Source organism: Manihot esculenta, chromosome 11, assembly GCF_001659605.2.
Source record: "Manihot esculenta cultivar AM560-2 chromosome 11, M.esculenta_v8, whole genome shotgun sequence".
NCBI lineage: Eukaryota > Viridiplantae > Streptophyta > Magnoliopsida > Malpighiales > Euphorbiaceae > Manihot > Manihot esculenta.
The window spans coordinates 11,671,650-11,743,738 of NC_035171.2; the positions used below are offsets into that span (position 1 = coordinate 11,671,650).

Here is a 72,089-nt window from a genome sequence, read left to right on the forward strand (position 1 = left end):
CCTGGACTTCCCTCACTTATGCCTTCGGGGGCCTAAAGCACTCCCGAAGTGCATGCATGTTCGGCGACCGAACTTGAGGTTCGGCGACCGAACTTGAGGTTCGGCGGCCGAACCTGAGTCTTCCTCTCAAGACTAATTTCATTCAAACTTAATTTCTTTCTCGTTTAAACCCATGAAATACATTAAAACATTTATAAAAACATGATTTTACCCTTCTAGAGGTTTTCGGCATCCGAGATTCCACCGGACGGTAGGAATTTCGATACCGGAGTCTAGCCGGGTATTACACTGAGCTAGTAGAGATCACCAGCAGAGTGGTGCCCATAATCAGAGAAAAGATCAAGACTGCTACAAGCAGGCAAAAGAGTTATGCAGATGTCCACAGAAGGCAAGTAGAGTTTCAGGAGGGGGATTTGGTATTGCTCAAGGTGTCTCCTATGAAAGGGGTGATACAGTTCGGAAAGAAAGATAAGCTAGCTCCACGGTACATCGGACCCTATGAGATCTTACAGAAGATCAGGAATGTATCGTATAAGCTGGTCTTACCTACTTCTATGGAGAGAATCCATCCGGTTTTCCATGTTTCCATGTTAAGAAAGTTCGTGTTAGATCCGAGCAAGGTTCTTAGTGAGCCTGATGTGGAGATCCAAGAAGATCTCACCTATGTTGAGCAGCCAGTGCGGATCATAGACACCCAGATTAGAAAGTTGAGAAACAAGAAAATCCCGATGGTGAAAGTCCTTTGGAATCACCACAACATTGAGGAGTGTACCTGGGAGACACGGGAGTCCATGCTCCAGCAATATCCTCATCTCTTTTAAAGTAAGTGTTATGTGTTTTATGTGAATGTTTATGTTTTATGCCATGCTATGTTTGTTTGGTGAACATTCGGGGACGAATGTTCTTAAGGGGGGGAAGAATGTAATACCCGGTTAGACTCCGGTATCGGAATTTCTACCGTCTGGTGGAATCTCGGATGTCGGAAACCTCTAGAAGGGTAAAACCATGTTTTCATAAAATATTTTAATGTATTTTATGGTTTTAAGCAAGAAAGGAAATTGAGTTTTGAATGAAAAAGACCAATGAGGCATTTCCAGGTTCGGTCGCCGAACCTCAAGTTTGGCCGCCGAACATTGGATAGTTTAGGGGGGCAAGTTAGGCTTCCGAAAGTTTCAAAGGTTCGGCTGCCGAACCTCATGTTCGGTCGCCGAACTTGCATGAGTTTTGGAGGCACTTTAAGCTACCGAAAGGTGGTCTGCAGCCCTTATATAAGAGCTCCATGACCGAAACGGGCGAGTTTTCTCCCCATTTTCAGCCACGGTGAGTTCTTGCTCTCCCATAGTTCGTTTTTGACATTTTTCCTCCGATCTTTAGAGTTTTAACGAGTTTCATCTTGATTTGAAGATTTTTGAGCAAAAGAGCAAGTTTTGGAGCTTGGAGACCAAAGAGTCGAGATCTCCCCCATCTCCAAGTTAGGGTCGTTTCTCCTCTAGATCTTCAAGAGGTAAGTTTCGATCCTGCCATTCTAGTATGTTTTAAACAAGTTTTATGAGTTTTGTGGGGTAGAAATGCATGTTTAGGTTATTATTGGTTTTATGGGTTTTTGTTGAGTTTTGAGCAATGTATATTGTATATGCATGTTTGATGTGTTGTAGTTGGGGTTTAAGATAGTTTGAAGCCCCTAGGAGCTTATATGCTTGTGTATGCATGTTGTAGAATAGGAAAATGCAAGTGTGAATGAGTTGGGAGGCTTTTGTGCATGTTGGAGCTGAGTTTCTGCCCTTTGGGAAGAACTCAGGTTCGGCAGCCGAAGGCTCTTTCGGCCGCCGAACCTGCCTGTGGTAGCATGTATCGGCTGCCGAACCCTGCCCCCGAAAGAGGACTTTCGGCTCTGGAAGGGAGTTTCGGCCGCCGAAGGTGCCGCCGAACATGCATGAGTTTCGTCTCTGGAGGGAACCTTCGGCCTCCGAAGGTGCATGACTTTCGGCTCTGGAAGGCTCTTTCGGCCACCGAACCTGCTGCCGAAAGTGCCCTGTTCAGCCCTCCTTTGCATGATTTCTATGATTTTTTTAAGGTGTTTTAGGGGATTTTTGGGGAGTATTTTAGAGTCATGTTCATGGATGTTTGGTCCCTCATTTGAGTCCACCTGTGTAGGTCCGGACTCGAGGAACCGAGGACCTCAGCAGTGAGATAGCTGCTTCAGAGTCGTTAGAGCTTCAGCCAGAGGTGAGTGGAATAAACTTTATGTTTAAAGTAAATGAATTTTGAGCATGATACATGCATCACGTATGCCATGAGATACTCTAGGTTGTTTGCATTAGAATTCACGAATATGTTGCATTGCATAATTTGATGATGATGCGGATGGATGTTGAATGACCCTTTAGTCCTCGTATGTTATGGTATGATGATGATACGGTATGGATAGCCAGTGAGGCCCATTCCACGCCCCTGGCACTATGTTAAGAGAAAGACCAGTGAGGCCCATTCGACGCCCCTGGCACTATGGAATATTATGCTATGTTATGTTATGTTAAGAGAAAGACCAGTGAGGCCCATTCGACGCCCCTGGCACGATTGGACTATGTAGAGGACTATTGGTGACAAGTCCATCCTTGATGTGATTTGTTTGTGCTGTGTTGCATTTCATAAAAGCATGAAATATAAATTGAATATGTTATTATTCTGCTCACTGGGCTTTATAGCTCACCCCGCTCCCTTAACCCCCAGATTTGCAGGTACAGGGTAGACCAGGAGGTCAGCAGGAGTAGAGTTATGTTATTGTAATAGCTAGATGTGGACATGAATATGATGTAATGAAAAAGTATAGTATAGAAATGTAATGTATTGATGCTTATGGAAGTTAGAATTGTGCTTGACCATAGTATGATTGTTAATCCCCTTGTGGTACATGATCTTAATTGTTAAATGATGTTTATTGTAAACCAAGCTTAATGTATGTTATGATTTGTGCATGCACAGGTTAAGCTTGGTGAAGGAATGAATGAATGAATGAATGAATGAATGAATGAATGAGTGAATGAATGACCAATGAGAAAGTTTTAAAATTTTTATGAAATTGTTGATCATGTATGGGATTAAACAGGTTTACAGAATGAATGTTTGGCTTGCTACAGGTCCCGACGGCCTTAAGCCGACCTGGATCCTAGCGCCGGTAGCGGTCCGGATTTTTGGATCGTTACTAGCACTGTAAAATCGAGCTGAGAAGACAAAGCGACAGTAAGGCCAAAGAGCCTGAATCCCGAGTGAAGCCCTCAATGAGGTAGGTGATTGGCCTCAGAAAATGACCACCAGCACCACAAAATTGAGCTGAGAAGACGAAGCGAAAGTAAGGCTAAAGAGCCTGAATCCCGAGTGAAGCCCTCAATGAGGTAGGTGATTGGCCTCAGAAAATGACCATCAGCACCACAAAATTGAGCTGAGAAGACGAAGCGACAGTAAGGCCAAAGAGCCTGAATCTTGAGCAAGCTCTCAGTGAGGTAGGTGACTAGCCTCGGAAAATGACCACCAGCATCGCAAAATCGAGCTGAGAAGACGAAGCGACAGTAAGGCCAAAGAGCCTGAATCCCGAGTGAAATCCTCAGTGAGGTAGGTGACTGGCCTCGAAAATTGACCCCCAGCACCACAAAACCGAGCTGAAAGGACGAAGTGACAGTAAGGCCAAAGAGCCTGAATCCCAGCCCTTAGTGAGGTAGGTGACTGGCCTCGAAAAATGACCACCAACACCAAAAAACCGAGCTGAGAGGACGAAGCGACAATAAGGCCAAAAAGCCTGAATCTTGAGTAAGGTCGAGGAGCTTGAAAGCGACAGTAAGGCCAACAAGCCTAAATCCTGAACAGATCCACACAAAACCAATCTGAGAGGGAAAGAAGCCCTCAGTAAGGTAGACAATCGGTCTCGGAAAAAGACTGACGATACCACGCAGTCATGCTTAGAGCACAAAGCGAACCATTCTTTCACCTTTTATTAAAGAATACCATATGCTCACAGCAAATAGCGGCATAAGCTAACAACACACAAAAACATCACATGAGAACACAATTCCGACCTCACATAAAAGATTGGGGCACTGGACCACAAATGAAAAGTTAAAATCCGACCTCCCAATGGAGCTCGGGTCATAAGGTAAAAAGACTTCAATCTCACACAACAGCCAAAAGCGCCAAAACGCCATGCTGACCTCAAGAGGGTGCTAGAACAAAAATTAAAATCTGAGTTCAACCTCTCAAAAGAGCTCAGATTACAGGCTAACAAGACCTCGATCTCGCATAGCAGCCAGCATATAAAGAAATTAAACTAAGGCGCCCAATGCCTGTATCATGTAGCAATGCGGCCTATTAAAGGCCAATTCAAGGCTCACGGAGCCAAAATGCCAAAGCGCCATACCGATCTCAAGAAAATGAGCTCAGTACTGGTAAAGCCAATAGGCAGACCAAATTAAGGCGAAGCGAATCCTAAACAAAATACATATCGAGATAGAGAACCAAACAAAGGACCAGGGGCAATCATAAGGGGCACTAACCTTGAGAATTGACTGCTGGCACTAAACCAGCTCGGCTAGCCTAGAGAAAGGTTTAAGCAACAAAGAGCCTGCAAAATGCTTGAGGGTAGACAGCACGGAAAGCACTTGGGGGTAAAAAAACCCAAACAACCGAGACATACCCGAGAACCAAATACTCAGATAAAGAATCAAGGAAACAAGAGCAATGTAAAAGGCCAAGTGAACCATTCTGAATGATCGAAGGGGTAATAGAAAGCCTTGACTCATTGGATACAAAAGAATCGAACCCTAGTATGGTCAAGCTCAAAACAGATAGTTCAATCTCTTCGACCCAGGGTCGATCTACCCAAAAGCCCAGAGGGACCAGATATACTGGGGTTGACCCTTATGACCATACCAGTGAGGCTATAAGCCTATAAAAGAAAAGTTAAAGCTGAACCAACAAGCAGACAGGCTGAAACATAGCCTGTATAAGGCTAGACAAGAAAGCAAGAAATTAAGTCCGACTTCACAAAAGAGCTCGGGGCACCAAAGTGAAGAAAGTGAAATCCTGAACTCTCAAGCTCGTAGCACAAGCAGCATCACAGGCTATAGGCATAAAAGCCTAAGCAAAGAATAAAAATCTGAGATCCCAAACTCGCAGTACGGACGAACTCACAATATGTAAACAACTAAGCAGAATAAAGCTAAGTATGGAAGAAATAGCAGAGAGCCGAGCTCCCTATATGAAAAGGTCCACAAATGCGGAACGCACAAAAAGGACAAACGAAAGCAAAGGGTCGTGCTCCCAGCTCGGATCAGCTCGCAATGAATAAAAAAACTTAAACAAAATAATCTAAGTATAAATGAGGCACAGGTCAAGGTGAAATATCATTTATCATCGAATACACATCTCCAGATCGTCATACATTCAAATATCAAAGTAAAGAGATAAAGAAATAAAAAGGCAAGGAAAGGACGTTTTGACAAGAGCCATTCTAGGGCAGCGCGGTCATAATGGGGTCTAGGGATTTACCCCCTCATCACTCATGAAATAACCGCTGAGGAGGTAAAGGGGCACTTGATGACCGCCGGGCTTCCTGCACTTGGGGGCAAGGCCAGGCCTTAAAAAGGAAGGGCACAGGCCCAACGCCTACCAGGCCTTTGTCAAAGCCAGCCAGCCCCACGCTGTGCGCCCCAACCCGGAAACAAGAAGCAGGCTAGACAGGTCACACACGCAGGCCCATCTGAAGGGAGTCTAGCCCGGTGACGTGACAAGAAGTAGGGGAGCAGGTCAATCACCTCGCAGCCCTGCCCGCATGCGCGTCGGAAAGAATTAAATTGTCGCCTAGCATGGAGAGGGGCTCTGGCACATCCGTACGTACGGAGCTGAGTGACAGGGACAGGTGGCACTATAACGGAGAGGCAGTTATACATCACTAGCAAAGTAGGAAAAGGGGGGGCTTCTTCCAGCTTCTTCCTTCTTCTCCCTCCGCTTCATTTTTTATTTTTCTCTGCAACTCTTGTCTATCCAGACTACTCTAGTTTATGAACCTGACTTGAACGTCGGAGGGTCTCCACCGGGGGCATTCCCAGCAGACCCTAACCATCCTTCTTCATTTTACAGATTCCTTCTCCAAATCAAGTATTAAGGGAACCATATGATGGATCAAGAAGAAAACCAGATCTATTATTTATAATGATAATCTTACAAAAATTCTAATCCAATAGTTTTTATGATTTTCTTTGATTAGCTTAACATTATTAAGAGTTCTATTTAGGAAGAATTACACTCTCATTAAGATTATATTGAATAAACTTAAAATAAAATTAAAATTAAAATTAAAATTTTATATTATTATTTAATTTTTATAAATATTAATTAAAAATATAAAAATATTTTAACTGGTTCAAAAATTCACCCCATCATTTTCACTTTTATATAGATTAATTATAAATAATTTTTGTAAACTTTAATTAAAAATATAAAAATATTTTTAGTGAATTCAAATATTCGCCCTTCATTTACATTTTTATATACTGATTTTTTTCAATATATTTTACACGTATTTGTATTCATTATAAAATTATTTATTTTAATAAAATTTAATATTTAAAATTAAATGTTAACATAAATGTTAAATCTCTTTTGGTATTTATGTATAAAAATATTTAAAAAATAAAGATTGATATATAAAATAATTATGGAGTTAATATTATTTTAATATATGATTTTTTAATTTAATATAAAAATTAAATGTTAACATAACTTACGATTAAATTTAAATTAAAAATTAATTATATAAAAATTTTAAATAATAGTAAATTATTTATTATTTTTTAATCAATAAAAATAAATATAATTTATAATAAATGTAATTATGAGTATTTTAAACAATTTTTATTATTTAATATTCTCTCACTTTTGTACAATATAAATTATATGTAAAATAAAAAATAATAAAAAATATATTAATTTATTAATGATAATAATTCAATTGAATTATTATTTAATTAAATAATTTTTATTTTATTTTTAAATATAATATATTATCAAATTTTAATTCTCAATATATGATACTAAGTTTTATATTTTTATATATGAATTTCATTGTTTAATTTATTATTTTTTTAAAAAATTAACTTACAATAAAAATTCGATAAATAGAATTTAAATATGAAAAAATATCTTCTATAATAAAATTTAATTAAGAATTTTCTCAATCAATTTAAATTTAAATAGACTAATAATATAATTAAATTAAAAATTTTAAATAACATTAATTTGTATTTATTTTTAAAAAATTTTAATTTATGATAAAATTTTAATATAAATAATTTAAATATTAAGAGAATTCTTTTACGATAAATTAATTATAATTTAAATATTAAATAGTAAATAATTCAACGTGTAACTAAACTCGTGATATTTATTATATATAATAATTATATATTGTCACTTTTTAATATATTTAATATTTAAATATATTATTTCAATAATTTTATACTATAAATTTATCTATTTAGTACATATATAAGTCAAAATTTAAATATTTATTAATGGTAAATTAATTTAAATAATGAAATCATTATAATTTTAAAATTTAAATCTAATTATAAAATCATTATCCACTTATAAATTTAAATATATAAAACTAAAATGTTATTAACTTTAAATTAATTTAAATAATAAAATCATTATTTGTTTTAAAATTTATGTTTAGTTATATACTTAGATATAGATTACATAATATATATTTATAATTGTTTTTTTGAAATAAATAAAAAATTAATTTTAGATTAAATAATTAATAATGAGTTAGTTCTTATATTATAAAAACTCAATTATAAAATTCTTCAATTTTATTTCTATCAATATTATAAGATCTTCCATTCAATTAATAATAAATATATAAGATGGAAAATTTGTGCTTATTTCACACTCTCTTCTTTCCTTTTCCCTTCCCCTTTTGCAATTCTAATCATCTCTCTTTCTCTGTGCAATCATCTTTTTCTTTTTCTTTTCTTTTCATATATAATGCCTTTAATGTTTTCCATGTCCAGAGCCTCAACGCTACTACTCTGCATGTAAATATCTTGTAGTGGAAGCATTGACCCATGGTGGTGGAGCTGGGGATGCATTAGCAGTAGATCAGGATGCTGGTGATCAGAAATTATTCTATGCAACCGTTGTATGTATAATGGTTATTTCAAAAGAAAGAATAAATTTGCAGAAAGAGAGGTGGGTGTTGAATCCTATATCGATTATGGAAAAGGATAATGTGTCTCTTATGTGAGTCCATTCGAGGCGTGAGGGGTGTGTTGAATTCACAACCGGTTCTTATGAAAAGGGATAATAAGTCTCATATAAAAATTCAATAGTATATATTTATTTTAGTTTTGAATCTATCATGTTCGAATTTAAACAAAAAATTGCTTAAGAAAAAGAGAAGTATGAATGAAAAATCATCCATTTGTTAGATTTCGTCGTTCTCAAAATGACATGATATCATAATCATCTAATATTAGATGAAGGTCCAACTTGGTTTTCAATACAACATTAATTTTCACATGTATAGCTAGCTAGGTAGCTTTTATTAAGGAAAATTGAAAAAGCTTAAGCTCAAAGTAGCACTAAGAACAAAACAATCAGACCAATCTAATGAGATCAGTCCAAGAGAAGCACACATTTTAGGACATTACAAATTCTTGCCACAAATACTTCTACACTTGCTACCCTTTATTACAATTATAGGGCACTCTAGATATGAAGTCTCTCATCATATACCCTCCATTCTTATACTTTCAGGCAGTGCATACCATGTTTGTTCAACAAAATGCACTTACCTTAATAAACATTATTAGTAAAATACACTAATTGAACTCGTCCAGCGACAAGCTCTCCACAGATCCAAAGCTTTCCATATGTCCAATTCTTGAATAGTTAGTCAGTGATCCACCCAAAAAATCAAGTGGTGAATCGTCGGAGAAGGTAGTGTTGTCATAGATAAACGATAACCCAGTATTGTCTACTATTGGATAATTCATGTTAAAGAAGCTGGATTTATTAATCTCCTTGAAATCATGAAGAAAGATATCGTCAACTTCAGTCAGAGTTATATTTGCATATACATCTTCATCCGAAGCCTTCTTAGCCTGAATGACCTGAGTATCAGAGATTTCAAGTTTGAATCTCGATGGAAACCAATTAAAAGAGGGAATTTTCACATGAAGTAAGTTTTGGAAAGGCGCGCGACTTACGTAATTCTGATTTAGATTGTCTTTATACACCATAATAAAGTCTCCTGGTTGTAATCCATGCGTGTTAGCGAAATCTCCTGTCAAAATCCAATACAAGAATGGTGATTTATTGATTGTTAAACAGGAAAAAAAAAAAAGCAGAGAATTTTGAGAGGCAATAAAAGGCTATACCAGTATTTTCAAGTACATACATTCGGCTATTGTTATTAGGCCAGTACCTGATGACAATGTATACAACTAAATTATAAGTGGATCACATAGTTGATATTTGATTTGTATATATAGATATGCATCAATCTAATTTCCATTTCATTACAAATGACTTCTCCTACCGATTCTAGGTCTCGAGTTCGAATATCGGCCAGAGCAATTGTGTAAAAAAGGAACTCACACCTTTGGTTGAAGAGATGGGAAGGAAGGAAATTGAACCTGTATTTGAAGCTCCAAACATGCATACCATCCAAGTCATCCATGCTGATAAAAATTCCTTCTTTCGACTCGAGGAGAGGGAGATGTGCCTCTGCTGCTTTCTGAAACATGGTAATTAAGAGATGGTAATGAAGAGAAATAGAAGTTAAGCATAGAGCATACAACTTTAGTAGAAGAGAAATTGAGATGCTGATTAGACCTTTGGGAGTATCATCCTCTTCAGGGAGCTTACATCACTGTTCTTAAGTTCCTTTTGAAAGAGGAAACTCAATCTCCTTTGATCAATAACCTGTGTAGAATAGGATCACTTTCACTTGGGAGTCATCATCATGAAGATTTTTATAAAATAGGTATAAAATTGTATTTTATTTTCTAAAATTGTTATTATGAATCCACAAACAGATAGTAAATCTTTGCATTAATTCTAATTTCAAATTCCTAATTGAAGGTGCGGATATTTTTTAAACATGCCTGTAATGATTTTGGAAATTTTTCTGACTTAAATTCTTCCAAAATTCATGAATCCTTCCATAAACATCTATAAATATCAATGAAGTCAAAATGTAAAGAATTTTTTTTTTAACTGGAAAATTAAGCTTTAAAGACAAAAATAATAGACAACAAAGATGAGTAGGAAAAAAAATAAATTGTTTAATGTATGAAATTAATTAAAAAGCTCTGAGTAAAACAACAGTTGCCCATGAATTGTCATTATAAAAAAAAAATGAAAGAACCCAACAAAAATAACATGTAATAGAAATAAGAGCTATGAGAATTAAAATTAAAATAAATTCTCACACGTGCAGGGGAAGTGGAAAGGTGATGCGAAGAGGAGGAAGACGCGTGCGAAGTGGTGGTGGTGGTGAAAGCGGTAGGAAGAGAGAAAAGGTGATTAATAGAAGAAGATGGTCTCCTCTGTCTGGGCATCCTTTTCTTCCTTATGACACCAAAACTAACCACAGCAACAAGATCACGACTACGGGTTACACAGCCCCGATCCGACCCATCACGGGCCTTGTCCCCCTCCGCAGCAACACCCTCTCCACCGGTCATCCAAACACATGCCTCGGCTTTTTCATGACTCGCCTCTTGTTTCATCATCATTAGTCTTACAGCAACCACCCTTCGTTTTCTTTTTGTCTCTTATCACCTTCCTTATATAAAAGAAACGGAAAAAGATAAAGTATCAGACTGTTTGTATGTTTGGATTTCAGTGTCTTTCTCTGCCTTTGCTCAGATCGAAACACTCCCGGTGATAGACGCTGGTCAATCACGAAATGGGTGGGTGTTTAAAGAGAAAGCTGGGAAGCTGAGAGGTGGGTGGGTGGTTGAATAATAGCCTGGTTCTTTTCTTTGAAGTTGGCTTTTCTTTTTTCTATTTTTAGCAAGGATATTTGATCAGCACACTTCACACTCTCTGCTTCATTTGACATTTGTGATTCTTCCATTCCTTCTTCTTCTTTCATCTTTTATTCTAATAAACCTCCCATTAACCCTAATCATCGCTCACAAACAGACAACAATGGCTTTGGGCGGTGGGTAGGGTTTCTCGGTTAGGGTTTGGTTAAGTAAAAAAAGCAATGTGGATTCAAACTAGACCAGAGGTTGAGGTTGTAACTAGGGTTAGCATTGAGAAAGGTGAAGAGAGGTTAGCGGAATGTGGGAAAGAAGAGAGAAAAATAAAAATGGTGGTTAGAGAGTGGCCAAGAGAAGGGTGACGAATTAAGAGCGATGAGTAAACAGGTGTTGAAAAAGTTCTGATTCTTGTCGACAGAAATCAATGGCGTTTTGGGTTTATATTGAACCCTACGTCTTTCCATGTGGAAATACCGCTCTCCCTCCATAGAGATGACTAGTTTTTGAATTTCCGGTCTTTAAATATCTTACCACGTGTATGTGTCTTCAGTGTTTTGCTCATACCATAAACCTTTCGTGTGACTTAGATTATCTACCATCGGATATTATTTTTTAAGGATAAATACATGGATATAAATAAATTAGATACTTAACTTAATTCAATTCATATTAATAATATCTAAATTTATCTTAAATTTAATTAAAAATTAATATAAATTATTCGAACTCATTTTAAACTCAATTATTATTATTCGAATATTATCTAAATGTATTTAATTTTATATATTTTAATTAATAATTTATATAAAAATATTTTTTATTAATAACTTTCATTTAAAAAATTTAATATTTTTAAAAAATTAAATATTTTTGAAAAATATTTAAAATTTTAATTATTAAATAAAAATATATAAAAAATTTTATAAATATTATTATAAAATATATATTTTTATATTAAATTAATTATTTATATAAACTGTTCGGGCAATAGATACCTTATAAATAAAATTTGATTCAAATTCATTAAGAATTTTATGTTTTATATTTAAATTTATTTTAAATTTAATTATAATTATCTAAATTTATTTTGTTAGAATTTGATGAGATCGAATATCTAAAAATACCGACACCTTACCATTTCTCACCTCAATTTCACTTGATGGATGATGTAATAATTTAAGAGTAGTTTTAACTAAGATGACAAGATTTCAAGCTTATTCTCTTAGAATTGAGTGATGCAAAAGGAAATAAATTTAATAATTATTATATTATATATTTACATAAAAAATATTTATTAATTAATTTTTTAATTTAAAAATACATTAAAATATATTAATTTATTTCTTATTAAATTTGATTGTAAAATATTATTAAAAAAATCTCTGAAATAATTATAAAAAAATAGTTAGTAAATATTTTTATAAAATAAAAAATTAACTAATAAATTTTTTATATTAAAAAATTTAAATAATAAAATATTTAACAATCAAAATTAATGAAAAATTAATTAATAGATTTTTATTTAAATTTAAAAATATTTTAATATATTTTTAAAAATTAAGTAGTTAACTAATAAGGTTTTATGTATGATAGGATTAAATAATAATATTTTATTTATATTTTTGTATTTATTATAAATTTTTAATTAATTTTACATAAATTTATATATATATATATATAATAATTTAATGGTGCGTTTCTCTTCTTTTGTACAAAACAAAGTTTGGAATGGAAGCCGCAAATGAAGACACGTGCTTCCCATGCAAAGGTCAAACCCCTTTGATTCTGGTTTGAATCTTCTCTTTCAATATTTTTTTTTATATTTGGTATACTATATAATTTTATTTTATTAAATTAAAATTATTAATCAGTAATATTTTAATTTTATATTGAAAGAGTTTCAAAACGTACGATGTTTAGTGGACTGATACATTCTATAAAAATGATACATTCTATAAAAATAATTTAAACTATGAATAATAATATTTAATTGATAATTTGATAGTCTCAAATTAAGTAAAATAGCATAAGATAAATGTAATTAAATTTACTTTTTAATATATTATTTATTTATATACTTTTTAATTACTGAATTAGTTTGAATTATTAATAATTCTGCATTTTAATATATATTATTTATATACTTTTTAGTTCTGCATTATTATAGATTCAGATGCAAAATTCAACCGTTCACTTTGTGAAAGACGTCATGCATATTTTGGATTGGAAAGCTGCTCAATGTGCTGGTGTTTTGTATGGAAATACCACTGCTACCTTATATCAGGGCAGGAATTTATTTTGTTCCTTCAATCCTGCTCGTGATCCTAAAGCCATTTCCCTCTAAATTCGTGCATCATCTTTAAGTTTGGATAATTTCAGTTGGTTTTGTCAAGTTGATGGGGAGTTTTGTTTCAAATTCAAGATTTTATTGGTTACGGTTTTGTTATGGAAAACTCTGAGAATATATTTCAACGTGGTGTTTCTAGTTTCTCAGAAAGTAATGGTACGTCGGTAATTGTTGAAACTTTAGCTCTCCGTCACTGTTTGCTATTTGCGACGGAATTTTTATTTTTTAATGACTGCATTCTTATAGACTATTTACAAGTAGTTTAAACTTTTGGTACGTCGGTAATTGTTGAAACTTTAGCTCTCCGTCACTGTTTGTTATTTGCGACAGAATTTTTGCTTTTTAATGACTGCATTCTTATAGACTATTTACAAGTAGTTCAAACTTTTTAGTTTACACGTTTAGACATTTCTGAACATTTTTTAACCGGGTTTGATTTTGAATGATTGTAAATCTTTGTTAGATTCTAGAATTGATATTTCTGTTAGATGAGTTCATCGTCATACCACTCTAACAGCTTATACTTTGGCTAGAGAATTTATTAGATATGATCGTTTCTTTATTTCGGATAATATTATTTTTTATTTGATGAAATTTTATTAATACAATCGTAGTTTTAATTTTAATATATATATATATATATAGGAGTAATATAAATAAACATTATTATTTATAATAAAAAAAAGTCTGTTTTCATGAGATAGGAAAATAGTTTTTACTTAAAAAGAATTAAAATGAGAGAATTATCCAGCTACTAGTCAATGCCTGCAACATGAGCATGCAAATTGCATCTTCCAAAAAAATTGCCTTTTACATTTTACACCTGCGAAATGAGCGAAGGGAAAAATTTTAAGGAAGATTTATTATTTAGTTCTTGAATATTACTATTATTAATAAGTCAGTTTCTGTATTTTTAAAAATTTATTAAAATGTACTTATCCATTCTTTCCGTCAATAAAATAGCTCTTCCATTTTATTTTTCATTAAAAATAGATGGGAGATGAAAGAAAAAATTTTTAAAATCTAATTTTGCCCTCAAATAAAACACTTTATTTAGTCCTTATATATTACCATTATTAATAAATCAGTCTCTACATTTTCAGAAATTTATTAAAATGTTCTTATGTTTTCTCAGATCTATTAAATCGTTCTTATTTTTTTTCAGATTTATTAAAACGTTTTTATCGTTTTTCTCCATCAATGAAATAGTCCATTCTCCTTCTCCTTTAAAAAAAAAAAAAGAAAGAAAAAGAAGAAAATGAGAAGAAGATGATGATAATAATGATAAAGAAAAATCGTCTTTTTTCTCTCCTCGTTAAAGAATAAAAAATCAAAGAATAAGAGAAAGAATCAAAGAAGGAAAAGGAAAAACAAGAGGAGGAGGAGAAGACAGAATGTAATTTAATATTTTATTATATTTTTAACAGAAAAAATAAACGGAATGATTATTTCGTTAATATCGTTTTAATAGATTTCTGAAAATACAGGGATTGGCTTATTAATAATAACAATTCTCAAAAATTAAATTATAAATTTCTCAAATTTTAAAAGGATAAAAATATTAGTTAAAAATAGTTTTAACATTTAAATTCAGTCCGACCTGTCAACAAGTATGAATATATTAATCTTTTTATAAAAAAAATTAAATTGAGATTAAAAGAATATGAATTAAACTTAAGCCATTAAATAAAGTTACAATCCCAGCATGATCTGACTTATAGAAAGTCAATTTCAAAACAGGAGTCAATAAAATTTATTAAAAAATAAAATTTTAAAAAATATTAATTAAACTTAAGCCACTAAAGTTACAGAAATCTCATGTTATATCACTTATAATTAACAAATAAAAAAAACACTATAATTAATAAATAACTTTTAACTCTATATTTTTCTAAGTAATTTAATATATAATTAAATTAAATTTTTTAATTAAAGTCTTTAAAACGATATCGTTTCTAAAATAAATTAAATTATAAAAAAAAATATTTTAAAAATGGCTTCAAATATTTTGTTGAGATCCTAAAAATTATAGAAAACCCCAAACTCTCCACGACTCTAACCGTTTTTGACATTGCTGTTAAGTTTTCAACCAAATGAGCACTTTGTTTAGTTTCAACAGTATGAATAATTTTACAAAAGAGAAAATAATGAAAATTTAAATTTGTGATTTTTTTTATCCTAAAACTGAAACAAAGATAGGACTGAATGAAAATCTGTTATACCATGCATATTAAATTAAAATCAAATAAAAAAATTAACTTTTTACAAATGATTTTTGAATTTACATATATAATTGCTAAAATTAGTGGTAAAAATTAAAAAAATTAGTCGAATCCATTTAATTTGATAATTTGATTCTGTTTATACATTAAAATAGTTCAATTCGATTTTAAAAAATAAAAGTTTAATAAAATCAAATCGATCAAATAAATATATTTAAAGATATCCATCAACATTTCTTCTCTTTATAAATTAATGTGAAATTCTAACATTGTAATGTTAAAAGCTTTGAGGTTCGGGTTTTTGAATCTTTGGCTCCACAATTTGCACATTCTTTTTTCTTTATTAACTTTTAATTTTAATCATCTATTTTTTAATGAATCTGAGTCATTAGTTCTATATATATATTCATTTTTTTTTAGAATAACATAGCACGAGCATGAAGCACAGCTCCTCCAACTCAGCCTGCATTCCAACAGCGAAGCACTACACCTATGTTTCCCAACACTATAATCATTTTTAAATTTTACTTTGCTGTTAATTTTTTTTTAATTTTAACTTTGCTTTTCTTAAATTTAAATATCGATGATTGAGATTGAATTAATATTAATATAAATTTAGTTTTTCAATTTATTTAATTAGAAACTCTAATCACAAAAAAAAAACAGAGAGAAGAGAAGAAATAAAGAATTGATTTCGAATTGAATCAAATCAATTTATTTCAGTTTGATTGTTTATGTAATTTAGTTTGATTTAATTTTAAATATAATAAAATTTTTATTTTTAATTTATTTAATTTGATTCAGTTTTAAAAGAAATCGACCGATTACTTAATAAAAAAACATCATGGTACAATGAAGGAATAATAGCTTCAAACAAATCAAGCTATTCTTTAATAATGCTCGCCACAAAACTTTTTATTGTGCGCAATCCTTATTTACTTTTTTTTTTTTTTTCCTTCTTGCTCTTTTTTAACATCTTTGACATGTTTATATTTTGTTAGCACACTCTTTATTGAGGGTAGTTAGAACTATCAATCACCCAACGTTTCTTAATAACCTTTAGTTTGAGTAGAAAAATCATAAAAAAATAATAAAAATTATAAATCCAATCAACACGAAAAACCTTATAATATTGTAGCTATTCATAGTTATTTTGATTAATCTTTCAACACGTCAATTTTAATAACTCGCCTTCTTTACATTTCTTTTTAATTGCATCATCTCTCTCGGTATGAATCTTATTTTCTTTCCTCTCCTACAAGTCAATTGTGCAGTCTCCTACTCCATCATAGTCAGTGCTACCGTCTTGCTTGATTATGTAGGATGGATTGGTGGTTATAAAGAATATATTCAATTAGATTTTGGTTCATTAGTCTTGTCCCTTTTCAAGACTTCACCTTTGAATTGAGATTAAAAGTGTTCAATATGCCCAAAAGATATAATACAAGAATTTCAAGGAATGGTGTAAAGCAAAGGCCAATTAAAACCTTTCTTTTTCTCTTATAAAATTTTTAGTTTGATAAATATATCTACTTAAACTATGATTAATTCGATCATGATCGAATGTATAAATCTCAACATATAAATAGTATAGAAAAATAAATTTTTTGAAATTTATTTAATTCTAAATATATTTTAATAAAAATAGTGAATTTTTATTGAATTATTTAATGATATTTTAAGATTATCCTTTTTTTTTATAGAACTTATCACTAAAACATCCGTAAGAATATGATTAAAAGAAATAAAAAATATTTTCATAAAATGAAAAATAAAAAATATTCACTTCGTACAATATTTATGAATAAATGATTGTTTGATAATAACTAATAAATAAAAAAATATAAACTTTTCTGCTAAAAGTTGGGTTGAACTTGTAATTTATTAAATACTTTTATGAATGCGAATTAAGTATTGTATTCTTTTTATTATAAATTTACAAAAGGAAAAAGTTTAAATTTCTCCTCGAACTTTCAAGTAGGGGTCAGCATTCGGTCGGTTCGGTTCAAAACCGAACCGAATAAACCGAAAATCAAAATTTTAGTGTTTATAAAAATCAAACCGAACTGATTTTGGTCAGAAACTGAATCGAACCGAACCGGTCTGATTCGATTCGATTCAGTTCGGTTTGATTGGTTTCGATTTTTAATAATTTTTTTATTTTTTACACTTTATTTTTAATATTTTAAAATTTAATTAAAATATTTTAATCTTAATATGATTTAATTTCTCTATATTATTGAAAAAACATATTATTATCACTAATCGGTTTGATTCGGTTTTTTCGGTTTTTTTTCTGATCAAAACAGAACCGAACCGAAATAACTGAAATTTCTGAAAATTAAAAACCGAATCGAAATATATAAAAAATCGAACTAAATTTTTAAATCAGTTCGATTCGATCGATTTTTTCGATTTGAACCAAATACTGCTCGCCCTACTTTCAAGTATCGTTCAAATAAGTCAAATTTTTTACTTTGTGTCCAAATTAGTTATCAATCTTTCAATTAAGTTCAAGTTAGTTATGCCTTAATAAATTACTAAATTTTAATAATATTTTTTTTAATTTTAAAATTTATTATTTTTAATTAAATTAACAATTTAAAAAACTCAAGAATGTTCAATATTGAAGAGCCAAAACCCAGACTCCATTTTAAAACTCAAATCATCTCATCTGCCAAATCATCGACAATAAATCCATAAAACTTTAACATTCAACAAACACCACCAACATTATTCCTTCTTTTTTTTTTTTTTATCAATTCTCTTTTATAAATGTAATAATTTATTTATCTTTTTTAACTTACAAATTTTACATTTGTAAAGAAAATATAATTTTATAAAAATTTATTTTACATTATTTTTTATAAAATAAATCGTGTTAAATTGAGACTACGAGATTTTGACCGAAAAACTGAATTGATCTAATTTCAAATTTAAAAATCTATTTAATTTAATTATTAAATACAACTAATAGTTAATAACAGATAGTTAGGATTGATAGAGGCTACTGATTATAACCGAAAGTATATAAAAATATATATATGATTTATTTATTATTAAAATACACATAAAATTAATAATTTATTATAAAATAAATATAATTTAAAAATTATAATTATTAATAAAATAAAAGTAAAAAGTCACTTTGAACCCTTGTGAAACAGATAAATATTCACTTAAACTCTGGTCAATTTTTTTTCATTGATATCCTCTAAAATTTAAAAACAGTAAATATAATTCGAAAAATTATTTATTTTAGATCAAATTAGCCAATAAAAGATCACGTGAATACCATGCAATAAACAGAAATTAAAGGGTATCTGTTTTAATAATTAATCCCGTAGAATTAAAGCTCTTCTAACAACATTTGCTCAAACTTATGAGATTAGTCTTTGATTTGCATTTCCTAATAACATTGCAAAGAGTTTTTGAGAGGTCTAGAGCAAAAAAGGGGTGATACTTGGTAAAATCCATATAGATTGTAGGTGCAACAATAGGGAGATTATGTATCAAGATTTTCAAGAAGAGTTGATTATTTTTGAAATTTTTGGACTCAACAAGATAGCTTTTTAAAGGCAGAGAGAGTGAAGAAAGAAGAGTAATGGAAAGGGAGGCAGCCAAAGCTATCAATTTTAGAGATAGGAATGAAAGGAAAGAGAAATGACATAGAAGAATGAGAAATGTTGGATTTGTAGGTTAGTTTTTTTGGAGAGAATGCCATTCCAAAACTTTATTAAGGAAGTATGAGTGTGTGATAATAAATGGGAGATGAGAATAGAAGAAAAAGATGGGTGTATTGAGTTGTGATGGAAAGGTTGCTTGATTCTTTTGTTCATCATGGAAGACAGTTGAATGGAAATGATAGTTGATAACATTATTGATGACTACCGGCCGGGCTTCTAACACGTAGGCTGAAGCCTGATCTTAAAGAAGAAAATAGGTCCAAAATCTAATAAATTTCAATAAACAGACCGGTTTAATATCGCGCTATTTAGTACATGGCTAAAGCAAGCCAGACTGATCCTATGCTTAGATCCACCAGAGAGGAATCTAGTCCAGTGATATGATAAGAGGTAAAAGAGCAGACTCAATTATCTCGCGGCCTTAATAGCATGCGCGTCTGCGTGACAGAGATAAGTGGCACTGTAACAGAATGTCGGTTATACATTACTAAAGAAAAAAAAAAATAAAGAATGACGGTTATATATTACTAAAAAAAAAAAGATAAAGAGGGAGAGATGTGAGCTTCTCAGGCTAAACTTAGATACACCTTTTAAACTCTATTTTCTGAATTTCAGAGCATCAATTATCTTTTTTTTCAATTATTATACTGTTTCAATAAAATTTCAACAAAAAAATTTTCAATCAGATAATGAAAACGTGATATTGTTAATTTTGGACTAAAAAATATTAGTTTTAAATTTTGTAGGGTGTGAATAGACAGAAAAAAAAATTTTAATTAGAGCTTAAATGAATATTTAACAAATTTATGAGGGTTTAAAAAATCTTTTATTACGTATATATATAAATTATTATTGCTATTAACTGTCTATTAGTTATTCTCTATTTTTTAATAAATATTTAATTTAAATTTAATTTAACTATTTAGATGTTTTTTAGCCGGATATTTGGTAAACCAAACCAAACACCTAGGTGGTCAGACATTCGAGCCAAACCATGCGCGCACTGAATTAAAAAGACCCTCAAAAACCCTAACGTCTGGCTGAAGCTGGTGGCACAAAGAAGAAGGACCAATGCCAGAAATCGCCAACAAAGACGAACCCTTGTTGCCCTCCAAGCGTAAACTCGATTCACTTCCAATTTCAGAAGGCAAAGAAGAATTACAAGAAGATCAACCCAACAAAAATCAAAAGCTCCAATCTCTCACCCACAACGGCAATTCGCCGGTCATCGAAGAGACAACCACTGGAAGCCAACCTCTTTTACTTTCTAACATCAATACCGGCGCTAATTCTTCCATTTCCAAAGAGAAAAGTAGCAGTAAATCTGTGGCGGAAGATAAAGACACCGGAGAAGAGGAACAAGAAGATGATGATGATGATGGAGACTATGAGGATGAAGAAGAGGAGGAGGAAGAGAACGGAGAGGCGTCTGTAGTGGATAAGAAAGGTAAAGGGATCATGATTGAAGAGGTGAAAGATGATGATAGTGATGATGAAGATGACGAAGACAATGATTCGAGTGATGCCGGAAGTGAATTGGACGGTAATGGTAGTGAGCTAGAGGATGATCCTCTGGCTGAGGTTGATCTGGATAACATTCTACCATCGAGGACGCGGCGACGGACGGCGCAGCCTGGGGTTTATATTACTGACGACCATGGTAACTTTGACGATGATAGCGATGATAGTGATGCCTGATTCAAGGCAGGTCAGTTGAAAATTGAGGTTAATTGGTTACTGAATTTGGGGTTACTAATTAGTGTTAGTGATTTTGGGGAGACTCTATCTAGTTTCACATTCTGATCTTCGATGTGGGAAGATTATACACAAATGTTGTAAATTTGATGAGGTTTTATCTTTACTTCTAATACTAGTTTTTGTGCGGAATCACCTATTTTTTCGTTTAGAGTAATATTCCATCACAGTTTCTTGAAAATTGGTGGAATTTTAGATTTGTTATTATGTTCCTCCTTTTGATTTGTATCGAATTTCTTTTCAAACAGAAGGTGAAGATGGACTAACAAAGATGTCACAACAATTTGAAGCTTATTCTACTAATTGGTGATGTTCCTTTGGGTGTTTTCTTTTGCCATATCGAAACTCTGTAATTTTTTGAAAGATAAAAATGATCCTTAGGCAATTGATATATGCCTGGAGAGAAGCAAACAATTGGATGCAAGCTACACTATGTTAGCTTCCTTTAGTGGATAATTATTCCCACATGTAAGCCATGTTGATCAGCTTAGTTAAAACTAACTTATAGGTAAAGGTAAAAGATAGAGATATAGAAACTCTATCAATATGTGATGTAGAAAATTGAATAAATGAATTCACCATTGATACACACGTTCCTACTATGAAAAGTCCAGCTTTGTTCTGTAGCTTCATATGAAATTGAGTTTTACATACTTTTCTTATTCCCACCTTTACCCTGCTTGGATTGTTTAGGATATGATTTTATCACTGACAAATATCTAGTTAAGAGTGCAATTTGCTACCATGGTACTGTTAAATTATGCTTTTATTCAGCTGTATGTTGAGTGAGCAAATAAAAAGGAGGAAAATAATGGTAATAGTTTATTCTTCTAAAGGTTGATTAAAGCTCTGTGAGTGTGTGTGTGTGTGTGTGAGAGAGAGAGAGAGAGAGAGAGAGAGATAGTGTCACCCTTTATATGAAGAGTGATTCTAGGAGAGGTGTTCCTTCCCTTATGGTACTTAACTCTATACAAAATTTTGAGGATGCAATGTGTGCTGACAAATAAATATTTTGAGTTTCTCACATGCCCTTAGAATTGTGCATGTTACATTGATTTCAACTCTTTACTGGCATACAAAGGGTTTCAGCTGCTATTTAGACTTTGTGAAAGAGGTTAAGGAGTTTGTAAAGCGTGGCAGTTCACTTTTCAGAACTAAAATTGATATACAGTGTTTGTAACTTGCACATGTGGCTATGGTACATACATGTGCAAAGATCTCTCTATTTATTCCTGAGTTTCCTTTTGAATAAATAATCATGATTTTTATCATAGGCTTTCAATATTAAGAAACCAACTAGCAATCCTTTTGGTTTTTGGGGCCCTGGTTCCTTTTGGCAGCAGCTCTTGCTCAAGGTTGGATAGGTTTTTTTTTTTTTTTTTTTTTATTGACCTAGCTAACTCATGCTTGTGCCTTGTAATTGATCTGAGACTGTTTTACATTTTTATCTCTGAATATGTTTCCCAATGTCTTTGAAAATAGTCTTTTGTTTTGGAACCTCCTGCCCCCACAAACTTGGCCCAAATAGTACTTTGCCTTTTAATCTTTAGCAACTCAATTTTACTTAAACTTGGCCCCAAATCTCACAACTTGATTCTCTTCTATCCCTTCTTATTCCCAATTCCAATCTCCTTTGTATCCTTTCTTGATAATTGTGAAACAAATCAATGGATGTGAACCAGAGCTAGGAAAAAATATTCCAGGAATGCTGAGTCATTGATCATTATTGAACAACTGAATTTCATCCTCTTACCATTGTTAACAATACTCCATCTATAGCAATCAATAAGCAAATAATTCACTTCTGGGTGCTTTTTCTTGATCATTATTCAGATTTTATTCTTCTCCCTTCATATGGTTTGTTTTGTTCCAGAAAGCAATTTGCCTTTTCTTTTTTTTTTTTTTGGGGGGGGGGGGGGGTGATGTGGGTGGGTGGGTAGGTGGTGGTTCACATTTTATGGTAAACCTGAATGTAGGTACTAAACTACTAGAAATGGTTGCTAATATATGGAAGTAAACTTGGTGAATATTTGTGTTGAAACCTGTCTCGCATCCTGCTGCAATACTGTCATAGACTAACCCCTTGATTGAAATCAAGAAATTTGCAAGAATTCAATTCAATTGTTTTTTTTCTCATGTTTGGAAGACAAAGAAATAAAATCATTTTAAAAGAAATAGAACTCATGCATAATTGTGTAAGAATTGATTGAATACATTTCTTGCAAGTGACTTATTCAAAACAAGTGATTCGCAATAGTCCCAAGAAAATTCATTCCTCCTTATGTTATTGCTTAAGGGACTATAGGAGGTGAGTATTTGGTTAACTGAACCGAACCAAATGGAAATTTAGGAAAAAACCAAATCTAACTAAGATCGGAAAATTCAGTTAATAATTGGTTATAACTGATTTTACAGAAAGAACATAGTATATATTTTATATTATTTTTTAATGTAATTTAATACTAGTAAAAATATTTTTTTAATCAATTTTAATTACAAAAATAATAATTTTGATTTTATTAATAAATAAATGTTTAGTAATTAACTATTACTAATAAATTATAAAAATAATTACTAACAATAATATATTTTAATAAAATTATAATGAATATATTAATTAATAGTAAAACAATTGTTTCAGTTAATTGGATTGCTTATCAACAGTAATCGACTTAATAACTGAAAACTGAAAGTCTGTAGACTTGCTAACCAAAAAGCTGAACTGAGTTTATTATGTACCAAAATAATTGAAAATTTCAACTGTTCTGTTCAGTTGTTTGGTTATAACTGAATAATCCACTCCTCTATTCAGCTGTCCTAGTATATTGGTGTTAGATTGGTATTGTCCTTCCAGAGTTCTTTGCTCAATGATGTACTGAATTACTTGAGCTATACTTTTTGGTTGACTGGTAAAGTAGTTAAGAACTGAGTAGCAAAGCAAATAAAATATTCTTTTAATCAAGGCAATCCTTAAATGGAGTGCAACTAGAATTTGCTCCTTACCTAATATTTTCACTTGAGGGAACTTTTGGTGATATTGTGTTTCAGGGCTGGATGTTCTGAAGCTTAGTTATTTCGTTAATATACAAACTTTAGTCCTTATTCATTGGTGGATGTTGATTTATTTATCGTTTCAAATTTGTCATGTCTTTTTTCTAATTGTCTTAAGTTCAAATTTGCAGTGCAATTGCATGTTCATAATTGTATTTCATATTTTCATTTTATTGTCTGGTGATCTGAGGATTCCCTATTGAAGGGTCTATACTTCTGTATAATCTGAAGATGCAAGATGTAATACGCAAATGAACTCACCTTTGGTGTTTAGGTCATACATGTGCTGGTGCTTGAGGCCCTATGTGATTTTCAAGGTCCAGTTTAGCATTTGTTCTGAGCATTGCTTATATTCTTTGCAGAATTCGCTGCCTCCATACCCACTTAGTGGATGGGTTTCCTGGAAGATCAAGAAAGTTTAAATCATACAAAGCAACTGTGAACATGTTTTCTCATGTTATGACATTAAAATGTGATTTAGATTGATTAGTTTCCATTTGCTAGCAAGTTAACTTTAATTCAACCTTACTCAGATATGTCGTACTTGAGTAGCAGAATTTAGGCATGTAACTTGTTTTCTGGTTCTGGTGTTACGTTTCTGGTTGGGAATGCATGTTAGCTGCCTGCATGTTTTCTTTATCACATGGTCCATGTTCTAATATCGTACGTATATTTATTTCACAGTTAGGGTAAGGTGGTCCATAGTTGATCAGGCATGGAGGCTGGAGTCCATTATACAGCTCGGTCCATTGGTTTTACCCCTCCTACCTCCCATGTATTGGTAAGAAGTGACGTCTAATACAAGTACGCACACTATATTCCTGTATTTTTAGTTTTAGGCAAAATTCACCAAGGAAAATTCTTGCTATTCAGCCATCTAATTGAAGGTATGTTCTACTTAAACCTCTAATTGTTCCCAACTCCTGTACATAAAAGGAATCAACCCATTTTGTTAAACAAATTGTAAATTTCATATTCATATGTTTATAGACTTGTATCTTGTTTGCATTTAGCTTAAAGAGTTGAATGAAATAAAATTTCATAGGTTTTTTTAATGTGCTTCTCCTTAGTTCTAAAGGTTTCCCCCTGGACCATCTGAATTAAGCTGAAGATTAGTCGTTGAATGTGCATATGGCTGGTTCTTTCAAAAGGTATCATGGATGTGGTCCTTGGCTTCACCTTACCCTACTTTTCATTTTCGTTTGCTTTTATTGTATATGGGGGACTAAGACTCCTTGTCCTTGTTCCTCCTGGATTTCTTGCAAAAGTTAATTGCGGGACAAAACTTTTTGGACCATTTGAATCGATAAAAGAAACATCTTATATTTCATCTCCCTTTCAATAAAGTCCTATCCTTTTAATCTCTAGTCATACGTGTCATCACTAAGGACCACCACACCATGCACTTCCATCATGCGTTATCATCTCGCATGCCCATTCAGGTTTCCTTCCAATATTTTCATGCCCATAAATTGAATCATACCCACATCTGCTTATACTTGATGCTTCTCCTCTATGTGTTTCCTGATTACTGTATTAATCATGCATCATAGAGATGGATCTTGACTATTGAGAGTTATGAAAAATTTTATGTATTCTTAAAAGGGTTTATGCTTCGAAATAAATATTCAATTTTGATGGTCTTCACATGGAAGCAATTCAAGTAAATGATGTGGAAGAGCAAAAGAAAGATTGTTTATTTTATTTTATTTTATTTATTTATTCCTTCCTTTCACTTTCAATTATGTTCTTCTAGTTGTAATTATATGCAAGTGGGTCTACAATTAAAATAGATTTAGGCTAACCACTCCCTCTTCAAATCCAAAATTCAATCTCCTTATTGGACATAGTTTGTCTTTTCTTGCTCCCATTAACGTCATTGCTTATATTTACATACTTGTTTTTGTTTAGTTGATTTGTGCAGGTATCTGCAGCTGTTCAATGCCAGACAAATTTTGCCAGCTTCCACTAATCTTTCTTTATTCTTCCCACTTTTACTTAAATCCCTTCAATAGCCAACCTCCCTCAAACCTTAGAAATTATTTCCATAATCACCGCGTTTGGTAATACTGTTAGTAATTGTTTAAATCATTAAATATTAGTGTTTTGATTCGGTTAAAATATTAAATACTATTAAAATTGCTGTGAAACATAGCCTTAAACACTCTTTTAATGCTCTCTACTTTTCTAGTGGTTGTGTGTGTGAGATGGGTTTTTAATTTCTTTAAAAAGAATCCATGGAATCATGAAGATTTGTAATTTTCTACCAAACCCAACCTTTGTTTGGTGATTGGTGAATATAATTGATAATGATAAAACTCGTACTAATGATTCAACAACCCAATCATGGGCAACCACCTCTCATCAAATACTTGGAAAATAGCAAAAAAATTAGTTGGCAAATGTTGCATTACAGTTGGGATTTTTTGCATTTTTATAACAATATTTCAAACACTAATGATATCTTAATTAAATAAAATAACTAAATAAGATTTGACACTCTGAAATCCAGTATTATAATTTGATTAATTATTGATTAATAGAGTCTAATTTTAATTATAATTACTGGGTTGAGATATATTTGACTCTTATCATTGGTAGTGATTTGGTCCGAGTTGTTAGGCATGTTAGGCCATCTAGAGAAGAAGATGCACAAGATGAAAGGGTATGCCCCACCATCACATGGCTACTGAATATAGATGCTTCTTTGGAAATGGCCCACATTAAATAACTTGTTAGAGAGTAGTCCACACCACCCACCGGCCACCGTGGAAGGTGGAGGAAGGACTTCCGTGCATGCAAAAGCCTTTTTAAAGGTAATAGTCTATGCAGGTTTGCAATTGTATTGGGTAAAGATGAGAAGAAAAATATACAACACATCAAGAATTCATAGAAAGGACAAAATTTTCATTGCGTAAATAGTTGTGTGGACACACCAGTTTGCCTCTTGAAAATGGCTTCACATTGGAAACTAGCACGCTTTTCAATGGCAAATTTACTCCCAAATTTTCAGTATTTAATTTTTAAAATTTTCATTTTCTTTTCTTTAATAACTAAATTATTGTTTTTAAAAATTTTATTTTTACTATTTAATATTTTTTAATTATAATAATGTCATTAAAATTTTGAAAAATTGACAACTTTTTATTCTTCAATTGCTAACCATTGACTATTAAAGCTAACTGTTTAGTTTTGTAATTTAGAAAATGGACAAAAAGTCTCTATTAACTATACTTAATTTTATACAAGTCAAACAATTTGGTTCTTAGTTTTTAAAGATTGAAGGATATTTTAGTATATTTTTTAAAATTAATAGATTAAATAACGAGTTTTTATGAATTATAAAACTAACAAGGAAAGACATTCTGCTAAATAAAAAAAATAATACAAAGTATAGGGACTAAATTATAATTTAAAGAAAATTGGGTAGAAGATCCACCATATATGTTTGAGCAAAAATTTTCATATATCCAATTAGATGGGATAGAAAAGGACTTGAATAGCTTATTTGATTATTGCCTAACTTATTCCTTTCCTAATTTTTTTTAGAGAATAAAAGAATTTTCATTAGATAAAAATAGTATATATTTTTTTTAAAAAGTATAAAAAGTATAAATTAAATAAACTAAGAGCATATACAGTATAAATATTTTTTTAAAAAAAAAAGAAAAGAAAATAAATAAAGTCTCTCATCAACTTCACATCACTATCTAAGCTTTGGCACTTGCTTGTGAAAATGTCCAAACCACAAACTTGCACTCTATTGAATGGATTTTTTTATACCAAAAATAAAAAATAAATACATGATTGTTAAAAAGAAATAAAATTTTCATGTGAACTTCACCCTTTCTTATAAGTTACAATTATTTTTCTATTTTAATTCAATTTTGGATTTAATTTTTTAATATTTTTAATCAAATTTAAGAGTATTATCAATAACTCATGTTCGATATTTATACACATTAAATTTATTTTTTTAAAATGTTGATTGTAAAAAAGGTGAAGATAGTAAATTTAAAATTAAAATATTTAAATTAAAATGTAAAAATATGTGAATAGCGAGTTTTTTTTTTTTTTTTTTTTGAATTTTTTAAAGAAGAGAACAACTTTCAAAAGTAAAAAAAGAAAGGAAATAAGAAGACAAAGGCATAGGCATGCATCCATCTGCAAAAGACTACAATCTTAGGGTAAGAAATCGGCTGCAGAATATATCCTTTGTTGTAAAGGCATTTTATGAGATAAGGAAAGAGTATTTTAAAGAACTACAAAAGTAAAAAAATAATTTAAAAATAAGGCAAAATTTTATATTAATAAATTTTAAGATTTATACAATATATTATAATAATAATGTTTATGAAATTATTATTTTAATATTACTAAAATAATAATTTAATAATAATAAAATGAGAATAAAATTCAGTTTTTTCTATTTACTGAAAAATAATAAATTTAAATGGTACATAAAATAACTGGATAATATTTTTATATTTTAACACTCACATATTTAATTTAACGATAAATATATTTGAGTAATTTTGAGAGATCTCAAATTCTATTTCTTCAATTTCCGATTTCTATTTAAAAAAAAGATTTTATACTTTAATTTAACAAAAAATAAATAAATTGTCAACTGTTTTTTTCTTAGCAATTGTACAAAATTTTCTATCACCTTTTTTATTATATAAGTTTTTCTCTAAACTATATTATTACTTTATTATTTTATAATTATTTTAAAAAAAACTTATCCAATTATTTAATTATTATATATCACTAATTAAAAATTAAATTGTAAGTCATATTTAAAATATTATCACTTCATCAAAGTTAAATTATTATGTTTTTTTTTTGAAAAGCAAAACATAATTATATGTTTTTTTTACTTTACTAAAATCATCTAATATTTTAATATTATCTTTTAATTAAATTTAAACTTATTATCCATTGATATTTTTTAAATTATATTAATTATTTTGTTCTTAAAAATCCTTTTTAGAGTCTAGGCTTAGGATGTTTGATGCAATTGAAACTTTTGACACTTATTATAAAAAAATAAAAACTTTTTGACTCTTAAAAGTTGTTTTTCTTACTCTACCATGTTGATAAGAACACCAATTATGAAATATTTATTCTTAGAAAAATGATATTAAAAATTCAAGTAACTTAAAATAATATAAAAAAAAGTTTGGTGGACTGAAATTGCTATGTGTAGAGGAAAAATAAATCTTCTGTATATATAGTCATCTAATCTAATTTAGACTTAATCTATTAAAAAGAAGATACAGTTGATTGAATGAATGACATTCAGTTTGGTAGCAAACTCTATCTATGTAGCCGCCCGAACCTCTTAGATTATCTTGTTATCATTTAAAGATATTATACAATATATTCTCGTTATACTTGCAATCACAAGATTTTTTATCTACTAATCAGTACTAGTCGAATTTTAAAAAAATTAATAGCTAACTTTATTTTATTACGATATAAAAGCGCGTCGAAATAACTGTCATTAGACGTCAACCACCTGAGTTTTTTCTTGTGCAAATTGCTATGTTATATTTAGATTATTTTTAAACACATCAAACATTAATGTATTTAAATGTTTTTTTGAAAAATAATTTTTAGTAATTTAAATTAGAATAGAACCATATTAGTTAAATTAAAATTTTAAAAGCGATCCTTAACTGCTTGGATCACAGTCCTGTACCTCTACACCTATTAAACAACTTTACGGGAACAAAAGATTGATTAGGGATGGCCAAAATTTAAATAAATATAAAAACTATAAATAAAAATTTTAAATTTCATTTTTATTAAACAATAATTTATTTTCTTGACAAATTATATATTCTATACATAATTTATAATTTTTATATATAAAACATAAATTATATATTTCATTAAATTTAAATAATTAGAAAAACTTCATACTATATCCAAATCAATAAACTCATTTCATATACGAACCTAAGATAAAATATATATATATATATATATATATATATATATATATATATAATCTAAATATAAAATAAGATCCCGTATAGCATATGACAAAACCAATATTATTAAAGCATCAACAATTTTATGAATTTTTTATTTGGCCAAAATCGAAGGAACATTAGAATTTTAATTTTAAAGTTGTTCCTCGGTAACATATTAAAATGAGCATGTCACCTTTTTAATTACGTAAAATCATTTATAAGCACTATTATATTTTATTTTAAAATTTAAACAACGATATTATCACAACAGTTGTTAAATTATTATCTTAATACTATTAAAATATCAATTTACCAACTTAAAATCATTAAAAAAAAAATTACCTTTTTTACTATATAATTTTTAAGATTTGATTATATTTTTGTTAAATAAATTTATTTTTATTTATTTTTTATTTTATTTTATTTCTTATTGATTTTCAGCTTAGATCGTTATATAAGACTATATAAAGCTGGTTTGTGCAAATCAATAACAAATTATTTTTTTGATTTTTTCTATTTCTTTCTTTTTTAAACATTTAGTATCAGAGTCACAGGTTATAAAGTTAAAGGTAGCAATCTTTTCAATTTTCTTTGGAATAGATAATAATAACTCTGTGCATAATTTTATTGTTCTTGGTTCTAAACTTGTGAAAGATGAGGATGGTGTCAAAATGGATAAGACTTACTATAAACAAATTGTTAGTAGTATTATGTATTTCACAGTAACTCGGTCGGAGATGATGTTTGTAGTAAGTCTTAGTTATATGCAAAATAAGAGTGTTGAGATATTTAAAGGGAACAATTGACTTTGGAATTTTTTATAGGAAGGAAATAAGGAACTTATTGCTTATAGTAACAGTAGTTATACAGGAGATTTGGAAGATAGAAAAAGCACTTCAGGTTATATGTTTCTATTGAGTTTAGGATCAGTGTATTGGTCCTCAAAAAAATAGCTGGTGGTATAACGATCCGGAGACTGGACCGCTACCGGCGCTAGGGTTCAGATCGACTTAAGGTTACCGGATTCTGTAGCAAACCTACTATACATGTTGTTACACATGATATAATTCCAAGGATGATTACACGAACAACAAAAACATAACTATTACATGAACCAAGACTCGACTTGTGCATGCATCATAATTGAAACATAAAATCCGTACTAGAACCCTCATTAAATGCTCCAGTATGGTCAACATTACATGCCTCAAACTCGGTTCAAACATGACTTATACTTAAAACTTTTACATAAAAGGATCATAAAGCAGGGATTACAATGAAGAACCCGGGCTTATAAGGAAGAACCTGGGCAGAGCACAATTCTAATCCACAAATTAATACATGTCCACAGTTATACTATTATAACAGGTTATACCAGCAATTCAGCCGATTTTCCGAACTAACTATGATCTTGCAAACCTAGAGTTAGGGGAAAGGGGATAAACTACAAGAGTCTAGTGAGCAGAACATTAAAAAAAAAAATTCAATAAAACATATGATTATATGAATGCGTCACAACACAAACAATTCACACTAAGATGGACTTGTCACTAGTAACCCTCTACAGATTTTAATAGTGCCCAGCCCACGATGGGTGTTCCTCAAGACTTCTTCTTAAACATTACATAACATAATATATCCATAGTGTTAGGGGCATAGAATGGGTCTCGACCTGGACTTTCTCTTACATATTGCCAGGAACGTAGAATGGGTCTCGACCTGAACTTTTGTATCTATTATAACATATCATAACATACTCAGGGGCTAGTGGATCATCTAACATCCATCCACAACAAAAATAAATCATGCAATGCATTATATTCATGAACTCTAATGCAACGTAACCTAATTACATATACATGGCATTCATGATGCATGAACATACTTAAAAAGTTTGATTTCCTTAAATAATGATTCAGTTTAGTTCTACTCACCTTTGGTTAACGCACTCATAATACTAAAGCAGTTATCTCACTGCAAGTCTCTACAGTCTCCCAAGTCCGATCCTACACATATGGACTTAAATAAGATACCAAACATAACTTTTACAACACTTAAAATAACCCTCAAGAAATTTCTAAGAACACATAAAAACACTCATAGGAAACAAGCAAAAAAAGGCTGAACAGGAGACTTTCGGCGGTAGGTTCGGCGGTCTAAAGTCCCTTACAGATCCGAAGGTCAAAACTTTCAGAGACAGGTTAGGCGGCCAAATGGCTGTCTCCACAGGCAGGTTCGGCGGCCAAACCTAGGTTCTCCAGCAAGATAGAACCCAATTCTGCCTCAAATCACAGCCACCAAAACTCCATGAAAACCACATGCGACCGCTCAAAAACCAACATACACGCTCAAAAACCAACATAGGGACACTTAAAACTAACTTAAACCTCGACATGCATCAACAATAATGCAAGAGAAATCATCCATTAACCCAAAAATGAGAAATTTAAATTTAAGGTAAAAAAGGGCTTCCATGCAGCATCAAGCCATAGCAAAGCTGATGCTTCTTTTAAAAAAAACTCCAAATAATAAAAGAGAATTCAAACTTACCTCTGGTTGGAAACACCAACACAACGATCAGGAAGATAAATTTGGGGTACAAGAGGGGATGAGCTCCAAAGATTTCAAAGAGCTACAGCTTGAAAGGATGACTTCGATTCTTCAAAATCACAATTAAAATACATGAGAAAGCTATTTTAAGGGAGGTTTTGAGGCGACAAAGGCAGGGGACTCACCTCTGCTCGAAATGGAGAGAAGGTTTTCTCCATTTCTGGCAGAGCCCCTTTTATAGGTGGCTGGAGAAGTCACCTTTGGCGGCTGAATCTTAGTAGCTTAAAAAACTCTTTGAAAAAAAAAAAAACACGTGAAGAAAAAGTTTTAAATTCATTTTATAAAAATCCTATTTTACCCTTCTAAAGATTTCAACTTCGAGATTCCGAATGTTGATCGAGATTCCGAATTTTGATGGAGATTCTGAATTCTGATGGAGATTCCATCGAAAAGTTGGAATTTCAATACCGAAAGCCAAACCTTGATAACTCTTCTTTAAAAAAAAAAAAAAGTCAAGAAAAAGTTTCAAATTCATTTTATAAAAATTTTATTTTACCCTTCTAAATATTTAAGTTTCGAGATTCCGAATTCTGATAGAGATTCCGTCGGAAAATTAGAATTTCGACGCTGGAGTTTAGCCGGGTATTACAGGTGGTTAGTTTATCAACTACAGAAGCTGGATTTATTGTAATTACATTTATTATAGTTACTTCTTGTACTTGCCAAGCTATTTGGTTGAAAAGAGTTTTAGAAAAGCTGGAATCAGATCAAGATAAAACTATTGTTCTTTGTTGTGATAATGGTTTGGCAATCAAGCTTTCAAAAAACCCAGTAATGCATGGGCGTAGTAAGCATATAGATGTGCGTCTACATTTTCTACGAGAGCTCACTAAAGAAAGTACAGTGGAGCTAATTTATTATATTACAAATAAATAATTGGCTGACGTAATGACTAAGTCACTCAAACCGAATGTTTTCATGAAGTTATGAGAGTTTTTAAGAGTATGTTTTAAATCAATTATAAACGGATATATCTTTAACTACAAGTTTGATTCTTTCGTTATGCTAAAATCAATAATAAAAAATGTGTTTATATATATAAATAAGGATGGAAATTAGTCTTCCTCTTGCCCTAAACTCAATTATTTTTTTTTTTTAAATTTTTCTCCACTTTGTGTAACACTCTCTAATAGTTATTTATTATTAAAAAAATTAAATTATTTTGTATATTTAAATATATAAATATTATAATTTTTAAATAAAAATACATATGTATTATTAGAAATATGTTTAAACTTTATATTTTTAATGAATAAATTTATATTTACATTGATAAATTGAAAGGGGGAAATTCTCCAACAAAAACATTGAGGTGAATAAATATATTTGCTTCATTCTTCGATTGAAAAATTATCTGCCCATATTTTAGGTATGAATGGGTGGAGCGAAAAACCGTTCTATACTCTGTTCTCATTCCTAATTATAAAGATCTACATATATTTTGAAGTATTCATTATTTTAATTTTTTTATGGGTAATTTCCTATTATCTTTTGAATATCTTTATTTTTAATTTTATATTTATAAAATAGTACATATATTTACGTTTATATTATTTATTTATTGATTATTTTTGTTAATTTTTAAATATTTTTAGCATAATAATATTCCAACTCCATTCATTTATGATCATCATTATTTAAGGAAAGATCTGTGGGAGAACAAGAGACGAAAGGAAAGTGAGAGCAATAGTGTTTTCCGGCGGAAGATGAAGAGTTTGGTTTTTAGTTTGATTTTTTTAAACTTTATTTCTGTGTTTTTCTTGATTTATGAATTGTGGTTTGAATAGAGTTATTTTTAAAAGTTTGTTTGGATTGAATCACATTTCTTTTTTATCCTATATATTAATAGTGATGTGTGCCTGCATTGATAAAAAAATCATATTATTTATATTATATTTTTATTATTAATTATATTATTTATCTTATAATTACAATAATTTTATTTATTTATGTTTTAAATTTGGGAGGCCAAGAATAATACACTACAATTTTTTATTTATTATTAATAATACTGCTTGACATGGTTAAAAGGTTAATAAGAAAATATTAATTTATATATTATTATAATAAAAAAATAAATAATAATTTTAAAATAATAAAAAAGATAAATAAAAATTATGGAGTATATAAATCCTATGTAATCGCTACCATTTATCATATCCTGGTAAAACAAGGAGTGTTGAAATGCTCCCCACATGATGCGGTGTCCAGTGTCTACGTTACAGAGAGCGAGTACTGTACACTCGCGCGCGTACAGAAACGACAACCTTATCTTATGGCATGGCATTCTCGTAATATTTTGAAAAGCCGATGCCATTTCTCTGACAGTCGCATTACTGGTCTCTTTAACAAGACTCTGGCAGTGAGAGAGAGAGGCTCACTTCGAAACCAGAGATAAGGACACATGCATGTCACTGTAATCAACGGTCTATATTGTCTTTACTTTTTCATCAGATCACGTGTACCGTTAGATCTATAACCTCTACATAACCATGGTTAAATACTTGGGTTACATAACTTGACCATGGTAAGCTCAGCTGCTTCCCTGAGTTAAACTCAAAGCTCAAGTCTCTGTGCGTCTCTGAGAGAGGGGAGAGAGAGAGAGAGAGAGAGAGAGAGGAGAGATGAGGAAAGAATCTGTACACGGTCTCTCTCTTTAGCTTCATTTCCTATTATTGGGTATTATTATCATTGGATTTTGATTTGCTTAGCAATTTCCATTTATGGAAGTCTCAGATTCTTAGATCTCTGTTCTTTGATCTGGTTTTTTCAACCCTTTTTTTTTCTTTTTTTTTTTTTTTTTTCAATTTCTGTAATCATCACTTTTTGATTCAACCATGATCATTCATAACCCAATAGAGCATTTTCCTTCACATTCTCGGGAAAATTGGACTGCTTTCTCTCTCTCTTCTCTCATTTCTAATAATACCCATTAGTTATTTCTGCTTCTTCAGATCTAAGCTCTTGGCTTTGTACTTCTTATTCAAGATCTAGCTAAAAATTTTAGAGTTCTAGATCTGGGTTGCGTTCTGTATCAAAATCTCTCAATTTTTTCTTTTCGAGATTGAATGTGTATTATCCCCTTTAGTATAGAGAGAAAAAAAGAATGAATTATTTCCCAGACGAGGTATTAGAGCATGTGTTCGATTTTGTAACATCACACAAAGACCGCAACGCGTTGTCTCAAGTATGTAAATCATGGTACAGGATCGAAAGCTCTAGCAGGCAGAAGGTGTTTATAGGAAATTGTTATGCGATCAGCCCAGAGAGAGTGATCGAGAGGTTTCCTGGTTTAAAGTCCATTACTTTGAAGGGAAAGCCTCATTTCGCTGACTTCAATCTTGTCCCACATGATTGGGGAGGCTTTGTTTATCCCTGGATCGAAGCGTTCGCGAGGAACAAGGTATGCTTGGAGGAGCTCCGGCTGAAGAGGATGGTGGTTTCCGATGAAAGCTTGGAGCTGCTCTCGAGGTCTTGTGCGAATTTTAAGTCTTTGGTTCTTGTTAGTTGTGAAGGTTTCACCACTGATGGGCTTGCTGCTATTGCTGCTAATTGTAGGTAAGAAATAATTACTTCCCTTTCATTCTTTTTTCTTTTTCTCCTCTATTTTTTAAGCTTTTAGATGGTCTGGCTTTATCTATTTATCTTTTGTTTTGTTCTAATGCGGTGTTGAGTATTTGGGTTGCTTAAAAAGATTGTTCCTTTTACCTTGAATTGCTTATGGAATTTCTGTTAGAAGTAAAAAATTCTACTGCAGTCCAGTTAAGTGTAATAAGAACTGGAATTCAGGAAAAAAAAGTTATCCTTGGGATCTACTTCCCTACTTCTTCACAGATCAATATGTTGTATTATTTGATAGACTCTTGTTTTTTGTGAATTAGAATTTTTTGTAGTCGCCTGCTTTGTTCCCGACATTGCTATTTGCAACATAATTTTTTCCCCCATCCTTGTTTTCATTTGCAATGTTGTGTTGTTTCACAGTCTGCAAGTTATTATCTGTTTCTAGGTTGGCTTTTTTATCTATGTAATCAACATTGTTGTGATGCCAATAAATTCAACGGATGCTCTTATTTAAATTTTGTTAACACAAGTAAAATTTCTCATCTGCCTGGATGTACTGCTTTTTGAAATTTTCCACAACTCCCTTTCTTTATTGAAATCAAGCTTCTTGTTAGTGTTATAGTCTAGATTATTGGTTCGCTTTCGAGGCTGTGCTTGTTTGCTTTCATATAAGAATTGTTATCCAATTTAATGAAATTAAAAGCATCTGAAAATTAAAATGCAGTTGCAAAGCGGCAACAACTATCACCTGTTAGCCTACCACAATAAGAGAATGTGTTGTGGGTGGTTAATAACTTACTATGAATGTTGGGTATTTAGAGTCCGGACATAGATACGAGTTGTGTTATAACTTTATATGCCTTTCTCTATCTTCACCCAGGTTTCTTAGAGAGCTGGACCTGCAAGAAAATGAAGTTGAGGATCATAGAGGCCACTGGCTTGGTTGTTTCCCTGATAACTGTACATCTCTCATATCACTTAATTTTGCTTGCCTCAAAGGAGATATTAATTTGGGAGTTCTAGAGAGACTCGTAGCAAGATCTCCAAATCTCAGAAGTTTGAGGTTAAATCGAGCAGTTCCACTTGATACACTTCAGAAGATATTGATGCTATCGCCTCAGTTATTGGACTTGGGTGTAGGATCTTGTGTGCATGATCCAGAATCTGAAACCTACAACAAATTAGTGACTGCCATTCAAAAGTGTAAATCAGTCAGGAGCTTGTCCGGGTTTTTGGACGTCGCTCCTCACTGCCTACCAGCTTTTCACTTGATTTGCCCAAACCTGACCTCCTTGAATCTGAGCTATGCTCCAGGAATTCAAGGTAGTGACCTTACAAAGCTAATTCGCCACTGTAGGAAACTCCAGCGCTTATGGGTATGGCTTATTAACTAACTTCTTTAGAAATTCAATGGTTTGCTTTTTTGTCATTGCAGATTTGACAATGGATGTTTGCAATAATTGCAGATACTAGACTGTATTGGAGATAAAGGACTAGAAGTTGTGGCATCCACTTGTAAGGATTTGCAGGAACTGAGGGTTTTCCCTTCGGATCCTTATGTTGGAAATGCAGCAGTGACGGAAGAAGGCTTGGTTGCTATTTCCAGTGGTTGTCCTAAGCTTCATTCAATTTTATACTTTTGTCAGCAGATGACAAATGCAGCCCTCATAGCAGTCGCCAAGAACTGTCCGAATTTTATCCGCTTCAGGTTGTGTATCTTGGATCCCACAAAACCAGATGCTGTGACCATGCAGCCATTAGATGAAGGTTTTGGGGCTATTGTTCATTCATGCAAGGGTCTCAGGCGACTGTCACTTACTGGTCTTCTGACTGACCAAGTTTTCCTTTACATTGGAATGTATGCTGAACAACTTGAAATGCTTTCAATCGCATTTGCTGGGGATAGTGACCAGGGGATGCAGTACGTGTTAAATGGTTGCAAGAAACTTCGTAAATTAGAGATCAGGGACTGCCCTTTTGGCAATGGAGCACTTCTTATGGACGTGGGAAAGTATGAGACAATGCGATCCCTTTGGATGTCGTCCTGTGAAGTTACACTTGGAGGCTGCAAGACCCTAGCAAAGAAGATGCGACGGCTGAATGTAGAGATTATGAACGAAAACGAGCAGGCAGATTTTGGTGCCGATGATACACACAAAGTAGACAAGATGTACCTATATCGAACATTGGTCGGTCAGAGGAAAGACGAACCAGACTTTGTGTGGACATTGTAGGTGAATTTGGGTGCATCTTTATGGCACAGCTGAAGATTATTTTCTTTGTTATTAAGTAGTAGTTTCTTTAGGACAGTGAGTTTTATGGACTTTTAGCCTGTTTGTTTCTAGAGGCAGCAATGCTACTGTTTAATTTATCAGAGATTTGGTATTTGTAATCTTTGTTATTATAAATAGAACTTCGTTAGTATTGGCAAAAATCTGCCAGCTTCAGATATTTTCTTGAGTCGACACAGGAGATTCTGGTTGCAAGGAACATACAAAAAATGCTGGGTAAAGACTTGTTAGCCCGTGACACTGACAGGGTCTGCAATTTGCTTGTTTTAGCCCTGCAAAATCATCATGATGCCTCTCTCTCTCTGCCTGTGGCAGGAAATCTCTGTGTGCATATTATTATTTGGAAATGAATTCTGGGTAGATCGGAATATAAACAAACCTGAAGCATAAAAATCCTGTTCAGAAGAATTGCTCTTCTTCAGTTTTCAAGTACCAAACACACAGTGAAGAAGATGACGAACAACAATTTACCGTTCCAGGGAAAGATGTTACTTCTAAAATCAATCACATCCAAACTCGTCCGATTTGTTGCCAACCTTGACTATGACAAACAGTTATTTAATCATACAGTTTGTCTCTAATAATTGAGATAATATTTGAATTAATTATGAAAATTAAAGTTAACGATGATGGAGATAACAGTATTAGTAATTCTGATACTGATAATGGCTGGTGCTAATTGCTGTATAATTGTGGTGATTTAGATGGCTACGAGTACCAATGATGATAAAGGAATTTCATTTTTTGTGGGATTTTTTGTTTCTTTTAGATTGGATGATAATAACTCAACTGTTTCATAGGCTCATGCTCTTATATAGAGAGAAGAGTTCGTATTATCCCACGAATTATTTGTAATTTTATTATAATAATATACTATAATTTTTTTTTTATTTTATAATTTTATTATCAAATTTTCTTATTTATAATTATAATGTTATTTCCAATATTATTAAACTAATTTTTGGAAATATATTGTAAATCATTTGAAAAATAGTTTTAATATAAATAAATTGATCTAAATAGCTCCAATTATATGTTCAAAAGATATAAATAATATTGTCATAAATTAATAATATATGCTATTTATTTAATTTTTTAAACGAAAATAAAGCAAAATAAGCAAATGAAAATAAAAAAAAATCTAATAGTGTGTCAATTCGAATTTATTTTAGAGATCAATCTTATTCTCTTGGTATTGGTATAGATATGAATAGATATAGATTATTTCAGAATTTGGAGTAAATAGAAACAAGCTTTTTCCAATAAACATTTACTTTGCAAACCAAACATAGTCTTAAATTTACAAGCCCAACAATAACATGGTAGCAAATTTATACTGTGTACAAGTAGAAGGGAATTCAGAAACACTATAGAATTTAATTTTGCAGAAGAAAATATTTAACTTTGACAACCAGACAACGGGAATGAAAAATAAGAATAACCATATCCCATAAACATCATAAGCAACTCGTCAAGGCTGTTTAAATTTTAGAAGCAGCATTCCTCCAACACACAACAGCAGCAAAGTGCTGCCAAACTGCAGAGAGAGAGAGAAACAAAAGGCAACATCAGACCAATAGTTAGGGAAAAGGATGAAGCAACAAAACTATATTTTTTTTACTGTATTCCTTTTCTTTCCCTAAAGGGATTGCCCATCAGATCAATAGTTTGGAATCTTCAGAAGGTTTTATGTTCAAAGAGCTGCTCCCCGTTACGTAGTTCAATTAATGTATACTCCCTAAAAAATAAGTACCTTATTACCTAGTTCGATTAAGAGCTGCTCCTTGTTAAGTAGTTCGATTAAGGTATAGTCCCCCAAAAATAAGTACCTTATTTTCTTACAATAGTGCCTGCTAAGCATGTAACAAGAGTTGTAGCAGAAAGTTCCTCGCGCATATCCAATACCCATGCAAAATTTGTGTTTTCAATATTGGCTCATAAATAACTAGGAGGGTTCAGGAGACCCTAAATGCCCAACAGCTAAGAGACTGGAAAAGTGGGATGTCTAGTCACATGCATTGACCAAATCTAGCGACTCCCATAAGTTAATGTGTTAAATTACTATGTTCCCTCAGCTAGCAATCAACTATGCCTCTTTATTATGCAGAAGTTTTCATCTCTCAAAAATGGAGGCCGCAGAGTGCAGAAAAAAAATAGAATACTATATCCTCATCCATGTTGTTAGTTACAGAGTGTCAAGGGGCACATGTTCCCAGGTGAATACACTTTTAAAACCTTAAGCAAGATCAACCTATGAGCACATGAAGAGCGAGGTGCACTGTGAGTTAAGAAGACATTGCATACAAAAAAGTAAAATGAAAAATAACAAAGACGAGGAAATAAAAAAGTCTAGATAGCTAGAAACTGCAGAAGACATTCGAGCTAAATCCATTTCCTTACTGTTGCCAACATCAATACATGATTGAGTATATTTTGCGAGCACAACAAAGAAGTAATACAATGCTACCTTTCTATTTTATGTGGTTACATATTGCTTACCATTAGATAACGCAATTAAGAAAACTTAAGGCTACATTCGGTTCTGCAGGTTGTAACTACAACTATCACAAGAATCTACTTAAACTCTTTCTAAATTAATCTGACATCTCTACTTCAATTGAAGTAAACAAGGTGTGCATTGAGCTAATTGGTTATATAAATGCTATGAAAACGTTTCAGCTTTTTTTCTAATTGCTCTAATTTGTTAATTTATTTCTTCTATATATCCTCAGACATTTTTTTAACAAAAGACAAATGTGTCCAGGTCTTACTTAGTCTTGTAAATGTGACTACACTTTTATCAACATTGGTTATCTTTCACTAATGATGTGTGCTTCTAATTTACTACATGATAAAAAAAAATTAACACTTCCAACCAACAATGTCAGATGTTCATATTGAAAGGACACCACTCAATTTGTGAAATCCTACAAAGGAGTGGGCGATGGATTTAGTCCCACATCAGAGAAAAAAGAAATTTATAGGATTTAAATAATCTAGCTCAAAACTACAAAATAAATCGGGTTAACAATCTTGGCCAATGGTTTGAAATACAAAGTTAATTTGGCCAATTAGAGTTGGACTATGACATTTAATATTAGAGTTACTCTATATTGTGTGGAGTTGGTAGGCTTATGAGGAAAAGGTTAACTGTGCAAGAGATGAGATAAGCAGCCTAAGACACCAGAACATAATAATACCCAAGGGTCTGGTCCAAACTTGACTAATATAGCACATTAAGAGACAAGGTGAAACCACCCAAGATACCATTAAATCACAATACCCAAGGGTTTAGTTTCAACTTAGCAATTATACCCCATATAGCACAATAGAATTACAAAGCAGACATCACAAAATTTCTTGTGAAAGATTGTGACATCCCACAAAGTGATAGGCAGTTGGATTTAGTTCCATCCATGTGGGAGAAGCAAAGGAATTTCATAAGAATTATATAGCCTAGTTCAAGCTATTGAAATAACTTAGTTAAACATTTTGGTTGGAGATTTTGGAGCCAAAAGTTATTTAGAATAAGTATATGGACCCTCTTTCTTCATGCTACTCGGTTTAGGACTACGTTCGTGTTAAGATATTCAGCTGTCCACCATCTAAATCTTGTCTTTGTTGCTCTTATAACTTACATATACTGACCCTCCATTGTGATGTATATATGTATGCTCATGACACCACAAAAGGTAAGGAACTGAAAGTCACGCTACAAATTGCTAGCCAAGAAATAGGTTCATTTACTTCCACAAGGCATCCTTTCAAATTGGATAACACAGCAATGCATTATTTGCATCGTTCAGAGATTGTATAAAACAAGAAGCAGAAAATGCTCATAACCATAATATTTGAACAAACCATTCAATAACGCTGAGATGAGGTGCTGGAAAATTTCCTCTATACTATACTAGAAGTGCAAGGCCACCATTAGTAATTTTTGGCAAATTATTGAGATGTTACACCAATCAATCATATCATAATAGATTTTTTTGAAAAAAAAAAACTTAATAAATTTTATTTTTTTAACTTCCATGTAAAAGAATAAATTTTAATAGTGATGTGGGTTTAATGGGTAGTTTTTTTTAATCCTTTTGTCAATGTGTTATGATATGATTGGCTTGGTGAACCACCTCACCTCACCATGTTGATGTGGTACCACTGGAGAACCCAATTATTTCCCATAATTTTGAGGATGTCTACTTCTATAAAACACGACCAACACAAAAACCGATAGAAAACGGTCAGTGCGCTGAAATGAAACAGATTTCATAAAGCAAAAAATTTTCAACAACACATGGAAAACGATAAGCTTGAAAAACGTCTGCTTAAACTAATTAAAAATATAAAACAATTTAAGGATCATTTCCATAGTGAAGATATTTTCAGATCATAGCATACTCATATTCTTTGATTTACATAAATCAACATTCATAGAGCACAAAAATACGGGAACAGGAGCAGAAAGGTATATAGAATTCATTGAAAGACAGAAATGAAACATACCATCCTCTCAAAAACGAGGTACAGCCATCGGAATTGTCTTGATAATGGTGATGCTCGTAGTGGTAGTGCTGATATGGCGGTGGACCGGGAGGCTGCGGAGGTGGGTACCCTTCATTGAAATAACCTTGATACCCTTCATACGGTGGTCGCGACCCTGGTGGTGGATACCCCGGATATCCAGAAGGAGGAGGTGGTGGTGGGTAGCCTTCGTAGGGCGGCGGTGGCGGAGCCGGAGCTGAAGAAGGGTATCCTGGGGGTGGATAAGGTGGCGCGTATCCTTACAAAAATTCAACATCCCAATTCAGGATCGAACCAAAAAACACCAAAAGGAAAGGGGAAAGCTTAGAAGAGATTAGGGTTTTACCTGGAGGAGGGTAGTGTTCGTGGGGAGGTCTCTCGTAACTCATTTTTAGCACTCTTTGCTATCAATGTTCCCCGAGATCGCGAATGGAGGAGAAGGGCTGCCTTCAAACAAGGCTATGTTTGGTTAATTTTAATTCCAACAAATTTTATACTGGATTTAATTGAATTTTATATTTATTTTTTAAAAAATAAAATTTATCGGATGTTCCCGAAGTGACTTAAAAAAATAAATTTAGAAATTCAATTTATTATAGTGAAAATGAATTCTACTAAATTTAACAAAATCTAAAATAGTCCAACAGAGCCTACATAAATCATTGCAAAAAAACAAAAATTTTTAAATAAAAATATCTATATTAAAAAATATCCGCAAATACATTCTATTTTCATATTCTTATTAGTTTTTTTTTTTTGTGTGTGGGGAAGGTTTTCCATTTTTTTTATCATCTCTTGTTTTCATTATTTCAAAATTATTATTCATTTTACTTTTATAAAATATAATTAATTATTATAATTCTATTTAATTTTATCTCATTTAAAAAAATTAATATTTTTTAATATTTAATAAAATTTAATATATTTAAAATAAATATAATTAAAAAATTAATAAAAAATTATATTTCTAAACAAAGAAAATAAATAAAAATTATGGGACTAGAAAGACTGTTAATTTTTGCTTTATAATTTAGTTTTTTATACTTTATTATTTATTTTTTATATTAATTAATATTTAAGTAAATTTTTTTTGAAATGGGGAGTGAAAATTGAGGAGTAGAATCTGAAATATTTCATATTTACTCAGATATACTTACTAGATTTATTCAGATGCACTTATTATCGGACTAAACATGAAACGTCTATTTTTTATATTAGAGAAATTTTTATGTTAAAATTTAAACAAATTCTTTTAAATTCCACTCTTTCTTGTTCCTTAAATATAATTTTAAGAAGAATTACTATTTAATTTTGTAATATAAAAAAAATCTCTACTATTTTTTAGTATTAAAAATAATGATAACGTACTTTGTATTAATGACAGAAACTTTTTAATTTGAAATAATATATATTTATTTGTTAATAAATCCTTCATTGGCTATAAATTTTTAAAAAATATAACTTTATTTTTAACAATAAAATTATGTTTATCTTATAACCAAATGGTTTTAAATACATTTTAAAGGGGAATTGACTTTAAAAAAGTTAAATATTTACGTGTTTTATGATTTATCATAATTTGAGATTAGGATTAAGGAAATATGTTTTTAGTGAGGTGACACTTCAATGATATTTGACATATAGATAAAAAAATAATTGATATTATAAAGTTAAATATTTTTATATTTTGAAAATTTTATTCAAAAGTAAAAGTTTTGACAATTTATTTTAAAATTAAAATATTTATATAAATTTTATTTAATTTTGAAATGACATTTAAGAGAATGTGTTTTTTATTGTATATCATTAATTTTTATTGTTTTATTATTAAATACACTCATTTTAAATTAAATAAATATTATCAATATGCAATATTAATAAAAAAAATATTTTTATTATGTCTTTCTCATTTCTTACTCTTTGATCTCATGATTTTTATTTATTTTTACAAATTGTAAATTTTTAAATATAAAAATTATTATTTTGATGAAGTAAAGTGAGAATAGAGATGATTTGGTTTGGATTACTCTTTTATCAATTAGATTATCAGTAATAATGTTAAAGGGGAAGAAAAAAAATTATGGTACAAACAAAAGAAAATTCAAAAAGATAGGGTAAATAAAAAATGAGTTAGAGGTTAAAAATAAAAAAAATGAGTTAGAGGTGAAAAATACTTTTAATTGATTAAATAATTTTTATTAATATTATATATTAATAATATTTATTTAAATATAAAATGAGTTCATATTTAATAATAAAAAAGCTAAATATAAACAAAATATAATGCCACATCATAGAAAAACACATTTCCTTCAATGTGATTTCAAATTTAAATAAAATTTGTATAAATCTTTTAATTTTAAAATAAATTATTAAAATTAAAAGGTTTGAATAAAATTTTCAAAATGTATATAAGTTTTATTTTTTATATACATGTCAGATAATATTCACGTTTAATATAAAAAGTGCCACCTGTAATTTCATGTTATTAAAAGGATATTCTTTTAATTTTAATTTTAAATTAAAATAAAACTTATATAAAATATTTTAATTTTAGACTAAATTACTAAAATTAAAATATTTGATAAAATGATCGGAATGTGTTTGACTTTTTTAAGGTTAATTGACCCATTTTAAAATATTAAAATCATTATGTTTTGCTCCATCTAACTAGATGGATACTTTACCTTCTTGCTCAAGAAACCTTTCTTTTATTTTTTAGAAAGATTTTTTTTTTTTTTTCTGTGGGAGAGCTTTCTCTTGAGGTGGTTGGCTTCTTTTTTGCCGGAGTTATCTCGCAGCTGTCCCTGCTATTCTTGGCTGCTCCTAGGCAGGATGGCTCTCCTCATTTTGCTCAGCTTGTAGATAATTTTTTCCTATCTTGTTTTTATTTGTGGTGTTTTTTCCTTAATTTTCTCTTCTTTAATTGCAAGATGCCTTCAGATCTATGTTTCTTGGCTGCGATTTGATAGAAGAAGGTTGTGGGGGACTCGAGTTTTCACGGCGCATCTCCTTCCTTGTGCTCGCATGTTTGATTTTGGAGGCCACCTACTTTTGACTCTTGAAACGGTGTATTGATTCAATTGTGGAGGTTATTGTTTTCTCTTTCTCAAGTGTTGGGACCATTTTTTTATCTATTTCGGCTCTGCATGTGCTCTTCAAGGGCGTGCTCCACTCCTCCGAGCTCTGAAAGTGGTGGTTCCTGGTTGCCTTGATCGACGCAGCTCCTTCTCTTGCTCTCCAATCTACTGTCTTGTCATTTTTTTAGCTTCGGTGGTGAGAGGTTTAGTCTTGTTTGTAGTGATTTTCAACAGTAGTGATGGGGAATGATCGTCCTTCGAAAGGAGTGAACGGCGTGTTTTGGTTGCTTTGTCGGGTTGGAGAGTTGAATCAAATCGTTTGTTTGGGTTTTTAAGGTTTTGTGGTTTTCTTAGACTTTTTTCAGTTGGGTCTTAAATAACCCTTTGTTTATTTGATTTTATATAATGTAATCTCAAGTTTTTAGGCCTTATCAATGACATTTTATATCTTTAGAGAAAAAAAAAACTTCATACATTATAAGTCCATGAACTCCTTGTTTTGCGTGGTCTAAATGTAATATTAATGCAACTTTATTTACTTTTGATCGCAAGGTGAATTTCAGATATATTTTAATGATAATTTAAGATTTTTTTTTAAGCATTTCAACAGTAACTTTATAGTAGTCAGTAACTTTATAGTAGTTGCGTGGTCTAGAAAGGGATGTCCAAGAGATTGTAGTTAATGGACTCAGACTTTATGTAATATTAAATTCTCATGATGATATTTCATAATTAATATTTTGTTGCATGATTATCGTGTTCTTTTTCAACAGTAAAACTTTATTACATTAGGTTTCAAATTGCTCATGCACTTATATGTGCTTCTTGTTTATTTGCTTGTATTTTTCTTTTTATTTTATTTTTTTTAGAGTTTGAGCCTCTAAAAACTTTAAACATCTTTTTATGGATGCTATATCTACTAATGAATATGATTTTTCCATTAAAAATATGACTAAAAAAAATGGATTATCAGCGACGGAAAAGTCTGTCGCTGATACTTTCAGGAATGGATTTCCAAAGAACTCAAATCCGTCGCTTAAAGTCATATCGCTAATTTTTTTTGATGGATTGTAAATCCGTCGGAAATGTTATTGACAGATTTTCAACGGATCTGAACTTCGTTGGAAAAATTTACGATGGCTTTCAGATGGATTTGAAATCCGTCAGAAACATTTATGACGAATTTCTGATTGATAATTCCATTGGAAATTTTTGTGACAAATCTTGTTCATCCCTAAATCCGTTGGAAATTCTAAATCTATTCGATAACTAATCCGTTGCTAATCTGTCGAAAATTATTAGTGACGGAAAATTTTCTTCGAAAATTCATCGAAAATATTAAGACCATTTTAACAAAAGTCATTGCAAATTCATCGCTAATATAAAGATTATTTTATCAAATTCAACGCTAATCTGTTAAAATTTGATTGCAAAATTATTTATATTTTCAATTTATTATTGTAAAGAAAATAATTTTATGCTTTTATTTAGATATTCTCTATATAATTAAATAATTTACAATTAAGAATCATATTGAATATAAATCAAACATCATTCATAATTATTATAATTCTTGTTGATAATACTTAACAATATTCATAAAATTTAAAATAAATCCATAATACTTAACAATGTTCATAAAATTTAAAATTAATCCATCAATTTGTTGAACCATTTGATAGAAAAATAGAATCTGTAGTTGTGTTATGTGGTGAATATCTTTTTTTGTTTTTTAATGATTTAATCTGATATTTTATTTATTTTTTATCTGCACTCGCATTTGCTCTTACATTTAGTCTATGTCTTCTTTCATTTTGATAAAGTTTTACTTTAATATTTGTTAAACCTTCTTTAAAAAAAATATAGTTTAAGAAGGTCCTCCAAGATGAGCTGATGTGCATGAGAAAGAGGTAGTTAAGTTTCTGATTTTGCAATATCAGAAGATCCAAAACCATAAACCCTCCCTTTATTACTTTCAAAAATTTCAATCCACTTATTTAAATAAAAAACAGACTTAACTTTCACAATTGTCATCCACATTCTCAGCAATGGCACTCAAATAAGTTCTTTAAGTACAAAAAGAAAACATAATAGATATTTCATTAACCATACACAACTAATGATAACATAAAAAATAGAAAAATAATGTGATAACAATAAATAAGTAAAATTTAACTTACATCAACTCATCATGATTTTTTATCAATGAAAACACCTTAACTCCCCTTTTTTGTGTGAGTTGCACCAAATATTTTAAGTTGAGTTGGTTGCCTACCTAATTTCTTTGCCTATAAAAAAGAAATAATCATACAACACAAGATGCACGAATAATTTCTAACTATCTATATAAAAAAAAATTGTATAAATAAAAGTAAGAAATAATAGAGTTATACCAATCTATTCTCATGAACCTTTACTTTTATTGAACCATGAAAATTTTTTAGAAAGAGTTTTTCTCTATAGGAGAGTTTTTTCTTGAGGCGGTCGGTCTCTTTCTTGCTGGAGTTCTCTCAGGGCCGTCTCTGCTCCTCTTGGGTAGGGATGGCTCTCCTCATCTTGCTTAGCTGTGGGTTTCTGCTCCCTCTTTTCTGGATGAGGTCGTAGATAATTTTTTGTTGCCTTTTCTTTTGTTGATGAAGGCACGCAGTGCTTATTGTGAGAGAGAGTTTTGCTTTTCATGCCTTTTTTTTATTTGTGGTGTTTTTTTCCTTGATTTTCTCTTCTTCGATCGCAGGATACCTTTAGATCTATGCTTCTTGGCTGTGATTTGATGGAAGAAGGTCGTGGGGGGACTCGGATTTTCACGACGCATCTCCTCCCTTCGTGCTTGCATGTTTGATTCTGGAGGCCACCTACCTTGGCTCTGGAGATAGTGTACTGATTCAATTGTAGAAGTTATTGTCTTCTCTTTCTCAAGCGTCGGGACCTTTTTCGATCTATTTCGACTCTGCATGTGCTCTTCAAGGCGCGCTTCACTTCACTTCTCCGGCTCTTGAAGTGGTGGTTCCTAGTTGTCTTGACCGACGTGGCTCCTTCTCTTACTCTTCAATCTGTTGTCTTGCCATTTTTTTAGCTTCAATTGTGAGAGGTTTAGTCTTGTTTGTGGTGATTTTCAACAGCTGTGATGGGGAATGATCATCCTTCTGGGAAAGGAGTGAACCACGTGTTTTGATTGTTTTGTCGGGTTGGAGAGTTGGATCAAACCGTTTATTTGGGTTTTTAGGGTTTTGTGGTTCTCTTAAACTTTTGTCAGTTGAGTCTTAAATAACCTTTTGTTTATTTGGTTTTATATAATATTATCTCAAACTTTTAGATCTTATCAATGATATCTTATATCTTTAAAGAAAAAAAAACTTCACAGATTAAAAGTCCATAAACTCCTTGTTTTGCATGGTCTAAATGTAATATTAACGCGGCTTTATTTACTTCTGATCACATGGTGGATTTTGAATATATTTTAATGATAATTCAAAATTTTTTTTTGACATTTTAACAGTAATTTTAGAGTAGCTGAACTTTTAGCTCTTCGTTTTGCTCTATAATAATTATAATCTTTTGATTATGTGGACATTCTGATTATGTGAACATCCTACTAGAAATGAATGCCCAAGAGATTTGGTTGTATTAAATTCTCACTATGATATTTCATAAATTAATATTTTATTACATGATTATCGTGTTCTTTTTCAACACTGAAATGACTTTATTATATTAGGTTTCAAATTCCTGGTGCACTTGTTTGTGCTTCTTATTTATTTGCTTGTATTTTTTTTCTTTTTTTATTTTTATAGTCTTAGCCTCTAAAAAAATTAAACCTCTTTTTATGGATGCTATATCTCTAATGAATATAATTCTTCCATTAACAATATATTTTGAAGATAAAAAATTTTATAATACCCTTTCAATACTTACCCACTTAGCTATTTCATGTAAATTCTAATATTCTTCAAATAATTATTGGTATTATAAACAATAGAAGAACGTATTTAATAAAATATAAGTATTAATATAAAATAATGTAATATCATAATTAATTTAAACTTTTTGTAAATATTAAAATAAACAATTGGATTGTTCTTTTCAAATGAATATTTGAATATATCAATTTTAAATATAATAGTTTTAATTTTTATTTTCTATAAAAAATAATTTATTATAAAATTTATAATAATGAAAAAAATATAAAATATATGAAAATATAATTTATAACAAAATATAATATTTATTTTGAAATTAAATAATATTAATTTTTAATTGGTTGAATTTACTTTTAAATTATATAACCGAACTAATAATAAAATTTAGTAATTTTATATTTTTTTTCAAAATTATAAATTATAGATAAAAATAATTTATGTATCAATTATTCTTTTTTTATATTAATAATATCATCTACAAATTAATTATAAAAATATAAACAAAATGAAATCATGTTGAAAATAATTAATATTTATAAATTAAAATAATATATTAAAAATTCTTAGAATAAAGAGAGGTGCAGAAAATAATAAATAAATTATCCTATTATTTTGAAATTTAATTTAACATGCTAAAAATAATTTGAGTTGATATAAACTATCTTTTTATGATTCTTTTTAAATATATATAAAAAATTAATTATTCTTTTTCAAAAAAATAATATAAACAACTTATTATCTTATAATATAATATTACTACATTTATTAATGTTTTATAATTATCAATAAAGTCGTATAATTAATTTTTAGAAAATATTAAAATGATTAACATTTAAAATTAAATTGATTCTTAAAATTATAATTTATCACTGAATGATTCATATTTTTTTTTTTTATAATTTTGAGTTAATTTTTTATTACTTTTCAGAATTCATAATATTATTATAATTATTTTAATATTCTTAATTAAAAATTAATTCGTTATTCTCCGAGTTATTTTATTATTTATTATTCTATAATTTCTAATATTAATTTAATTTTTTTTATTATTCATATATATCCTAAAATTTACATACTTATTTACTAATTTTAAGTTAATTTTGATAATAAAAATTATTTTTATTTTAAAATAAAATATAATTGTTATAATCCATTTGCAAAATGACTTATATTTGTAAAATATATTTCACTCAAAACATTTTATGAGAAATATTTTTTAATAAAATAAATTTTTTATTGTTTAATTTTAATTTTAAAAATAAAATATATTAATAAAATTATATATAAAAATATAAAAAATTTAAAATATAGAAAATGAGTCTTTTTCTATTGAATTAATATTTATTTTAACTATAAAAATATTTTCCATATTATTTTTTTACTAATTCAAACGCCATAAAATGTTCAAGCAGCTTAGTTCAAATGTAACGTGAAACAAATAACGGATAAATTTTAAAATTTTGTATTTCAAACAGCCCAAATCTTATCGAATCGTTTCAAACTGCAGCTTGAACCAAAACCAGCAGTTCAGGAACCGTTCTCCCCTTGGATTACAGTGGATATCCCTAGGTTCATGGAAAAATGATATAACATATCAATGATACTCACTGGAATTTCCTAATTGCTATTACAATCCACTTATAAAATGTACAAAAATCCAACAGCAAACATTTTATAGGAATTAGGCCCACCTATCCCAAAACCAAAAGCCCATAGAGGCCAATCCGTAAGAGAAGAAAATGGAAATAACTAACAAACTTCGAATTTTTTTAATAATTCATGCATTATAGAATTTGAAAATATTTTGAGATTCTGTGTATCAGAGGAATGTATTCAACAGTCATACTGCCGAATACACTTATTCGACATCCATGATATCGAACTGCCTTACTACATGAGCAGTTTGAAGTGCTTCTGTGGCTGATGTGGCGTGTTCGGTACCCAAAGTGCCGAACACGCCTAGGGGTGCAGAGAATTTCTACACTCATGTAGGTCAAGAAAGTGCCGGACACTTTTCTTCCATGCAGGCATTCCAGAAAGTGATTTTTGATTCCACAGCAGTTCCAGAAAGTGTCTAATTTTAATTTATTGATGCGGACCTGCATGCACAGATAGAAGGAGAATTAAGTCTCCTTCCCATTCTCCATCTTCTCTTCTCAGCATTTTCTTCTCCAATCTCCTCAGCAGTTTCTTCTCCCTCTCCACCTTCCTCCTCACTGGATGTCGTTAATCTCCTTTCAACATCTCCACCATCATCAGATTCTTCTTTTACTCAAATTTATTGTTAAATATAGATATTTTTTTTTGACATGTAAAAATAAAATTATAAATTATAATTGTATATATAATCATAATTTTAATTAATATATGTATTGAAAATTTAAGTATAATATTTCTTATTCTAAAATTTAATTATGTGAATGCTAAATGTTAATAAATAAAAATTAGAAGTATTTCAGATTAAAAAATTTTTTTAAAATAATTTTGTATGTAATTTTTATAATTTTAAAAATTTTATTAATTAATTCTTAAATTTGTAAAAAATTAATAAATTAATATTTGTATATAAGATATTAAAAAGTAAAGTTTTTTAAAAATTAAAATCGCCCATCAATTATACAATTAAATAAAAAAAATTTTAAATTTATTTTTAAATAAACTTATCTCTAAAAAATAATTAAAAATTTATTTTTAAAAAAATATAATAATTTAAATTCTTGAAATATTTCAACCATCTTATAGTTTTTTTAAATTATTTTATAATTTTAATTATTTTATTTTTTATATTATAATAATATATAAAATGATGAGTATTAATATTATTTTATGTTTAAGTTTTTTTAATTTTTTTAAAATATTTTCTATGTTAAAATAATGAAGAGCAGTAATGAATTTACGCAAACGACTGTATGGCTTGCAATTGCCTTCAGCTTTGCTTTTTATATTTTTTTTATAAATGGCTCGTATTCAAATTTATTCCTCACTTCGGCGTGTAGAGCAATAATTTTTATATCAGGCTGCTGTTAAATTAATACAAAGATGAAAGAACAAATGAAATTTTTATACAATTGGCTATGATTTTTTTGTCAACTGAGAATTTGTATATGTATGCGGCCCACTGTATCTCATAATTTTCCATATATCCTCTTTTCTTTCTTGGATGCTTGAAACCTTCATGCACACTCACTGTTTTTGTTTTTACACTTTATAGAATAAGTCTTCTCTCTTATTTCATAGTAACAAAATTGATGATAATGTCTTAGGTGATATTCTTTTGCAGGCACAGCCACTACATCTCTCGAAGAAAATATCATCCCAATTGAAAACTCTTTAAATGGATTCCAAAAGGAACGACCTTTTGGCTTATCATAAAGATCCACCTTAAGCAAATCGAAGTCTATTTCTGCATATGGGGAGGATGAACAACATGCACAATAGGATTAAGAGATTGAGTGTTGTAATATCGAGACTCACTCTCACTATCCTCATGACCATTGTCATCATCATCCTCGGTAGACATCCATGAATCATCATCGTTGTCATTATTATCGTCATTCTTTACTCTATCAGATAAATTATTTGACGGCCCTTTAAAATTAATAGGTAAATCATAATCATCCACTAAATTTTGCTCTTCACATTGTTCAACATTTGATTCCACAGCAGTTCCAGATAGACCTATATCAGCATCTTCATTCGTCGCATCAACACAACGAAGTATCTTAACATATATTTCTATACCAGATAAACCACCAATTTGATATAAGTAATTAAACATACTACATACATCATCTTCACCCCATATCTCCATACATTCAAATTTTAAGGATCTATCCACAATGGTAGGCTTTCTAAAACTAATTGTCTCTATATATTCATTATTCTCGGATAATCCAATTGCACGAGTAATTTTTCCGACCAACTGATTAAAATTTATCCGTTTACCCATTGGAACAATCTTTGAAAAACCTCCATTATAATTGTATCCATGAGAACTATTTATAATATTTTCATTCTAATGAATATTATCATATGTAGGAACTGCCATTTATTATAAAAATTAAAAAAGGACATGTAACTTCAATATTTCTATAATTGATAAAAAAAATATTTTTATTTTTTAAAATTACAATAAATTAAAATTAGACACAATAAATATGATATATTTATTTTAAAAAAAAATATGATTTTTTATGTACTTATATTTTAAATATGAATCATTGTATCACGTTTTCACCGATATGACCAATGAAATCAAATATTCCAATTCCTGCAAAAAAAAATTATATTAAGAATTTATTTTTTCTTACAAAATTTACTATAAAAATAAAAAATAATTTAAATTTAGAATGAAAAAAATCTAAAACTTACTGGTATTTTTTTTTGCATTTGAGTCAAAACAAATAGATACGATAATTTTATGAAATTTATAGAGAAAAAGAACTGAGTTGTATCAAAAATTAAGTAAAAAATATGCAATATTATAGAAGTAGAGAGCAAATAAAAGATGGGAGGAAATAAAAAATAAGCCTGATAAAGATGGGAGGTTGATTATAATCGGATAAGGAGATAGCAATTTATAGAGACGGGGTACTGTGGGTTGTGGTGTAGTTCGGCAGTTTTACTGCCGAATTAGCCGTTGTGGTAAATGCGGAGCGTTGGACATGTTCAACACTTTGAGTGCTGAACATGTCCACCCACTGCACACAATGTCACAGGTCACAGGTCACAGGCGTGTGTTGTTCGATACCATTGGTATCGAACAACAACGCTCCGTGGCAGTTCGACACTTACTGCCGAATTAGCCGTTGTGGTAAATGCGGAGCGTTGGACATGTTCGGCACTTTGAGTGTTGAACATGTCCACCCACTGCACACAATATCACAGGTTACAGGTCACAGGCGTGTGTTGTTCGATACCATTGGTATCGAACAATAACGCTCCGTGACAGTTCGACACTCATGATGTCGAACTCCTCTTTATTCGATACCATGGTGTCGAACAAGTGTGTTTAGCAGTATGACTATTGAACACATTCTTTTGACACACAGAATCCGAAAATATTTTCGAATTCTGCGTGATTTGATAATTATTTTCATTATGATGCATGAATTGATAAAAAAAACTCAAAAGATTAAGACAATAGTAACTTGCTACTAATCATCTATCGCCAGAAAAACTGGCCAGAAGCAACATGCAAACCACTAAATTCCATAAAAACAACTCAGGTAATATCCCATAGACCCAGCTACAACATCCACAGATACATACGCAACACCCAATCAACTAAGGCTTTACAGTCATGGAGCCATTTGTGTAGAGCCAAACCAAGCTTTGGCGCTGAATACATTGACTGTCTTCACTTCCAGCACCAATCAACCTTAGCTTGACTAAACTCTAGTAACACAATGCTCATTCTAACACATTAAGTGTTTATCTCATTATTTGAACTTGATCAATGTATCTAATTTGAGGTAATTTTAAACTAACCTATGAAATTAATTTCAATCTGGCAATTTGTAGGCTTTAAAGTATATTTTGAGAGGTTTCCAATGAGCATTTAACGTTTTGAACTGAGGCTCGAAACAAAACTAGTAATTCCAGAACCGTTCTATAAACCGTCTCCCCTTGATTTGAACCGATGAATCCCAAAACCATAAATATTTCCAGATTCATGAGCCATAACGGTTGACCTGGTCAAATTCTGAGTTTGATTAGGTTAGTTCTGGTTTGTTTCATAGATTGAACCGGTCCATGATCCGGTCTCTATCTTTCACGACCTTCTCCTCATCGTTTTTTCTTCAGCAGCACAACTTTTCAACCTCAACGACTCCTCTTAAATGGCAAAATGGCCGTGACAGCAGGCAGTATTACTCATTTGCTCAAATAAAAGTAAAATTCATTTCTCATAATTTATAAATATTAAATTTACTGATGATTTATAAAAATAACCTATAAATAAACATTAAAAAATCCATCTGCAGACGCGGCTAAGTAATCCAAGTGCAGCTGTTTTGTCAATGTCGATGAATGGTCAAAGCCTTCGCTTTCAAGGTAGCACATGCTTCTGTTTTCCATAATCTCCTTCCTTAGTTATTAATTATACCTTAAATATTTTTTTTTATTTTTTTACAAATACGTGTATTTTTTATTTACTCTATTGAAATTAAATTTATTTATATTAAATTCAATAATATTTTTAATAAATATTTTTATTATTTATGAGTATTAAACTCTTAACCTTATACGAAAGAAAATAGTGTTGAACCTGTTAATTAACGGAGAAGATATCAAAATTGCACGCGTCAGTATAAGAACTAAAAGTCCACACGCCTTCTACCAGACAAATTACAAATATATAAGCAACGGTCTCTTCCAGCTTCTGCAACAAACCACACCAGTTATTTCTTCTTTACCTTTCTTGATCACAAATATGAAGAGCACAACTCAAGCTTCAGAGCCCCTTTACCCCTCCATCTCCCCTCACATGCCGGAAGAAGCAGGCCTTCCATCAACAAGCGCTCAAGATGTAGAGAAGCAACAATATTCTGCACCATCGTCATCTTCGTCTCTGCAGCTTCCGAGTGATACTGAAAGCAACGAGAAATACTGGGGGACTCATGTCATGGGGATCCCTGCTGTTCCCACATGCCACCCAGACAACAAGAAGGCTGCTCTGTGGGGTGCTGCTACTGATTCCGCCGCCGCAGAGCCCCACCATCATCCCTACCTTCAGTATACTCCTGTCGATAAACCAAGCAGCAGCCCAATGGAATCCATTCTCCAGAAGTTTAATTCTTGGAGCAAGAAGACTGAGACCATGGCTCACAACATCTGGCACAATCGTATGTCCATGTTACATGTTCACATATATTTTTACTTTCTTTTGTTGATCTGGGGTTGGAACTTTAATTCCCATTTTCGTTTTTAACAGTGAGGACTAGCCCATCTGTCTCTGAAGCTGCTTGGGGAAAGATGAACCTGACGGCGAAAGCTTTAACAGGTGGTGGATTTGAGACTCTATACAAGAACACATTTGCAACCTATGCTAATGAGAAGCTGAAGAAGACTTTTGCCTGCTACCTTTCCACATCAACAGGTCCAGTTGCTGGAACCCTTTATCTATCTGATGTTCATGCAGCTTTCTGCAGCGATCGTCCCTTATCATTCACTGCACCTTCTGGCCAGGAGACTTGGAGCTACTACAAGGTAAGCAAAATTTTCATTAGCGGTTACTGTTTGAATAGAGAATTTCCGATGAACTAATCGGAGGTTACCCTAATGGATCAGGTTATGGTGCCATTGAACAAGATTGGGGCGATCAATCCAGTGGTTATGAGGGACAATAAATCGGAGAAATACATACAGATGGTTACAGTTGATGGACATGATTTTTGGTTCATGGGTTTTGTTAATTATGAGAAAGCTTCTCGGCATTTGAATGAAAGCCTCTGCAATTTTGTAGCCCCCGGGATAGGAGTACAGCCAGTTGTGTAACATGAGTGCTCAGTGCTAGCTCACCGCCGATTCTTTTCATCTTTAGATTTTCATGGTCTCTTCCTCTCTTTCTTGTGTTTTCTGTGCTTTTTTTGGGATGTATATGTAATAGAATGCATTTTTTTAATAATTTAACTTTCAATAAAAACATAAGAATTAGCTGCTATTTATTAGATTTCTGTTTATACTTTATGACTGCACACTCTTGCTTTTCCTTTCAAGTGAAAAAACTTCTTAGGACTTGTTTTAATGTGTATAAATTTAGTGAGACATGAATTTTCTTTATATACGTGTGTTTAAAATTGAATCCTTATAATTTTAATCATCATGGATATTGTGGATTTAAAGACAAAAATCATACATAATCAAGTAAAGAAAATGAGTCATAAAATATTTACTGAACTTAAACTTTGTAGTTAAAAAAAATGCCAATGGTGTAAAGTCTGAAAATGCTATTTGCCAATGGTCTAAAACCATTGGAAATATTTCAAACTATTTTTTTCTACAATATAAATGGCAAATTTTCCAAAAATTGATTTAACTAGAATCTCAAACAAGCTATTCCATCTTCTCCTCTTTCATGCGTTAGGTTTTCTGTTATGGAGTGGGTTGTTATTTCTAGGCCGGTTGTTTTAGACTTCTTTGTATAATCTTAGCTCTTTCTTAACCCAATAGACCTTAATTTAATGCAATATCGTGGCATGTTAAATTTTTTTTAAAAAAAAAAATTCTAAAAATCCAATTGAAAGTGCTTATACAAAAAGAAAGAAAGAAAAGCCAAGTGGAAGTGGAACTATATTTCCAAATTCTGGAAAGAACAGAATATAGCCTTCAAAATTTACATAATCTATTATGGACGAAAATAGCTGAATTTTATTTTATTTTTTCTAATGTGCATGCTTTAATGTTATCCACAGGAGCTTGATAAACTCATCTTAATTATTCATATTAAAACGATCAAAGGTATAATTTATTCATGTGATTTGTTTAAACTTGCTTCAAGTGGCATTTATTATATTTTTATGAAAAAATATACATCGTTATACTTCTTAACTGAAACAATAATTTAGTTCATCATGCTGTGGCAGATTTTACCCAAAGTACCTCTGCAATTACGTCCAAGTCCCATGTTTCTCCATTTTATCAGAAGGAAACCATCACGAGACCAGGAGATTAACAAGAAAATTATGTACTTCAATACTTGTAAATTTGACAGATAATAATCATCCTATGCTTTCAGCCTGAACCCAAAAAATGACTGCAACAATTTGAATCTGTTTCAGCAGTGGAAGAAATTTGCTTCCTAGCCCAGTTATTAAAAAAAAAAAAGAGAAAAAATCATAGCAGTAGCCGAATGAAATAATCTAATCCAAAATGGTATTAAATAATGTCTGTGGCCAAACTAGTCCTGAATTCCCAATCTTATAATTTCGGTGATCTTAAAATGTAGAAAAGCCGAAGATGACACTAACTGTCCTTGCAGTGAGAAATAAAAAATTAGTTGATTCAAATTACATTTGCTCTTTGACTACTACATAAATAAAATATGTCAACAAAATCTGTGATCATTTCCAGGTGAAAGGAACTATAGAACTATCGAACTAGCAACTAGCAAACGGACCTCATGCATATAGTAGTTCAAACGGAGCCAAGCTATGGATTAATTTCTCATAATGATTAACGCCTCTTCTTGCTTGCTTTTGCTGCAGTGGACTTCGAGGGAGTGGCGACTAGGTATACAAACAGAACCACAATGGTGACCACAGAAATTAGAGATCCATATTTTGCCAATAGCCTCTGCAAACCAAAAGAAGAGAACATCTAATATTATCGCAAGGTGTGAGCATCAATCAATTCAATTGATGTTGTGTGGTTTTTTATATTGATCAGTCGCTCAGTAGGGGGTAAATCAGCTCCAAGAAAAGGGGGATGCACGAGTTTATTTTGCATATATTATTCAATGTTTCACCATATATATTTCACCAATCATCATGAACTAAAAATCAAGACAATGAGAATATTATTCATACCTTAGCCTGAAGAAGTTTTGCCAATCGAACAAGAAAGAAAAAAGAAAAAAAAAAAAGCAAAAGGTTTCAGTCAACAGGAAGCTGTGCACTCAAGAGTAGAATAGTAAATGTATATACCTACAAATCAGCGAGAAACTTACCCACTCAAACTTCTTTTCAGGAGGTCTATCAGCAAGGACATCTAGCGGCAGTATGGGAGTTGAATATGCCTCCTATAACCAACGGTTGGAAGATGAAAATTCAATGCCTAAAATAGAAGAAGATAAGAAAATAGATAACTCTTGTGGATTTCACACCTGTAGAGCTGACTTAGTAGGGATACGAAAAGTAATGACTGCTGGGGAACCATAAAAACTTCCTTTCACTTTCCCCTCCAATTCAAAAGAGTGTGACAGGATACCACCACTGCAAAATGTAGTGTGATAAACATTTAGCAGGCAAAGGATCACAAATGCAAAATTGACAGCAATTATGAAAGACAGTACTCACGCATCTAGTCTTTCCCATGATTGTGAAGTGTTGCCACTGATGATATCAAATATATCTTGAGGCCAGTGATCATCAACAAGACTTACATCATAAGCAGTCCTAGAAGATTCACCCAAAAATTATTTTATGGGACAATAAAATATAAGCTCAGGCTAAGCACAAAACAGATGTCCACAGTTAATATTAAAATTGGAACACCACAAACAGAATAAGTAGAATCCCAAAGCATATGAAAGTTAGTAGTCCACTAAGATCACTACTTCAAACAAATTTGTTGCTGGACATCAAGTATCATTTAGTTAAAACATCCAACCAAGTGCAATAGCAATGTATTCTATTTTACATGACTGGAGATACGAAAAATCATATACAAAATAGAAGAAGCAATAGAGGTTCCAATAGGATCATCTGAAGGTAATCATGCAGCTCATATTTGCAAGCTTTAGTTCATCTTTTGCCACATAAATCAACATTATCAACCAGAATTCCTTCAGTCCACTCCAGTAGTGCAGTACCCAAAAGAATGAATCACTTCTCATTTTCTTAAGGGTTTAATCAGATTAACGCACCACAATGAGAGCTAACAACTTTACATTCAAATCCCACTTTTCTACGCTAGACTGTAAACATTTGTCCCACATTCCATTGCTACTTCAAAACCAAGTAGAATTTCTTGCAGACACCAGATTTTTTCCCATGGTACTTAGACTCAATACAAATGAGCATCACAATAGACACATCCAGCAAAAAGGACAAAACCATGTCGCTTTTAATTGAAATATACAGCACAATTTTGAAGTGCAAACTTGGGTCCAGCAATTCGGACGCAGTTTATACATTCCCAAATCCATCAATTTATGGGTTATCTTCAAGGCAAAACAATTTATACTTGTAAAAAACAAGAAGCTGATTAAGCACACAAAGAACCTTTAACAGCAAAAGGCAAACTTTAGATGTAGATATATAATTTTCATTGTTTAACACATTTATATTATTTATCAAAATTCTCTGAAGTCTAAACTCTAAACCAGTGGCTCTTAAATTTGGATGCTGATTCTAGTTGAAGTATGCTATAATCATCATTTGAGCCAATGACCTCTGCACAGTTACAAAATGCTGTGACCATTTGAGATAATCTTTATGGTAAAATCACTATTTTGTTTACTTAAGTTTCTCGAGTCTTCTATTCTTTAGCATCTCTACCTAACTTCATTCTGCTGCACAGTTGCACTTTATGGGTCTGCAGCATTAGCTTTTTCTACTTAAGGGTAACTCGAGGTTTAACAATGCTATGCTCATTTTAGATCAGTGAAATTTTCACAAACAGAGCACTCACCCTTACCAAACAATGCCAATATAACAATATGGCCTCTAAGAAAAAGAACAACAACAGAAGCTTTAAAACCCATATAAAATGTACAAAAAACTCAAGAAGGCCAAAAGGATCTCATGCTTCAACTCAAAGTTGATAGAGCTTGGAAGTATAATACCTTTGCAACCAATATAATGTAGCTTCATAAATTAGTGTTTCATATTCATAATTTTTAATTTAGACTCATAATATTAGACTTCTCCTCATAAGGAGGAAAGGCGCATGCCAAGACACAATCACTTGAGCGCCAAACATTTATCATTGTTTATAATGGGGTGTCACACGTGTGATTAAAGGCAAGTATCCAAATATAATGCATGCTGATATATATAAAAAAAATTAATTTAGACTCTTATCCATTCAAAGGATTTGAAGCTCTTCTAGCTGGATGATTACAAGTTGAGCCACAGTTGATTTCTATCCTCAATTTCTCAACTCAATTCTCTTAGATTAGACACAAAAAAGTCGGCGGACTAACAGCCTAAGTTGTCAGGCTTATGTTAACTCCCTACCTTGATATGATTGACTGAATAAGATTTTACTTCCAAAATTTTATACAATATTACATTTAATTTTTGCTCCTTGGTTATAATTTCAATTCACTAAACCCAAGATCGCATCACAATAATATCAATGCCCACAGATTTCAAAAGCTTTACAGTTATTTAGCTCAAAAGGATGGAATCAAATCTTAAACACCTGATCGGTGATGCAATATGAGAAAATGTCAACAGAATCAACAAACAAAACAAAAAGCCAACCACAGAAGCTTAGATCTGATAGGACTAATAAATAAAAGGTCAAAATATAGGCGGAAAAACTTACGAAGTTCCCTGGTTGTAGATATCGATGGTTACGGATACTCGTTCGGCGCTGGATTTGAGCCTGTTGAGAGTCGCCTTCTTGTTGGCTACTATAAAGGGAACATCTGTGGTAGCGAGCGAAGATGACACCAAAAAGAGAAATACCAGTATCAAGATCAGGGGCTTGCTAATTGGATTCGCCATTGATTACTGCTCGCGGTGGATGACGGTGGTGCTGGTGGTGTCGATGAGGAGGATTCCGATTCAGATTTAGTTGATTTGTATAACGGAAATGAGGAGGCTCAACCCTAGGAAAAGCGATTAGGGTGCTTATCCGAACAGCATCATGTTTTTATTTTTTTTTATTTTTTTATTTTTTTTTCTTATAATTACAAAAAACTATCATGTGTTTGATGGATTCAATACTTTAATTTATAATAAAACAAACATATATTTTTAGGCAGTTAACAAAATAATTTTTTTCCTCTAATATGGTAAATTATAATTTATTTTTTAATATTTAATAAAATTTATATTTTAATTTTTATATTTTTAAATTTAATTTATTAAAATTTTATAATTTTAATTAAAAATTAATTTTATATTTTATAGATTAATTTTAAATATTGTAATTACTAATAAGTGTTTATATTTCAAATTCAATTTTTTTTATTAAATTTTAATTTTTTTATATAAAAAATAAAAAATTTAGTATTTTTTATTTTAATTAATAAAAAATCATTAAAAAAGAAAAAATTACACTGTAAACAACTTTTGAGCTTCAATTTAAATATATACTGTATTAAAATTTTTTATTTAATTTTTATTTAATTAATTTTTTTAAAATATTAAATTTAATAAACATATAAAATTATTTTAAAAAATATATAAATATTTATTTATAAATAATTATAATATTTAGAACCGATTTATGAGGATATATAAATAAACTATAGCTAAAAGAATTATTTTATTATAAAATAAAATTTTAAAATTAAAATTATAAATATTTAAATTAAATTATATATTTTATAAAATTATAAAAATTAAAATATAATTTATTTTAATTAAAAATTATTTTTAATTAATTTTTAAGCACTATATTAATATTTATTAATGATATTAAATAGAAAATTTTCTTTAATAATAAAGTCTTTTTGTCACAAATCAGATTACATGATCTTACTTTAAAAAACACTAAATCACATAATAATTTTTTAAAATTATTTTTTAATTATAATTATAGCATGAGTTTTTTTTTTATATTTTTTTATGCATTTAAACTCGTATGCTTCTATTTTAGAATAAGGTTAATATGTTTTTTCTTTACCAATTAAGTTATTATGCTGAAATAAATTTTCACTTAATATAATATTTTTAATAGTAAAATATTTTTTAAATAAAACTTCTTTTTTCAAATTTTAAAAATAATTACCATATTTCTTTTTCAAAAAAAAATTACCATATTTATGTATTTTATTTAATTTTTATGTTAATTAAAATATTATAATTATTATATTTCAAATAAAAAATATTTTATTATTAAAAAATAATATTATATTTTATAATATATCTAATTATTTTAACCACTAACAAGTATATATAAATATATACATTACAAAGTTAAAATTTTAGAAAATATTTATTAAAATAATGTATTAAATACTAGATAATTAAAAAAAATCATGTTATTGGAGAAAATTTATTAATTTTGAGATTTTTAAAATTATTTAACTTAAAAATTATGAAATAATTAAAATTTTAGTTATGAATAATCAAGAATGAAATTTCTCTATTATATATGTATATATAAAACTATTAACATTATTTAATCTTAAGAATGAAAATTTAATGATCCTATAATAGTTAATTTAATTATTAGTTTGTAATTAAATTTAAAGATAAACTTAATTTTAAATGTTAATAATTTTAATTTTAGTAAACTTGAAAGATTATAATAATAAATAAATCTAAAATAATAATTGAAATTGAATGATAATAATATATAAATCCAAAATAATATTTAAAATTAATAACTTCCCTAATATTACAATCTTAAATATTAATTACAGTAATTTTCAATAATTTAATTTATTTTCAAAAGAGAGAAATCCTATAAATTATGATGAATTAATACAATAATCATTCTCCACGAAATTTCTCTTTTATTTTTTCTTTTTCAATTAAAAAATTCAGAGAATTAAATTATTTATTATGATAATTCGTAAAATAAAAAAAATTCTAAAATTTTCATATATATATATTATTTATTTTTATTATTATTATTATCGTACAGAGGTTTAATGCGATACACGAAAAGGAAGGTACATGAAAAATATATAAAATTTGCGTTAGCCAGTGCCGGTCCCTGTGACGCCCAAGTCGTTCTTGTCATCATCTTTACCCGCGCCAAAAACTGGCCCACCTTTCCCAGCTGGATCAGGAACCTTGTCCTGTTGTTTATCAATCTGCATCATCCCCTGATCCTCCGTCGAACGCAGCTCCGTCTTCGTCCTATTCTCTCCTCCCACCACCGATTCGTATGTCGTCGCCGTCTTTGCTCCCGGCGGCTGTGCCCCTTGTGCCCCTGACATTATTATTCTTTTTCTCGTCCTCCTTTATTCTAGGCCAAACTGATGCAGTCATCCCTTGTTCTTTGCCAAATATATACACAAAGTGTTGGATCACCAAAGTCTAACAAGTGGAATTGACGTGGCTTTCATTGCCTCCCTTGTATTACACGTGTGGTTCATGCAGCATGGTTTTTTCTTTCTGTATATTGAATTATATAATATGTAATCAATATCTATCTAATTATTATAAATATATTTAAATTTTAAAATAGATAATAATTTTATTATTTAAATTAATTTAACTCTCAATTGACGGAATATATAAACATTTTATAATGAGTAAGATTAATTTTCTAAAAAACAGACTTCACAAGTCTTAATCAATAATGTGTACGACAATTTTAATACTTACAGGATTATCAGATGAATGCATGCAAACGTGGATTTAATACTCACGGTCTTATCCCACAGAATAATCAGATATCATCTAAAATTTTGTTATAAAGGCATGAAAAGGCGGGTTTAATACTCACAGATTTAACCTGTCGATAAGTGCAAATCAGAAAGATTTTATGTTCTCTCCTTAATTTCCGATCTTCATGAAAAAAAAAATCAGAAGAAGAGAAGGCCTGGCATGAGGGAGAAGAGCCTGTCAGATTAGCCAAGGAGACCACCTACTACAACAAATAAAACAAGACTTTTCTGCCTCTATATATAAAAATTCTCTTCCAATGAAGTTGCAGGCAAGTCATCCTTGGCTACCAAACGAGACTCTTATCTTCATGCAAGGCCTCTCTTCCTCACAATGCACCACTACGATATAACACATTGTTGATCTAGAAGAGAAGGCCTAGCACGAAAGTAACGAGTCTGTCAAGTTAGACAAGGAGACTGCCTGAGAACTCTCCCATTGAAGAAAAGGATCAGGCAAGTCATCCTTGTCTACCAAACAAGACTCGTTATGTTCATGCTAGGCCTCTCTTCTTCTGAAACTGGAGTTCCCCTTGCTGGCCAATGCAGTGTTCTTCATATTTCCATTTATAGGCAAGGAAAGAAAACGAAGACATCAGATTCGTATCGCCAAATAATTAATTATTAATTTTTCTTTTTGGTGTATTTCTTCCACCTCTCATGAAGCTAGTGCATCATTTGGGTGCCCATAACGGAATATATTCCCCATGCACAATTATTTTACGTGTCGTATTTCCAGCTGAAGACGGTGGAGATGAGATAGAATTTCTACAACTAATTCTGTCAGTGCAGCTTCTGGATCGTCAGGCAACTTGCTGTGACCTTTAATGTACGCTTTCTAATTTTATACGAGTAAGGTCAATGGTTGTAATCATCCTCATATGCCCTACCTGTCTATACTTCCAATTCATGATTCAACTCTGCATGCCTTCCGTAAAATTTGGATTAATCTTGTCTTTGTTTTGGTTCATTTACCCTTTTTAGCTGGAAGTTGCCATTTTAGACCTGATTTCATTTAAATGTATTATTTTTTGGGAAATTATTTTTTAAAAAATAATTTAATTAGATTGAGAAATTAATACTAAACATTTATTTGTCATTCTAATCAATAGAATATTATATATAAATAAATTAAATATTATATTTAAAAAAACTTATTTAAATACAGAATATAATAAGATGATAGTGATCTCACGAGAAAAGGAAAACGAAGAGAAAAATGTCGGAAAAATAGACTGAATTCTGACCGGAAATTGAAGACAATTTAAATGTTTATGGATTCAAAGTCATTGCCTTTTTCTTTTTTCCCCTTCACTTGAAAGGCACATGATTCTGGAGACATTGAATTCCTATCCACTGTACCAAAGATGCCTCTACCTCCACCCCCAATATTAAGTCAATGCTTGCATGGCTTCCCTACCAAATAAAGACTTTTGCTATCACACAATATTCTTTTTAGCGTTTAGCATCTAAGGAAAAAAAAAATGCTTATCTCTACTTTTCCACTTAATTGTATATTTACATTTATTTTTAAAAAAAATTAAAATTAATATTTATAGATGTTAATTACAAAGCGATAAGATTTTTATCATATTTATTTCATTAGTTCATGTATTAATCACATGTTAATATTAGTGCATTTAAAATCCATCAAAGCCAAACTTCAGCCATTTTTAAGTTACCATGGTTTTCTCTGTTTTAAGCTGCTCTCACGATGTTGAGTCTTTTTCTCTCTTGTTTCTAATAACAAGTTGTCATCTTTCTTAATCAAAACCTTTATTCTTTTATTTCTTCAATTTATTCTTCTTTCTATTCATTATAATTCTTTATTCTCTCTTTTTTCATTCTTGCTTTCTTCTTTCTTTTCTATTATATTTTGTTATTCATCAAAATAACAATGGCCGACAGTAATGAAATTGTTGTAGATATGACAAAAACATATAGGCGTCTGAATATGGTGACTGAGGAGGAAAAAATAGAATATGAGGAAGATAATGTAGTGGAGGAGGAGCTTGAAGTGAACCGGTAGTATTGTGTTGTGGGAAGACTTTTGACGGATAAATCAGTCAATTTTCATATTTTTCTTTAAATCATGGCTAGTGTATGGTAGCCCGTTAAAGGGATGATGGTTAAAAAACTTAGAAACAATGCTTTTTTATTCCAGTTTTTCCATTAGATGGATGTTGATATCATTTTGAAGGGTGTATTGTGGAATTATCAACAACTTCCTCTTTTGCTCCATGAATTGCAGCCTAATGAGAAACCAAAGGAAGTAGAATTAACCAAGATTAACATGTGAGTGTAAGTTCATAATTTACCATATGGTTTTATGTTGAAAAAATAAGCTGTGGATTTTGGTAATTTTGTGGGAAGTTACATTGAATCTGATTCAAGGAATTATACTCGAACATGGAGGGAGTATATGTGGATTAGAGTTTGAATGGATGTTCGTAAGTCCTTGAAAAGACAATTGAAGAAACCAAAAATACCATGGCAATGGGTTGATTTTAAATATGAATGATTGAATTTCTTTTGTTATTTTTGTGAAATTACAGGGCATTCGGATCGGTTTTGTAGTTTGTTGTATGATATGCCTAAATTTCCACGAGAAAAGTTCTTATGTGGACCATGGCTGAAGGCTGAAACACGACAAATATCTCAGATATGATCTTGGTGGTTGCGATTGGAGAGTGATTTAGTGTGTAACAATGAATCACAGGATGATACAAAATCTGAGAGTTTGGCCGGAAAAATGAAACAGAAAGTTGATGGAGGACGATCGAAAGTTCATAGTGGTGTGTCTAGCTCTGTTCCAATTCAAAATTCAAAATTGGATAGGATGGAAGTAGTTGATGATAGAGATAAGGAGGGGGTTAAGGTTCAAAATTTGGATGACACAATGCTGTTATTTGAACAGAAGCGTAGGCTCGTGGAGAAAGTTATTGTAGAGTCGGATATTGAGGTGGATAAGGTTCAAGATACCTTTGATGATGGTTCAAAAAACTTGAAAGAGACAGGTTCTGAATTTTAGACTTGCCAAGAGCTATGAGTACTCTAAGTTAGAACTATTGCGGAATGGGCTCTCCGCAAGTAGAGCGGACTTTATTTAAATTAATCCAGAATAAAAGGCCCAATTTTATTTTTTTAATGGAAACAAAAATTAAAAAATAAAATTTTTCAGCTTAAAAGGAGACTGAACTCTCAAGGTTATTTTGTGGTGGCTCCAGTTGGACTTAGTGGCGGCTTGGCATTGTTGTGGAAAGAAAGTTCAATGGCCCAGTTGATTAGCTATTCTAAACATCATATAGATGTTTTGGTAAATATTGAAAGGATGATCCAATGAAGGATAACTGGGTTTTATAGGTATTTGGATAGAAGAGTACGTGCTAGGGTCGGATAAATCTTGGTGTGTGATACGAGACTTCAATGATATACTTTGGCCATCTGAAAAAGAGGGAGGAGATCATCAGCTGAGATATCTTATAGAAGGTTTCAGAGCAACTTTAGAGTTCTGTCAGTTAGAGGATTTGGGTTATGAGGGTCCATGCTTTACTTGGACTAATTGTAGAGAGGCAAGTTTAATCCGTGAGAGGTTAGACATGGATGTTTATTCATGTTCATGACAAACAAGTTTTCAAATGGCAAAAATTCAGGTAGTGGAAACTGAAGCTTCTTATCATCTTCTTATCATCTTCTAATTTTTTTAGCAATTGGAGTGCAATTATAAAGATATGTAAAGAAAAGGTTTCGATTTAAAAACTCATGGATGCAGAAAGTAGATTGCAAAGAAGTAGTGGCAGAAGGGTGGAGACAAAGTGTGTAACGATCCGAAAATCGGACCGCTACCGGCGTTAGGATCCAGATCGGCTTAAGGCCGCCGGGACCCATAGCAAGCCTAACATACATCCTGTGTACCTGTTTAATCCCATACATGATCAACATAAACATAAAAACTTTAAAACATAAAGCTGTAAACCTTTTTCTTTCTTTCATACACCAAGCTTAACCTGTGCATGCACAAACTCATAAACATAAACCCCAACACTAGAGTTCTCATCATCTACTCTAATGGGGCAACATACATTAAGCTTGGTTTTCATGTCTCAATAAAAAAACATACATAAAGACCATGTACAAGGGGATTAACCACACACTAGGGCAAAGCACAACTCTATCTATTTCATTACATTATAGCATTTTACATTTCGACACATATCTTTACATTACATCATGTCCACTACTAATCTATTACATAAAAGTGACCAAAGACATAACCTGTTGATCTCCTGACTAACTCCGACCCTGCAAACCTGGGGTTAGGGGAGAGGGGTGAGCTATAAAGCCCAGTGAGCAGAACATATAAAAGGAATCATTTAAACACATGCCATCATGAAATGCATCACATCACAAATAATACACATTAAGGATGAACTTGTCACCTATAGCCCTCTACATGTCTCTATCATAACATGTCCAACTAGGCCAGGGGCAATACGGCCTCACCTGGTCTTCTCTTATATATCTCATATCATAACACGTCTGACTATGCCAGGGGCGATACGGCCTCACCTGGTCTTCTCTTACATATAACATATTGCCAGGGGCGATACGGCCTCTCTGGTCTTTCCATCTCATATCATATCATCATCATATCCTATCATGGTGAGGGCTAAAGGATCATCCAACATTCATCCACATCATCATCATAGAAGTATGCAATGCATCATATTCATGAAGTCTAATGCAATCAACCTATTACATATCATGGTATTCATGATGCATGAACATGCTTAAAACATTTGATTTATTTTAAAACATAAGGTTCAGTCCTACTCACCTCTGGCTAGCTCTGGATAACCTCTGAACTAACTCTGAAGCAGCTAACACTGCTGACCACCTCGGTTTCTCAGGCCCGATCCTACACAGGTGGACTCAAATGAGGGACCAAACACTCTCTAAACAACTCGTAAACAACTCGTAAACAACTCGTAAACAACTTCCCAAAAACCCCCTAAAACATCACCAAATCATGCATAGAAAACACCCATGAAAGGGCTAGATAGGGCACTTTCGGCGGCACTTTCGGCGGCACTTTCGGCGGCCGAAGGTCCCTTCCAGAGCCGAAAGTCCCTTCCAGAGCCGAAAGTCATGCAGGTTCGGGGGCACTTTCGGCGGTCGAACCCTCTCTCCAGAGACGAAAGTCAGGCACTTTCGGCGGCCGAACATCACTTTCGGCGGCCGAAAGTCTGCTCCAGCTCCGAAACACAACTTTCGGGGGCAAGGTTAGGCGGCCAAACCATGCATCCATAGGCAGGTTCGGCGGCCGAAACTCCCTTCGGCTGCCGAACCTGAGTTCCTCCAAAACTCAGCTCTCGTGCATACCAGCCTCCCAACCCCCCAAAACCAACCAAAACCTCACATACTCTCTCCCAAACATGCATACACACTCCCACAAGCATAAAGGAGCATAAACTAACTCAAACTCCTCAACATAACATCACATAAACATACATTGAGCATAAAACCCACATAAACCTAAACATGCATATCTACCCATACTCAAGCATTAAAACTCCATAAACTCACTTAAAACTTCATTAAACACAAAGGGAAGCAAAGATCTACACTTACCTCTTGAAGATCGAGGGTTGGTACGATCCTAACTTGAAGATATGGAGAATCCAAGCTCCAAAGATCTCCAAGCTCCAAAACTTGAACTTTAAACTCAAAACTTCAAAACCCAAACTAAAACTTGTTAAAACTTGAAGGATTTGAAGAAATAACTTAAAAAGAACCAAGGGGGGACATAAACATACCTGAGCTCGAGAATGGGGAGAAAACTCGCCCATTTTCGGTCTGAGGGCCTTTTATAGGTGGCCTGGTCGACTACCTTCGGCAGCCTAACGTGCCTCCTAAACTCATGCATGATCGGCGGCCGAACCTGAGGTTCGGCGACCGAACCTGGTTTCTGCCCTCACAGTTTCAGAAGCCTAAAGCACTCCCGAAACAGCCCCATGTTCGGCGGCCGAACTTGACTTTCGGCGGCCGAACCTGGCAATGCCTCCTTAGCCTATTCTTTTCAAAACTCAATTTCTTTTCCATTAAAACCATAAAATCATATGAAAACATTTTAGAAAACAAATTTTAACCCCCTAGAAGACTCTGGCATCTCCAGAAGTCCAGATTCCAACGGAGATTCCGCCGGAAAGTCTGGATTCTGATGCCGGGTATTACATTCTTCCCCCCTTTAAGAACATTCATCCCCGAATGTTCAAACAAACATGCATTCTCAAATCATAGCATCAAGCATACATAATTAAACAAGCAAACAAGCAAGCAAAGCCTAAAAACCTCTCTCCAAAGAGAGACACAGGTACTCGCTGGAGTATGAACTCCCGGGTCCCTTAAGCACACTTTTCCCATCAAATGGTGATTCCTAAGGGCTGTCACCATCAGGATTCCATGTTCCTTAACTTCCTGACTTGTGTGTCTATGATCCGCACTAGCTGCTCAACATAGGCGAGATTCCCTGCGATCTCCACCTCTGGTTCTTAAAAACCTCATTCGGATCTGACACGAATTCTCATAACCTGGGAACATGGAAAACCGAATGGATCTCCTCCATTGAAGTAGGTAAATCTAACTCGTAGGATACATTTCCAATCCTTTGCAGGATTTCAACGGGTCCGACATATCTTGGAGCTATTTTACCCTTTTTCCCATACGAATCACCCTCTTTTTAGGAGACACCTCCAACAAACTTCAACATGCTTCTGCTGCG

At 31.4% G+C, this 72,089-nt stretch overlaps 7 protein-coding genes across 9 annotated transcripts; 3 read left to right on the forward strand and 4 right to left on the reverse strand.

Moving 5' to 3' along the window:
- Positions 1-8,613: 8,613 nt before the first annotated feature.
- LOC110627126 (B3 domain-containing transcription factor FUS3) lies at positions 8,614-11,394 on the reverse strand. The gene is made up of 6 exons (XM_021773371.2): positions 10,491-11,394; positions 9,892-9,981; positions 9,693-9,793; positions 9,435-9,481; positions 9,264-9,340; positions 8,614-9,167 (listed from the first exon to the last, which is right to left on the reverse strand). The coding sequence occupies exons 1-6, from the start codon at positions 10,794-10,796 to the stop codon at positions 8,877-8,879; spliced, it is 912 nt and encodes a 303-aa protein (XP_021629063.1). The 5' UTR covers positions 10,797-11,394; the 3' UTR covers positions 8,614-8,876.
- An 8,867-nt stretch (positions 11,395-20,261) lies between these two features.
- Positions 20,262-26,259, forward strand: LOC110627164 (mitotic apparatus protein p62). 3 transcript variants are annotated; one of them, XR_006352615.1, is made up of 4 exons: positions 20,262-21,011; positions 21,307-21,364; positions 24,794-24,890; positions 26,021-26,259. XR_006352615.1 is itself a non-coding variant. In XM_021773424.2 (2 exons), exon 1 carries the CDS (start codon positions 20,375-20,377, stop codon positions 20,999-21,001), a length of 627 nt encoding a protein of 208 aa, XP_021629116.1. In that variant the 5' UTR covers positions 20,262-20,374; the 3' UTR covers positions 21,002-21,011; positions 24,794-26,259. The 3 variants fall into 3 exon arrangements, 1 of the variants encoding a protein (XP_021629116.1); XR_002489845.2 differs by lacking the exon at positions 21,307-21,364; XM_021773424.2 differs by lacking the exon at positions 21,307-21,364 and having other exon boundaries at positions 24,794-26,259.
- Positions 26,260-35,281: 9,022 nt separating this feature from the next.
- Positions 35,282-38,712, forward strand: LOC110627133 (protein AUXIN SIGNALING F-BOX 2). The gene is made up of 3 exons (XM_021773380.2): positions 35,282-36,258; positions 37,142-37,637; positions 37,728-38,712. Exons 1-3 carry the CDS (start codon positions 35,807-35,809, stop codon positions 38,493-38,495), a joined length of 1,716 nt encoding a protein of 571 aa, XP_021629072.1. The 5' UTR covers positions 35,282-35,806; the 3' UTR covers positions 38,496-38,712.
- Positions 38,713-39,791: 1,079 nt separating this feature from the next.
- LOC110627134 (cysteine-rich and transmembrane domain-containing protein WIH2) lies at positions 39,792-43,583 on the reverse strand. Its single transcript, XM_021773381.2, has 3 exons — positions 43,423-43,583; positions 43,059-43,335; positions 39,792-40,089 (listed from the first exon to the last, which is right to left on the reverse strand). Exons 1-3 carry the CDS (start codon positions 43,463-43,465, stop codon positions 40,041-40,043), a joined length of 369 nt encoding a protein of 122 aa, XP_021629073.1. The 5' UTR covers positions 43,466-43,583; the 3' UTR covers positions 39,792-40,040.
- A 12,865-nt stretch (positions 43,584-56,448) lies between these two features.
- On the forward strand, positions 56,449-58,792 carry LOC110626028 (GEM-like protein 5). The gene is made up of 3 exons (XM_021771757.2): positions 56,449-56,918; positions 57,008-57,282; positions 57,364-58,792. Exons 1-3 carry the CDS (start codon positions 56,507-56,509, stop codon positions 57,568-57,570), a joined length of 894 nt encoding a protein of 297 aa, XP_021627449.1. The 5' UTR covers positions 56,449-56,506; the 3' UTR covers positions 57,571-58,792.
- A 133-nt stretch (positions 58,793-58,925) lies between these two features.
- On the reverse strand, positions 58,926-62,670 carry LOC110625866 (translocon-associated protein subunit beta). Its single transcript, XM_021771546.1, has 6 exons — positions 62,287-62,670; positions 60,090-60,188; positions 59,897-60,005; positions 59,741-59,812; positions 59,601-59,606; positions 58,926-59,367 (listed from the first exon to the last, which is right to left on the reverse strand). The coding sequence occupies exons 1-6, from the start codon at positions 62,466-62,468 to the stop codon at positions 59,248-59,250; spliced, it is 588 nt and encodes a 195-aa protein (XP_021627238.1). The 5' UTR covers positions 62,469-62,670; the 3' UTR covers positions 58,926-59,247.
- A 1,871-nt stretch (positions 62,671-64,541) lies between these two features.
- LOC110625447 lies at positions 64,542-65,016 on the reverse strand. Its single transcript, XM_021771037.2, has one exon. It carries the CDS (start codon positions 64,856-64,858, stop codon positions 64,616-64,618), a length of 243 nt encoding a protein of 80 aa, XP_021626729.1. The 5' UTR covers positions 64,859-65,016; the 3' UTR covers positions 64,542-64,615.
- Between the last annotated feature and the right edge of the window lie 7,073 nt (positions 65,017-72,089).

Coding starts and splice junctions, on each gene's coding strand:
- LOC110627126 (XM_021773371.2), bottom strand. CDS start 10,796: ATGATGATGAAACAAGAGGCGAGTCATGAAAAAGCCGAGGCATGTGTT. Junction 9,482..9,692: donor GTTTGGAGCTTCAAATACAG/GTTCAATTTCCT, acceptor CATTGTCATCAG/GTACTGGCCTAATAACAATA. Junction 9,341..9,434: donor GTATGTACTTGAAAATACTG/GTATAGCCTTTT, acceptor GGATTTTGACAG/GAGATTTCGCTAACACGCAT.
- LOC110627164 (XM_021773424.2), top strand. CDS start 20,375: ATGCCAGAAATCGCCAACAAAGACGAACCCTTGTTGCCCTCCAAGCGT.
- LOC110627133 (XM_021773380.2), top strand. CDS start 35,807: ATGAATTATTTCCCAGACGAGGTATTAGAGCATGTGTTCGATTTTGTA. Junction 36,259..37,141: donor GCTATTGCTGCTAATTGTAG/GTAAGAAATAAT, acceptor ATCTTCACCCAG/GTTTCTTAGAGAGCTGGACC. Junction 37,638..37,727: donor GGAAACTCCAGCGCTTATGG/GTATGGCTTATT, acceptor CAATAATTGCAG/ATACTAGACTGTATTGGAGA.
- LOC110627134 (XM_021773381.2), bottom strand. CDS start 43,465: ATGAGTTACGAGAGACCTCCCCACGAACACTACCCTCCTCCAG. Junction 43,336..43,422: donor CGAACACTACCCTCCTCCAG/GTAAAACCCTAA, acceptor AATTTTTGTAAG/GATACGCGCCACCTTATCCA. Junction 40,090..43,058: donor ACCTCGTTTTTGAGAGGATG/GTATGTTTCATT, acceptor CTCTCTCTGCAG/TTTGGCAGCACTTTGCTGCT.
- LOC110626028 (XM_021771757.2), top strand. CDS start 56,507: ATGAAGAGCACAACTCAAGCTTCAGAGCCCCTTTACCCCTCCATCTCC. Junction 56,919..57,007: donor TCACAACATCTGGCACAATC/GTATGTCCATGT, acceptor CGTTTTTAACAG/TGAGGACTAGCCCATCTGTC. Junction 57,283..57,363: donor AGACTTGGAGCTACTACAAG/GTAAGCAAAATT, acceptor CTAATGGATCAG/GTTATGGTGCCATTGAACAA.
- LOC110625866 (XM_021771546.1), bottom strand. CDS start 62,468: ATGGCGAATCCAATTAGCAAGCCCCTGATCTTGATACTGGTATTTCTC. Junction 60,189..62,286: donor ATCTACAACCAGGGAACTTC/GTAAGTTTTTCC, acceptor TGAATCTTCTAG/GACTGCTTATGATGTAAGTC. Junction 60,006..60,089: donor TCATGGGAAAGACTAGATGC/GTGAGTACTGTC, acceptor TACATTTTGCAG/TGGTGGTATCCTGTCACACT.
- LOC110625447 (XM_021771037.2), bottom strand. CDS start 64,858: ATGTCAGGGGCACAAGGGGCACAGCCGCCGGGAGCAAAGACGGCGACG.